The 72,089-nt window shown below is 38.2% G+C and overlaps 1 protein-coding gene and 1 long non-coding RNA gene across 5 annotated transcripts in view; both read left to right on the forward strand.

The window, feature by feature from the left end:
• The first annotated feature begins 16,608 nt into the window (after positions 1–16,608).
• Positions 16,609–39,166, forward strand: LOC141508897 (uncharacterized). Its single transcript, XR_012474542.1, has 7 exons — positions 16,609–16,985; positions 21,239–21,323; positions 23,831–23,888; positions 24,513–24,630; positions 32,679–32,776; positions 33,073–33,197; positions 38,365–39,166. It is a non-coding gene; the product is annotated as an uncharacterized LOC141508897 (long non-coding RNA).
• Positions 39,167–40,974: 1,808 nt separating this feature from the next.
• EYA3 (EYA transcriptional coactivator and phosphatase 3) overlaps positions 40,975–72,089 on the forward strand; it is a 121,260-nt gene continuing 90,145 nt past the window's right edge. The window contains exon 1 of one of the 4 annotated variants that reach the window (XM_074217959.1): positions 40,975–41,130. The gene's annotated coding sequence lies outside the window, so the exon portion shown is untranslated. Of the gene's footprint in view, positions 41,131–46,657; positions 46,727–72,089 lie in introns of those variants that run through there. The other 3 variants (XM_074217953.1, XM_074217951.1, XM_074217955.1) reach the window with 3 other exon arrangements.

Here is a 72,089-nt window from a genome sequence, read left to right on the forward strand (position 1 = left end):
TTCTTCTATTTTTTTCTATTTTTTTGGTTTTGTTTAACAGGCTCTTGCTGTCTCATGAAGTCATTAGTTTCTACAGACTCCATTCTTTTGTTTTAGAAAAGAGTTTTCTTCATTTACCTTTTGCAACTCCTTTTCCAATTGGTCAATTCTATTTTTGAAAGAGTTTTCCAGTTGACCAATTGAGGTTTTGAGAGAATTATTTTCTTTTTACTTTTGCCCAGTTGAGGATCTGAGAGAATTATTCTCATTTTGTATTTATCCAATTGAGGATCTGAGAGAATTATTCTCATTTTGTATTTGTCCAATTGTATTTTCCAATGATTTTTTTTCTTGTTGCAAGGTGTTAATCTTCTCTTCTGTTTCTTTTCCCAAATTTTCCAATTGATTTTTAAACTCCTTCATTATTTCTTCAAGGAAGTCTTTCTGTGCTGGAGACCAGATCATATTCTCCTCAGAGGTTCTAGGTCTCTCTTAGTTAGGATCTTTTCCTTTCAAGAATTTTTCTATGGACTCTCCTTTCTGCTGGTCTTCATTTTACTAAGACCTTGAGTTGGGGAGGGGCTGGTTCACAGAGGTTTGGTGTTGGGATCCTAAGAGGCTTTACTCACTGAGTGTAATATTTCCAATTGACCAGTAGGAGGTGCTAAAGGATTTCCTCACTGAGCACAATATCTCCAGCTGGCCAGTAGGGGGTGCTGGTTGCTTTCCTCTGGTCTATGACCTTGATTGAGGCCTTCTCCCTTGGCCTGGAAGGAGTGATTGAGGCTATTAAATACTTTTGTCTTTGATCAATAGTGGGCTATACCTTGGGGTGAAGTGATCACTCTCCCTATTGTCAGTTGAGGTGGTTCTTCTGCTTACACACCTGTGCCTGGGGCAGAAGATCTGAAATTGTGTTTGTTCTGGAAGAGGCTTCAGCTGAAATGAAGGTGTGGACTCTGAGCTCCTCCGGACCAGAGGAGCCCAGGGCTGATGTCTGCAGCTCTCCCGCATGGGAAATCTCCCTCTAGCACAGCTGGTAAACTCCCAAGGGTCAGCACCAACACCAATGCCTCCGCTCCCTAGTTGTCTCAAACCCCAGCAGTCTAGCCCTGCTGCTAATCAAGCCCATCTGGTTCTCAGGCCCTCAGGCTCCCAGGCTCCAGCCCTGCAACTAATCAGATTAATCTGATGCTTATCCAGGCTCCCAAATTCTCTGGGTCCTATGCTCCTGGCAGAGTCCACCCTCTTAACCTCACCCATGATTGTTGAAAACAAAGCCTGAGGTAGATGTTCTTTCTCCTGGCTTTTCTTTCTGGGTTTTGTTGATCGGATTTCTGTTAAGAGGTTTGTTTCATATCATATATGGGGAAAGATCAGGAGATTTTAGAACTTTGCCTGTCTTCTCTCCAAAATCTTGGCCAGAAGTCCTATCACTCAGTTCTATGCCTCTTTCTGCTATAAGGAAGTGTTATTACTCTTTTATAGTGGGTACTAATTCGTACATTTTCAACTCCTCTTTTAAAAATCATTTTTATCTATTTTGTTGAATATTTCCTAACTACATGTAAAATTTTTTTAATATTATTCATTCCTAAAAATTTTGAGTTTCAAATTCTCTCCCACTCCTGCCCTTTACCTACCCTTTGACAAAGCAAACACTATAATATAAGCTATACATGTGGAGTTATGGAAAACATTTTCATAATAGCCATGCTTCAAAAGAAAACATACACATACACACAAAAGCAAGAAAAATAAAACTAAGGAAAAATACTTTAATCAGAGTTCATCAGTTTTTCTCTTTGGAAATGGATAGCATTTTTTAATCAAGGATCTTTTGGAATTGTCTTGGATCAACTCTTTTTTGTTAAAGACATTAGTTCTCATACTGACTTTTGTCCTGCTACTACTGGACTTCAGTGAATTTAGAAAAGAGAATGAGGCGGATGACTTTGTACAATTCTGCCTCATTCTCACGTATGAGGGCCAGTTGACCAGCAGTGATGAGGTCTTTAACAAAAGTTCAGATTTGGACTCAGGTCCTCCTGCCTCTAGGGCTGGTGCTGCCCAGAAATGAATATTTTTATCACTGGAAATAACATTAAAGAATCTATCTTCCTATTCACTTTTCAGCTGTACCCTAAGGATCACAGGAGGCCTTGACATCTGATTTGTGTTGCCACCCCAGTTTACAATGTGAACTCTTTAAGACCAGGGAGTGTCTTGTTTATCCATTTGTTTGGTGTTCACAATCCCTCATAATCTAGTCCTCCTACCCTTACCTTCCACTTTTCCAGTCTTCTACATCTTATTTCCTATCATGTACTGTTAGATCCAGGGACATGACCTCTTGGCTATTTTAAGAAAAAGAAACACCATTACTCAGTTCTCAATTCCCAGCATTTTCTAAGGCTTATTCCCATTCCTGGAAATCTCTCTCCTTCCTCTGTTCCATTAATTTACCTCCCTAACTTCCTTTAAGGAGTAGAAATTGCCAGTTATAATCTCTTTGGACTATGGCTACAGAACCAGGTGGAAAGCAGGATAGTGTCTTGTAGTGTCTCTTAGTGGTAATTGATGTTGATGGTGGTAGGGATGGTGGGTCAATTCTCCTTTATTTTTTAAGGGCAGCTAAGTGGCACAGTGGATGGAGCAGCTAGATGGTGCACTGGCCTTGGAGTCAGGAGGTCAGGAGTTCAAATCCAACCTTAGACATTTGACTTTCCTAGCGGTATGACCTTGGGCAAGCCACTTAACCCTGACTTCCTCACATCCAGGACCATCTCCAGTCATCCTGATTCAGATCTGGCCACTGGACCCAGATGGCTCTGGAGGAGAAAGTGAGTCTGGTGACCTAGCACAGAACTCCTCACCCAAATTCAATTCAAATGCTTGTCATGGCATCACCTCCCTGATGTTGTGGGACTTTATAAAATGAAAGGACAAATATTAGCCATTCCCTTATAGGCTGTTAGGTGATATAGCAGATAGAATTCCAGGAATGAGTCAGAAAGACTGGAGTTCAGACTTCAGACACTAGCTATGTGAGCTTAGGCAAGTTAGTCAACTTTTGTCTGCCTCAGTTTCCTTAACTGTAAAATCAGAATAATAATAGCCCCTTTCTCAGTTTGTTTATGAAATGTGATATTTGTCAAGTACTTAAACATTTCTTGGTATATTAATGAATACTTGTTTCCTTCCTTTCTTAGAACTCATATAAAAAAAAAAAGCTTTTGTTCCAGATCTGATTATTTTCTGGATCTTTTAAGTCTCAGAAGAGGAAAGGAAATGCTGGAGGGTGGGAACTGAGTTGCTTGGAACTAACAATGTAATGGGAGTTGTTTAAACCCCATGATGTATGAAGTGGATCCTTTATTTATTTGTTTATTTGTTTGTTTATTTGTTTATTTTAGATTTTTCAAGGCAATAGGGTTAAGTGGTTTGCCCAAGGCCACCTCGCTAAGTAATTATTAAGTGTCTGAGACCAATTTGAACCCAGGTACTCCTGACTCCAGGGCTGGTGCTTTATCCACTGCGCCACCTAGCTGCCCCTGAAGAGTGGATCTTTTAAAGCAAAGAAATTCATTTGTCTGCTTTGTGATAACCCAATCTTCATCTCTTATTTTATGCCAGCAACCAGAACCTCCTCAGCTTCCTTGTTGACTTTATCACCTCAGTCATTCTCTTCCCTTTCCATTGCTTGTGATCATCCTCAGGAACTCAGTGCTCTAACTTTTCATTGATAACCTTGTCTACATTGTTTCCAGACCTCTTTAATTCCAATTGATGCAGAGAACCATGGGCATGGGAAATAATGAAATCAATTGGAAACAAATTTTGTACATCTTTTGTTTGCATTGTTAAAAAAAAATCTTCCTTCTTCCTTTAACCCTCTGTTAAAATACTCCTGACCTTCAGTCTAATCTTGTTCTCTTTTGGTGAGGGGCATCTAGGTTTCACAGGTGCTGGAAACAACATTTAAAACTATCCATACTGGAATCAGAGACCCTTCATTGACAAACTCTCCAATGCTGGACTTGGACCGCTTCTCATGGACCCTGAGAGGGAATTTAAGGAGATTTCAGGAGGGGCTCTCTCTCTGTCTCTCTGTCTCTCTCTCTGTCTCTCTGTCTCTCTCTCTGTCTCTGTCTCTCTGTCTTTGTCTCTCTGTCTCTGTCTCTCTCTCTCTCTCTCTCTCCCTTCCCAGACTTGCATTTCCTGGTCAAAAGAGTGATTCTTCATAGGCAGATAATTAAACAATCAGCAACTCAGTGACCTCCCTCTTCACTCCATTCCAGCTATCTACCTGCCCGATCTCATTCAGCACAACTATGTCATCTGGAATGACATCATTTCCAAGATCTATTTCTAGAAAGAAACTAGAGAGTCCATTTTCTCCGCTATAGGGATTTGTCTTCGGCAAAATGAGTGATTTCATGCAGAAGTTGACAGGGTATTCCCACTCAGCTTAAATTCAAGTTTCCAAGACAGAGTATTCTGAGATCAGACCTTTTGAGGAGAGAAAGGGATTTCCTGAGACAAAAATATTCTTCAGAGAAAAAATTAGAAGAATTTACGTAATCTCTTCATAATTTCCTACTTGGAACAAAGCCAGTAAATTGCTGGGAAGGGGACTGCTTATTCAGTAGTATATAAAGAATGTGCATCTTCCTGGAGGTGACTGGTGTGATGAATCTGGGTAGGATTCCAGAGAATAAGACTCATTCAAACATCAACGAATTGTCCTATTAACTACATATATGACCTTAGATAAGCCATTTGATGTCCCTGAATTCCAGTTTCCTCATCTGGAAAAGGAGGAGACTGGACTAAATCAGAGGAGTCAAATTCACCCCCACAAGTTCTTCTCCAGAGAAACAGATTCAAATGTAATTGGGAAATATTTAACAAAATAAATAAAAATACAAGGCAACATAGATAGATAACTAGCATAGATAATGCTGATTTGTGGTTTTCCAAGACAATGTGACCAGTTGATCACTAAGATCTATTCTAGCTCCAAATCTATGACCTTATGATGTTACCAATTATGTCAGAACCCTGAAGAGAGACACAGCCAGGGTGCAGTTTGTATCTACTGCTCTGCCTGTGAAAAGGGGGCCCGTTCTTACCTTTTCTATATCTCTCTCACTCTAATAGTAATAATAAAAGCAGTTAGCATTTATATAGTACCTTAAAGTTTGCAAAGCACTATACAAATATCTCATTTAATGCTCACAACAATCCTGAAAGGGGTGTATATGTCAGGAGCTTTTCTCCTGGCTGCAGGTTCCTAGATTCAGACAAACCAAATAACATCAGAGGAGTTAAAGGGAAGAAGTTCATACCATTTATTTTGTAGCAGCCACTTTGGGCAACTATAGGAGGCACAAGGATTGCAAATCACAGACAAATTTGCTCATTAATCAATCCACACTGTCTGCCCACAGGGTAAAGCATTTATAGAGGCATAGGAAAAGCCAGTAGCAGGCCAGTTTTGATAGTTACATAAATCTTAAAATGTAAAAAAGTTGTAAAATGGTGACTAAGGGAATTCACATCCAGGTTCATATATGGCATTTACACCTGGCCAAATGATTTACTTTATAGGGTGCTATTATTATTATTATTCTAATTTTATAGATTAAGAAACTGAGACAGGCAGAGATTAAGTCTAGGCTCACACAATTAATAAATGTCTGAGGCTAGATTTGAACACAGTTCTTCTTGACTCCAAGTCATTCTCTCCATAAATCTGTAATCACATCTAAGCATCAGATTTATGGAGAGAATGATAATTTATTGCTCTGAGGGACAGAGATATTATAAAAGCTTTGGAGAGATGAGATATTTTTCATGTCTGATTTCTGAGAGCTACATATAGTTTCAGACTGTTTTTTTGATGAAGTTGTCTATGGAGAAAGAGAAAAGATTTTGGGAAGTAGAAGTCGTGTAGAGGAGCTAAACTTCTAACATATCCCTTATTTTCAGAAACAGTGGTACATTTCTCTTTGACTGAGATTGGATCTCTCCTTAAGTGAGCTATCTTTTTTTATTTATTTAAGGCAATGGAGTTAAGAGTGATTCACCCAAGGTCACACAGCAAGACAATTATTAAGTGTCTGAGGCTGGATTTGAACTCAGGTCCTCCTGACTCCAGGGCTGTTGCTCTATCCACTGCGACTCCCAGCTGCTTCCTGAACTATCTTTCTTTCAGTGAGAGAGTTCATTCACTCTATTTTCTGGTATATTGTAATCTGTATTGCTTTCCAATTTCTATTAACTGTCTGCTTGGATAAATGGATTTATATATCCTTCATTCTTTGTAAAGGTCTTTAAACATTTGGTGTTATTAGCATTTGTTAAAAGGTCAAGTTTGATGTTACTCTGTCATTCCAGTAACCTGGAAAGTGGCTTGAACTTTTATCAGCAGTATTTAAGAGATAAATAGATCTATTTCTAGTCTTTGAGAAAAGACTTTTTCTCTCTTTGAAAAACAGAACGACTTGAGGCCCCATCTCTTTTCCAGGCAGGAATAAAGAGAGGAAGAGAAAAATCAATATCCAGAGAGATATCAATACATCCCCTAAAGCTCTGTCAGGTAATCCAAGTGGAACTACATAATTTAAACGGACACATATCTACCTGTCAAACTTGTCTAGGGAATCCCGAGTACAAGATTCCCCACCACTGCTTGAGCAGGGTTATCATTCAAGTCTTAATGCAGTATCTTTGCTTTTCCAATTCCATTCACTAAGTGCATTCTAATCTCTAATAAGAATTGTATTCCTTTGGGTTATATAAAATTGGAAAGAAACATGAATCTTAATAGGATGGGGGCAACTGAGACAATTTTGACAACATGATAAAATATCGATATGTTAACATGACAGCATAATAATAAAATATTAATATGTCAATGCTCTCTTCACTTTAAACCCTATATCAAGCCTAGGTGAAACCCAAGCAAGAACTAGGAGTTTGGAAATGGGCAGGAGACCTGGGTTGGAAGCATGAATGCAGAAGGGTACTCCATGGCACCAGCAAAGATTGATCTTTAAGTAGTTGGTTCAGTCAGTGATGACAATCTACCCATCCCCTTTCCTTCCCATTCCCAGGGTCTACATAAAAAAAGGAGCTTCTATAAAGAGGAAAAATACCTTCAACTACACTCTTACATGCATTAAACCATCTTTTCCTGAAAGCTTACCATTTAAACATCAAATCAGGTGCTAAAGAGAGCTAAGAAGAGACAATTTTAAACAACATACACACACACACATACACACACACACACACACACACACACACACACACACACACACATGCATATGTTATAAAGCCAGGAGCTTAAGTGTGGGGCATTTGCTCAGGAAGGGGCAGGGAAGAATAGGAGCCATCACTTCTCTCCTCTCACCTGGTCTTGGCAGCTCCAAGAATGTATCAGGAAGTTTCTTGTACCTCTGAGGACTTTGACTCATGAGGACTGAGGCTTCAGCCAGAGGTCAGTTAGGAGAGCTGGATTTCCTGGATTCCAATGTCTGGTTATGTCCAGAGGGGTTGGTGTTGCTGAATCTATAGGGTCTAATTACAGTGATTTTCTTAGAATATCATTTAAAAATCACTCTATTACTCCAAAAAACTTTTTCACTGTGGTGGAGTTGTTTTTCTTAAGTCATGTCTAACTCTTTATGATGCCATTTGAGGTTTTCTTGGTAGAGAAACTTGGAATGGTTTTCCATTTCCTTCTCCAGCCCATTTTACAGATGAAAATGAAGTAAAAAGGGTTCAGTGACTTGCCCACAGTCCACAGTGGCTGAGGTTGGATTTGATCTGTGCAGTATGGTGCCACCTAGAACAACTTGGCCACATGTGTGTCTTTGGACAAATGGCTTCACCTCTCTGGGACTCAGTTTCCTCATTTGTAAAAGGATGGAATTGAATAGATTATCTCTCATCTCATCTATGAGGCTATGATTTAGGATCTCTTCTAACTTTGAGATTCTGTGATGCTGAAAACATTAAACTGACTTTCTCTCTATAATTATTATGCTTGTTTTTAGACAATAGAAAGTGTTGCTTTTTCCCCTCTTTTTTAGAGTATTTTACTTTTTTATATTACCAAATAGTCATGTTGTAAAAGTAAATATAATCCCCCCACAAAGAAAGAAAAACTTCAAGAAAAATAAAGTGAGAGGGAAAAAAATGTGCTTCTGTATTCAGATATCATTAGCTCTGTCTTTGGGAAAGATAGCATTCTTTATCTTAAGTGCAACAGAGAAATTGCTTCAATATTTTTTCCCACAGTTGCTATTTCTAGCTGTATTTCCCTCCATCCTGTTCTTCCCTACCTCCATTTATTTTATTCTTTCTATCTTTCATCATGTCCCTCCTCAAAAGTGTGCTATATCTGACTACCCTCTCCCATGATCTTCCCTTCCTTCTATCATATAAACCCCTCCCTCCCTTTGTCCCCTTTCTTCCATCCCTTTCCTCTCCTATTTTCCTCTAGGGTAAGATAGATTTCTATACCCAATTAAATGTGTATGTTATTCCTTCTCTGAGTCACTTCCAACAAGAGTGATGGCTCACTCATTCAAGATTTTGCTTTTTCTTCCTGATACCTAATTCTATTTTTCTTTTCTGAAATATCCTTTCCTATGTCTTGTCTAAATATTTTAACTTTGAGGAACTTAGACCTAGAAGCAGTATGGAGTAATTAGATTTGTAGTTAGGAAAAAAAACCAAAACCAGAGTTCAAATCCCACCTCAGAAGCTAGTTGTATGACTCCAGACAAATCACTTACCCCCCTGTGACGCATAGCCTCCGCTCCCTTAAAATAATGCAATTGGTCTCAATGACCTCTAGGGTCTCTTTTGGCTCTAAATATATTATCCAATGAAAAAGGAAAGGACCAGAAAATGAAGAGTATATACTCCTTTTAAGAAATGACCCTTCTGCCTTCCTCCATTAATAACTTTTTTCAATAGAACTTTATACTAATATATCCCCCCTCAATTAAATCCTCCCTTACAACACATAAAAATTTGAACAATATCCAACTGACTAAATGTGTCTGATCATACATGTGTCTGTGTATGTATGTATGTATATAAGTTTGTATGTGCATGTGTGTGTGTGTGTGTGTGTGTGTGTGTACCAAGTTTGGTCAGTGAAAGTAAGGAGGTATGTTGTGAATTGACTTTATAGTTAATTTTTTGTGTCCATCTGGGTGTGAAAAAATATGGTTCACAGAGAGGCATGACCAAATATTTCTAGAGTTTCCTCCTTCCCCAAGGAAGACTTTTTGGGGGAGTGGGTGGGAAGACTAGTTCTTTTTTCTTTTAATTAAAAAATGGCAAGGGGTGGCTAATTGGCGCAGTGGATAGAACACTGGCCCTGGAATCAGGAGTACCTGAGTTCAAATTCAGTCTCAGACACTTAATAATTACCTAGCTGTGTGGCATTGGGCAAGCCACTTAACCCCATCTGTCTTGCAAAAAAAAAAACCAACTAAAAAAATGGCAAGACTTCTTGCTGAGGGAAAGGGGAGAAGGAAGTTGGGGCTAGATTGTGAATACTCTATTCTCAGAAAGGAGGGATACTGGACTATTCACAACCATTCTTAAATATTGTTATCCTAAGGGAAATAATTTTTGGATTTAATTTGAGTTTCTAATTATTATGCCTTAAGGAGAAACGGGTGCCCCAAAAGCTGCATATCCAAGACTTGACTAATTTCCCACCAAATGGCAATTCCAGATATAGAACACATGTAGCAAATTGCAAATAAACCCACTTGTCCAAGCAGATAGTAAACAGAAATCAAAGACATGTAGATGAGAATATCCTAGATAATACATAGAGTAAATAAGATTATTTTCTTTTATGTCTTCTACTTTCAAAAAAGGGGAGGGGGAAAAATAAGAACTAGTAGAGAATAGGGTGGGAAAAAATACATAATTAAAAGTCATGATCAGGAATAGAATGAATTGGATATAGCTGTTTTGAAGGCCCTGCCAGCTCTGACATCCTGGTTTCTAAGGATCCTCCCAGCTCTTACATCCTGTGTTCTAAGGACTGTTGAAGTTCTGACATTCTGTATTTTAAGGACCTTCCCAGTTCTGACATTCTGTGTTCTAAAGGTCCTCCTAACTCTGATATTCTATATTCATTTTACCTCCCAGAATCCCTGTTTTTATTCAAGACTCAGCTATCATTTAAGCTTTTTTTTTTTTTTTAGGATTTTTGCAAGGCAAATGGGGTTAAGTGGCTTGCCCAAGGCCACACAGCTAGGTAATTATTAAGTGTCTGAGGTTGGATTTGAACTCAGGTACTCCTGAATCCAGGGCCACATTTAAGCTTTTCCACGAGACTTTTCCTACTCCATGTCCCCAGCTGCTAGTGCCTTCATTCTCAAGAATTCTTTGCATTTATTTAACACTTATTTTCCATATGCTAATGTAATGTTCCCTCTAGAAAATAGTCCCATTCCACCCCCAACTTGACTGTCAAAGGTTGAAGTTCAGGTCCATCAGAGTTGGGTAGAGGAATGGGTGGGCAACTTCTACCCAATGTGACTATACTCTCCAAAACTTCACTAATGAACTTACATTTAATATGTTAGCTACTAGACATAATTAACTCAAAGCAAGGTGTCAGAAAAACAGTAGCCATAAAAAATTCCCCTATAAGCCTGGGATACATTCTCTCTCTCTAAAACATAGGGAATAGATATGCTACCTAGACAGCTCGAGTAGGGAGCCACACATGTAGATAACAGAAGTGGTCAAAACAACTCATTTCCTTGACACTCTGGAACCCCAATGCATTTTTAAAAAAATATTTTATTCTATTTCTCCCAGTTACATGCAAAAATAATAGCCTTTAAAACCTTGAGTTCTGATTTCTCTCCCTTCCTTCCATCCCACTCCCCCTCATTGAGAAAACAAGTTATTTGATATAGATTAAAAATATATAGTCATGAAAAAATTACCACAAGTTATGTTGTAAAAATAAATATAAGCAGGGGCAGCTAGGTGGTGCAGTGGATAGAGCACTGGCCCTGGATTCAGGAGTACCTGAGTTCAAATCCCACCCTAGACACTTAATAATTACCTAGCTGTATGGCCTTGGGCAAGCCACTTAACCCCATTGCCTTGCAAAACCCTAAAAAAAAAAAAAACCAAATATAAGCTCCTCCATAAAAGAAACCCTTAAGAAAAATAAAGTTACAAAAAAAAAGTATGCTTTAATTTGGACACCATCAATTCTGTCTCTGGGATGGATAGTATTCTTTATCAAAAGTCCTTCAGAATTCTCTTGAGTCACAGTCACTCACAGCTGTCATTTTACAACATGGCTATTATTTTGTATATAGTACATTTCCCATTGTATTTTCATTGGGTGTAAGTTTTTTTTTTTTTTACTGAGAGTATCCTGTTGATCATTTTCCATAACAGAACAGCATTTCATCCCAAACATATATCACAATATTTTTGACCATTCCCCAACCTATGAGCATCCCCTCAAGTTGTCAGGAGAATAGTAGCCATAAAATATTCACCTGTAAGCCTGTGATATACTCTCCCTCAAAGACATAAAGACACAGAAATAATAGATATGCTACCTAGATAACTCTAGTAGAGAGCCAAACATGTAGGTAACACATGTGGTCAAGGCACAGTTTCTTGCCAAATTTGTGTCTATTATTTAAGCGAGAGTGTACTTCAAGGCTTTCCCCCTTAACTGCAAAAGCTTTTTCTTTTTGTTTCTCTTTTATGTGAAATAACTTACTCCATTCTACACCCTTCTTTTCCTTTTTGCCAGTACATTCTTCTCTCACCCATTAACTTAAAAAAAATATTATCCCTTCAAATTCAACTCCCACCTGTATCTAACTGCCCTAATAAATGAAGAAGTTTATATGAGTTATCAATATCATTTTCTCATGCTGGAAAAAAGCAGTTCAACATTAAGTCCCTTATGATTTGCCTTTCCTGTTTACCTTTTTATGCTTCAATTGAGTCTTGTATTTGAAGGTCAAATTTTCTGTTCAGCTCACGAAAGTTTGAGTCCCCTTTTACATTGAATGTCATTCTTTCCCCTGAATGGATATGTTCATCTTTGCTGATGATTCCTGATCAAGTTGATTCTTGATTTCCATCTTAGCTCTTTTGCCTTGTGAAATATCATGTTCCAAGCCCTAAGAGATCCCTTAATGTAGAAGTTGATAAAGCATGTGTTATCCTGACTGTGGTTCCATGATATTTGAATTGTTTCTTTCTGAATGCTTGCAATATTTTCTTCTTGACTTCAGAGCTCTGAAATTTGATTATAATATTCCTGGCAGTTTTCATTCTAGGATCTCTTTTAGTCACTGATCAGTGAATTATTTTAATTTATATTTTAACTTCTGCTTTTAGAATATCAGGTCAGTTTTCCTTGATAATTTCTTTTTTTTTTTTTGCAAGGCAAATGGGGTTAAGTGGCTTGCCCAAGCCCACACAGCTAGGTAATTATTAAGTGTCTGAGACCGAATTTGAACCCAGGTACTCCTGACTCCAGGGCCAGTGCTTTATCCACTACGCCACCTAGCTGCCCCCCCCCTTGATAATTTCTTGAAAAATGATGTCTAGATTCTTTTTTTAAGAGGGGGAAAAATTGTAAAACTCAAATAAAATCTTTAATAAAAAAAAGATAAGAAAACTGAAAAAATAAAAAAGAAGGCATCACCTCCCCAGAGAATCAGAAGAGACTAATGACAGGATTTTTGTTGATATCAAATGTAATTTTAATTTCTCTGTCAAAAAGTCAGAAAGACAGTAAGAAAGTGCTTCTCCTTAAACAGTTCTAATAATATTCTTGCATTCCTGCTTTTGAGAACTTTACTCTGAGTCAGGTTGAGCTAAATCCCCACCCAGGGACCTTGTAAAATAAAACCAGTTTGAGCCAAAAAAAATTATTTCTTCTGGATCTGTTTTCTAGATCAATTGTTTTTCCAATGAGATATTTCACTTCTAATTTTTCATTCTTTTGGCTTTATTTTATTGTTTCTTGATTTCTCACAATGTTATCATCTTCCCTTTACTTCATTCTATATTTTAAGAAATTATTTTCTTCAATGAACTTTTATATTTCCTTTTCCATTTGGTCAAATATTCTTTTTAAGGAATTCTTCTCACTGACTCTTTGGACCTCTTTTCCCATTTGATCCAATTTTATTTTTAAGATGCTATTTTCCACAGCATTTTTTGTATCTCCTTCACTAAGCTGCTGACCCAATTTTCATGATTTTTCCGCATAACTCTCATTTTTCTTCCCAACTTTCCCTCCATCTCCCTTACTTGATTTTCAAAATCCTTTCTGAGCTCTTCCATAGCCTGAGCCCAATTCATATTTTTCTTGGATGCTTTGAATGTAGAAGCTTTGACTTTGTTTTTTATGGATGACCATTGTAACTGTATATAGTCAGATTATTTTCTTCTGTTACTTCCAGCCCAGGTTTTATCTCTTTGTTAAGGTTGGGCTCTGTTTCCAGGGTGAGGGATACACTGTCTTGAACTTTTGAGAGTTTTTGCAACTGTTTTCAGAGATACTTCTAGGGACCTGAAAGTTTTCAAGTTTTCCAGGGTCTTATGAGATGTTATGACGGGTCTCCTTGCCTGGCTTGTGGGTGACTTCAAGCACTCTTTTCTGTCCTAGAATTGTGAGGAGGGTCCCTGCTCATTGACTTGGGTCTGAGGCCCCAGATTGCAATCCAAATCTGATTATGAGCAAAGCAACAGAGTCCGCTCTGAAGTTATTTCACATAAAAGAGACAAAATGCCCATAGTGCCTTAGTAATAGCAAAGAGACCCTCGTTAACCCCATTACTGTCTGTGGGCTGAGATCTCTGGAAGCAGATCCTGCTATTAAGCCAGTGGCTCCTGAGGTCTGCTTCTGTCTGGTCTGCTGGGCTCTGGTTTGCATTGCTGAGACCTGCACTGGATTGTGTTCCTCTCTCACCCTGATGAAGAAGATCCTTTCTGCCAATCTTCCAAGTTATCTTGGACTGGTAAATTGTTTCACTCAGTCTTTTTGTGGGTTCTGCCACTCTAGAATTTAGTTAAAGTCATTATTTAAAGGTATTTGTAGTGGTTTGGAGGAAAAGTCAAGTGAGTCTCTACTTATCTCCTGCTGTCTTGGATCTGCCCTCCAGGACCCCTTATATACTTTTTTGCTCAATTTTTAAAATTAATTTTTTCCTAATTAACAAATTTGTTTTCTTTCTCTTCCAAGTTCCACCCCCTCCATTAAAAAAAGAAGAAATGACCAGTAGACTTCTCTGGCCACCTCCCAAAACAAGTGGCCACATCAAATCGACCCACCTTCTCATAACTGTTTGTGTTCACCAGACTTTTTCAGTTTCAAGAACATAAATGCCTGAAACATGTTCAATCTTCTCTTTCTTGCCTTTAGTGATGTTTAGAGGTGGAACTTCTTTTCCAACTAGACATTATCAGGTGTATACATTAATTGTGTCTATGATCATCTGACAATAAAGTTTCAAGTTTATCTGTTTACATAGATGTTTACCTCTTGTCCAAAGATGTCCACTTGAGTTTTTACAAATAATAATAATTTATATTATCATTTATTCTAATCAATGTCAATAATATTTATTTATATTAAATTATACATTAATATTATTATTTTATAATTCTGTTGTGTGTTGCAGTAGACACTAAAATCATCTGTCTGGTTGACAGTTTTAACTGGGGTTTATTTTGGGTGTAAGGCATATATTTCTAGCATTCTGAAAAATCATGCTAGGGTTTATTTTCAGGGAAATAAGAAATTTGGATCATTTCTTGTCTTTTCAATGGGAGGGGGAGGGAAAGAATTTGGAACTGCAAATAAAATAAAACTGATTAAAAAATATTCCTAACAAATCATGCCCTGGAAAGGTCATTTGCAAAATGTATACTTTGGTACCTGAAATATAAACAGGTCACTGCCTACTTCCCTTTCTCAGTTTCTCTGCACCCAGGTGAAGTGTGAGCAGAAGGAAGGGTAAGAACCAGTCCTTGTTCTAGTTCCTCCTTCCTATTCTGGATTAGCAGAACCCAAGAAATCCTGCTTCTCCTTTTCTCTCAGTTTTCCCTTCCTTCCTTGTTCCATTGCCACCTGTGGTGTGAACAAAAATATGAATTATACTGTAAAACACCAACCAGGATAAACAAGGAGAAATGATGCATGCCCCTCTTTTTTTGTTGTTGCTGTTGTTCAGTCCTATCCAATTCTGTGTTGACCCAGTTTGGAGTTTTCGTGGCCAAGATACTAGAGTGGTTTGTCATTTCCTTCTCCAGTTCATTTTATTGATAAGGAAACTGAGGCAAACAAGATAAAGTGACTTGCCCAGGGTCTCACAATTAGTAAGTGTTTGAGGCTGGATTTCTTCGGAAAGATGAGTCTTCCTAAATCAGGACCCAGGACTCTGTGCACTATGGTGCTACAAAGTAGCAAGTCTCTGAACAGTGGTGGTTTTAGGGCTGTTTTGTCTAGTCATAATTAAGGCTGGCATGTGTAGGACTACTATGCTGGAGGACTCAAGGAAAAATGTCACACTATGATTTTTTATATAAAAGGCATGCCTCAGTTTCTCATCTATAAAATGAGCTGGAGAACACAATGGCAAAATACTCTAATATCTTTGCCAAGAAAACTCCAAATGGGGGATGACTAGGTGGTACAGTGGATAGAGCACCAGCCCTGGAGTCAGGAGGACCTGAGTTCAAATCTGACCCCAGATACTTAATAATTACCTAGCTGTGTAATCTTGGGCAAGTCACTTAACCCCATTGCCTTGCAAAAACTAAAAAAAAAAAAAGAAAAAAAAAGAAAAGAAAAGAAAGAGAGGAGAGAGAGAAAAGAAAACTCTAAATGGGTTTAGACATGATTGAAAAATTATTGAAAACAACAACAGATGTGCTTAAAGACAGAAGATTCTGCCCCCCATGGAATGTGGGGCTTATATTTATATAAGTAAAACTGTTTGTGTTACAGAGAAGGTTAATATGACCCAGGAGGGGCTTTGGGAAAGCAGTCACACCAGTGACAATAGTTGATGATGCTGTGAATTGGTTTAGTCATTCTAGAATGCATTTGGGAACAATGCCCAAATAGTTACAAATCCTTTGATTCATCTATATCACGAAAAGGCCTAAACCCCAGAGAAATCAAAAAGGAAAGCAATGAAATATTTCCAAAAATATTTATTGCACTTCTTTTTATAGTGGCAAAAAATTGGTAATTAAGAGTGTGTCCTCCCACTGGGGAAGAGTTAAACAAACTGGGATGTGTAAATGTGATAGAAATGACAAAATATATGCTTTTGAAGGAAATATACAAAGTGAAGTGAGTAAAATCAGGAGAATGAGTTATAAAATGAAACCAACATTACAGAAGAAAAAATTTTGAAAGACTTTCAAACTCTGATACATACAATAATAAATCCTGGATGCAAAAAACTGAAGATGAGACTCACCTTCTGCCATAGAGGTGAAGAATTTAAAATGAAGAGAAAGACATTCTTGGGTATGATCAATGTGGGAATTTATACATGTGCATATTTATAATGACGGTTTCTTGGAGAAGGGATTTGTTTTTGTTCAAGGGAAAGGCAGTAGAAGAGATGGATTATAAATACATATAAATGTAATTAATTTAAAAAAAAGCAACAAACACTTTCTGTGCCCCAAAAATATAGAAAATACAGAACAGAATTTCCTAATCAATTTGCATACATATGCACCCAGGCAATTTTCTGGTTACATTATCATATTATTCCTTACTGTGTTTTCGCTGATTGGATAATGATACCATTTAACCCAAATAAGGACCTTTTTTTGATGTCTTTCCTGGATGCTTACAGCTATACTGAATCTATTTGGACCAACCCTTCATACCTTCCCAGAAAATTGAACTCTACTCTTTGGGCTTCAATCAGGCAGCTTTGAAGGTCAGTCTTTGTGGAAGTCTCCCCAGACATCTTCAGCTATGTCTGTACATGTGACATGTATACATCCCCTCTTTCCATTTTCGAACTTATATGTTATCTTCCCCCTTTATGTGCTGGAATGTGAAATTCTTGAGGATAGGAAATATCTAGGGTAATGGTGGTTTGGTGCATGGCAGGATCACGACAGTATCTCTACATATGGAGAACCTGGGAAACCTGCTTCTAGGAGAATTGTGATCAGTAGATGTGCAAAAGATGTATATTAAAGACTTGGAGTATATGTAGACCTTTTGTTACTGGCTTCAGTTGACTAACTATATGTTGAAGGAGAACCATGTTGATGGGCTGCAGAAGCATTCAAAAAGCCAGTCAGTTTAAATTAGTATCACTCCCTTATTAGCTTGGGATGGGGAAGGGTCTCATTTGATCATGTCAACTGCTTATCTCAATCAGAACCAGTTCATGCAAATCCCTCCAGGCTTCCCTGAAATCCCGTCCCTCCTGGTTTCTAATAGAACAATAGTGTTCCATGACATACATATACCACAGTTTGCTAAGCTGTTCCCCAATTGAAGGACATTTACTTGATGTCCAATTCTTTCGCACCACAAACAGGGCTGCTATAAATATTTAAAGGACATTCTTTATGTCTGATTGGAGATAGAAGTGGAATGCTGGGGGCATCTGAATTTGCATTCAGCTTGGGCTAAGGGTGTAGCAGTTCCCCAGACTGAGGTTTGGAAACTTTTAGGATGATTTCCCAGACTTCTTTTGAACACAATATTGCTGTCACTATATACAATGATATAGCATTGGCACTGGTTTTTAACTGGAAATTTATAATAGGGAGATCGCATCAGAATGGGAAATATAGTAAAATTAGTATAAAACCCTCAACCTCCGAGGTATACCCCTAGAATTCATAAAGGGATATGTAGTCAATCAATCTAAGGTGATCCAATTTTCCATTGTTAGCAAGAGTTGGAACAAGGATACTCAGATTCTATTACAGTAGTTAAAATCTAGCCTATTACCAGAGAAGTACAGTATGTGTAACAGTCCCAGAATATCTTTATCTTGTTCTAGGAACTTGGAGGTAGTTCCTCAATCCTATGCCTTATCTTTGCCCCCAGTGACGTCTACTCCTTCTCTACTCATTGACATAGTGCCCAAAGGCTGCCACCCAAGTTGGTCCACTCTTCATTTATTTCAATAAACTCATCACCTTTGCTTGGGACTGATTAATAATAGAATAGGTGAATTTTCTATTAAAGTCTTAGTGCTGAAATGGCTTGAGGGTTTCAACTAATTGTTGTCCCTTTTGCAATATCTTTTAATCTTACAAATTCCTTTAGATCTTTTAGCATCCCACATTCTTTTCCTGTTCCTTGTGCTCACCTCAATCCTCTAAATGGACAAGTGAAACTGACTTCAATTTACCCATCTAGTTCATGGATGGGGAAACTTTTTTCTGCCAAGGATCATTTGGATATTCATGACATCATTTGCTTGCTCTGTTTGATTAAACATTTCATTAATTGACCCCTAAAAAGTTCCTAGATTTATTAAATTTTGAGTCCTGCCTGCAGCCACTGTGGCAGCACCTAAGCCCTTCAACTGGATGTTCCCTTCCCTGATATAGTTGATTAGGTAGGTAAAGTGGTCCATCATGACCAATTGGTCATTTTATTTTTGGTCTCCTTCCAGATACAAGAAATCAGTGTAAAAGCAGCTGCCTGACAGTCTGACAAAGAGTAATAGGAAACTTTAATTTACTGAAATCCATGGTAACTTCTAAAGTTGGGAGGCACTTACTTGTTCAGTTGCTTTTTAAAGTTACTCTTCAGTTTTGTCATAAATCTAGTTTTACCTTGACTTTTCAGATAAATTGCAACTTGAAGCTATGGAAAGTACCAACCCTGATCTATGTATTTCTCTCAGTCACCTATCAGTCTCTCAGTCACCTAGGCATAATGCTCAATAAATTTTAATTAAATGAATTGGTATTGATGTAAGAAATAGGGAGAGAGGTGAAATGCCTCTAGCAATTCTAACCATTCCTCATGTAGAACATAAATTTGGGGGTATAGGGATCATTTTATTTTATCTTTGTATCACTAGTACCTTTATAGTAAGCAAAGTAAGCAAAGGAGGATTAGTATAGAGTTGAACTGGTTTTCCAAGGAGTCAAGATGGGGAGAAGAGAAGAGAGTGACTAGTGAGAGGAGATGACCTGGGAGAGAACTGAAGGGTTAAAGGGATTAGAGGTCATAGCTCTGGGTGTGGTGAGTAAAAGTGGAGGAAGAGCTTCCTGAGTTTGGGGATTTATTGGGCAAAAGGTTGAGGATATAGAAAGAGATCTCCAGATCTGGAGTCTGAGGGAGCGAAAGAACAGAAGCAACAGTTCCTAATTCTATCCCTTCCTACTTCCTCTGCCTACTTCTCTGCCTACTCCTTAAGAAAATATTCAATCTGATACAGATTATGCATGTGTAGTCACGCAAAACATTTCCATATTAGTCATTTTGTTTAAGAAAACTTAAAAAAATAAGAGTTTAAAAATAGTATACTTTTGTCTATATTCTAACTTCATCAGTTCTTTCTCTAAATATGGTTAGCATTTTTCCTCATGAGTCCTTTGGGATTGTCTTGGGTCACTGATTGCTCAGAATAGCTGACTCATTCACAATTGTTCTTGGTACAATTTTGCTGTTACTGTGTAGGATGATCTCCTAATTCTTTCTATTCACTTCACTCTGCATCAGTTCAAGTCTCTCCAGATTTTTCTGAAATCATCCTTCTTGTCATTCCTTATAGCACAACCATCCAGGATGTAAATTGCTTAAGAGCAGGAGCTGAATTATTTTCCTATTTGTATGCCCAGAGCTTGGTCCAGTGCTTAGAAAATGATCAGAGTTTAATTAATGCATGCATGCCACAGTAAAGAGTCAATTGACCCTTTTTTATCTGTTGAAACCCAAATGTCCATACAATTCCTTGGGGCTGGAGGAGTAATCTTGTTTCTGTTTGAATTATATGCTTTTTTCTTTAGGTTAGTTTATGGGTTAAATTGTGAAGACCTCATTCCTTGCTTAAGAGAATGGGTATATGGGTAATGAGGTTGAGGATATATGACCCTTAGGGTCTTTGTCTCTGCCTCATTTACCATCTTTAAGGCTGAGCTGGGCCTGCTTCTTGAGAATCAAATGAAGCTTTTTCTCTTCATACCTTGAGAAATCTCCGAAATTTATTTAAATTTAAATAAAATCCCACACAATCTGAATGTGTTGATTGTATTTCTTTCTTTTTTTTTGCAAGGCAATAGGGTTAAGTGACTTGCCTAAGGTCACACAGCCAGGTAATTATCAATTGTCTGTTGCCAAATTTAAACTCAGGCCCTCCTGACTCCAGGGCATTGATGGTCACCTACCTGCCCCTGAATCAAATTTTTTAATGCTACAGTGATGCTGGCAGTGCAAGTGAAGGATTACATTTTAAAATCAGTTTTACTTTTTTAAATAATATTTTATTTCCCTCAAATTACATATAAAATAATTTTAACATTTTTTAAAAAAAAATTTTGAGTTCAAAATTCTATGCCTCCTTCCCTTTTTCCTTGCCAAAGATTGTAAGCAATATGATATAGGTTATACATGTGCAATTTTGTAAAACATTTTCATTTTATTTTTAATCAATTTCTATTGATATTTTTGTTTTTAACCTGGCCTAGGTTTTTTCTTATATGTTTCTCTTTCCTCTTTCCAGAAAGTTATCTCTTATTGATGCAGAGAAACCTGGGCATGGGAGTGATGAGATCAGTTGGAGACAAATTTTGTAAATCTTTTGTTTGCATTGTAAAGGGAATTTTCCTTCTTCTTTCCACACTTGAAGGCCTGACCTTCAACCTGATTTGGATTGCATTGTTTTCTGGTGGGGCAGCCAGAGAGCACATACCCTGGAAGATCACTGGAAAGAGACCTTTCCCCAAAAGGCAAAATCTCCAATGAGCAACTTGGGTCACTTCCAGGTCACCACCCCCTCCCATGGACTCTGGGAGAGAATTTAAGGAGATGGAGGAAGGGACTTGTCCTCTTTACCTCCAGCCTCCTGTTGAACCCTGACCAGCTGGCCTGGCCAAATCAATCTGCAATCCAAGTGGTCTTCTCTTTAAACTCCTTTTAACTTTTCTATTTTCTTAATATGCTGTAACTTTAATAAATCTCTATTTTCTTTACAAAACCTGCATTCCCAAGTCTGAGTCCTGATTCATCATGGAGCAGAACTGAACCTAAGAAACAAATCAGCAGCAACATTATAACAAAGAAAACGCAAGAAAAGGTAAAAGAAAAATTCAGCAAAAGCAATCAATGTTCCAAAAAGAAAAATATGTCACCGTGTACAATGTTTCCCACATTTCATTTTCCTACTTGTGAAGGGTGATTTATATTTGTTGTGTAGACAACTTGTTATAAAATGATCTGGAGAAGGAAATGTCAGCGCCCTCTAGTATCTCTGCCAAGAAAACACCAAATAAGATCATAAAGACTAAGTCCCAACTGAAACGACAAAACAACAAAAAAAGTTGTTCCAGATACTAAATGAGCAAAAAAATACGGAGCTCAAGATAAGGCATATCGTGAACCCCATGTCTTTCAGTTTGGTCCCATAGGAAAATGGATCAAAAAGAATGTGGACTAGGAAAAGCCAAGGGCATTTGGTGCTTAGGAGGGTATTGGTAATTTTGAAAAGAGATTCAGTAGAGTAGTGCTGGGAGAAAGTTTGGAAACTTGAGGTAAGAAGTGGGTGGGGTTAGCTTTGCTTCATCTTCAGATGTGATAAGTAAGTCATTTATGATGCTATCCAAGACAGTGAGGAAAAAATGTGAAACAATTGGATCGAGGATCAAGGCCAATACTCTGAGATACTCCCCCCAAAGACCTCCCTCTAGGCTAACTTTCTCTAGGTACTCTGAGGGTTTCTTATGTAAATTTTCACTAGCATTAGTAGACTGGCTCTCTAGAAGCAACTTTTCTCTTTTGGGTTCTAGGAATACCCCTGAAAGGAAATGGAACATTTTTCTTATTCTAACAACTCAAGCCTTAATTCCGGTGTATTTCCCCTTATATCAGTCACCATTGCAATTATTATTTCCTCTCTGTCACTGATTCAGTAGTTATACCTCAATATCTAGCAAGAACAGAAGTTCCGAAGCATTTCTCTCAACACCACATGATACATCCTCCTCCCCACTATATATTCTCAGGCCCTGGGGAGAGTAGACTCTCTCCAAAGTATTTGACCTCAGAAGTATTTGCTCCATCAAATTCACGTGCAAATATGGTGAGGCTATTGGACAAAAATCAATCTCTTGTTGCAGGAGGACAGAGCATCTCAGAATCAACCTACTGATTGGGTTAAGTCAAGCAGGTTGCTCCTCAGAGCTATCCCGAAATTTTATCTACCTTGGATGCTAACTACTATGAAGGCTAGTATGAATTCCAGTTCCTGAACCTTTAGTGGCTTAATCTTTGGACCTTTCAAAGCTCACAAGTTAGTGTTAGTTTAGTGTTTCAGTCCTTTACAACTCTTTGTGACCCCATTTGGGGTTTTCTTGGTTAAGTTATTAAAGTAACTTTGTCAGTTCCTTCTCCTACGCATTTTACAGGTCATGTAACTGAGGCAAACAGGGTTAAGTGTGTATGAGATGAATCTACCCATTTCTCAGAGTATGAAGAGAAAAGTTTTATTCAGTTCTTGAGAATTGGACCCCCACTCTGCCTTAAAACAAGAAGAGAGAAAGAGAGAAAGGTACTAGAGCAAGAAATCCAAAATCTATTTATCCCAACACAATCCTCCCCCACCTGACCCATCCTCATTAGTGAGGAATATGGTCCTCACAGTCTAGATGCATAAATTAATCTAGAGAAAAAACATAATTCAAACAGAGACAGGTTCTCCCTCTCTAGGACAAGGAATGTAAAAACATCTGGAGTTCAATCCAGATAAGACAGGGTCAGTTTACATTTTGGTCAAGGTAACATTAAGTTGCTTGTCAGGGTAGTAGGGGCAGAAGAGACATAACACACACAGCTCAACTATTTCTAATCTATAATATTCTACTGAAGAAATCTCAGACGTTATCCCATTCAATCCCTCCTCTTTATTTTGATGAGATTTCTTCAAATTTCTATAATGTAAACCCACATTGCTGGTCCATCTGGTCAACATACTCATTTTCCTTGCAAGTCCACATTAACTCGTAGTCATCATTTCTCTTAACAAGTCCCCATTTCGTGCATCTTTATAAGGGATCCAGGTACCATCATTAATCTCACATGAAGGGGCGGCTAGGTGGCATAATGGATAAAGCACCGGCCTTGGAGTCAGGAGTACCTGGGTTCAAATCCAGTCTCAGACACTTAATAATTACGTAGCTGTGTGACCTTGGGCAAGCCACTTAACCCCCATTGCCTTGCAAAAAAAACTAAAAAAAAATCTCACATGAATCTGAGGCCACCTATCTCTAAGTTGTATAGTCCAGAATATATGTACCCTGCTTCTGAACATGTTTAAACATTTGCTACTCCCCATGCAAATATCCTGGCCAGTCAGTTATAAGCAATAGTCATCCTGAACTGACTTAGCCATATGCTACTGGTGTTTCTCTCTTCTGGATCAGAATTGGTTTTCTAAGTGAATTCTTTCATGTTTGATCAAACCCTTGAAACCTTTAGCTGGCCACATTTTCCAGAGTCAAGGGGAAGTTACAGATAAATAATGTACACATAGGTGAGAAATGGTGAAGATGAATTGGTCCAATATCTCTCTTCTCTTCTCTCTTGCAGGCATTTGATGTCCTTCTGCATCTTCTGAATCTGTTCCAAAAAGTCCTCTCCAACTCAGGTGACTGGCTGAGACCTTGTCTTCTGGAAAGAAACTGCTTAACATTTTAACTCAGATCAAAACATATGTTTTCATCACAAGACAATGAGATTTTGGAGCTTATTGCAATTTACATTTTGCCTTATTGCCATATTGATGTACATCACTTTAACACAATAAACTTTCATTATGTTTTACTATATGAGCAAACTCCCAATGAGAATTATCATACTGACTTAAGCTTGTAACATATACATTTGACAATCATCTTAGTTCAGAGTACCCAGCATATCATTTAAAAATAAAACAATCTTAGTCTTTGCTCTTATTACAATAATGGCTCAAACATCCTTAATCAAAATGAAATTTTTCAAAATATTCCCAAATATACCATTGATTTTCCTTCTCCTGATATACTTATCTGACTCATTCCCTTCCTTAAACTAGGCCTTAAAACTGTAATTATCCTAAGAATTTCCCCTTCTTCTTACCTAAATATCTCTTCTAAATAAAATTAAAGAAATTTAATTCCTATCTTAACATGTAGCTGATAGCAGGTGTCAGAGCCATAACTAACACACCTAACCTATCTCTAGCTAGTAGATCCAATTCACCTAAAACTTCTTTTTTTCTGTTTTTTTGTAGCCATAAAGATCCAGGACATCAAAGGAAAATTCCCATATAGATATAAGAACTGAATATCAGTGCCCAGGCAGAGGTCATGTGGGTAGTCAAATGTCTTAGGCCAGATTCATTCTTCCAGGTGAGACAATATCCAAATGTTATTTTGGGGAAATCAAGTCAAAAGAGTCCAACCTCAGGCCATATTAAGAAGCTGCCCCTTTGGCTGCACATCCCTGTCACCTTGACTTCTCTGGCTCCAAGAACATGACATTTACCCAGAAGCATTTCCTTTTGCTGACCATCCTAGTATCTGATAAAAAAGAAAATTGATTAAAATTCCCATGATCTAAAATAGTTGTTTTACCTAATTAGGTCTCCAAGTAAATCCACTTCACAATTTAGAGGGGGGTCATAATCAATCAGCCCCCTTCCCTATGCATATATCACCTATATCTACACTGAGTGTCCCTGTCATCAGAATACATTTAATAGGGTTACTTTCTAAACATTCCAAAAGCAGTCAAGTTCCCCTAGCATCTGGAGTATTCCTTGAGAGATTTTAGCTGTAAAGGCAGGGCCATTGCCTGACCTGATTCCTAGCAGGAGGCCAAATCAGGGAGGGGTTCATTTAGAATTTTTTAAACTACTTCCAAGGCTGTTTCATTAGCTTCCATCCATTCTGAAAATGTATCAACAAAAACCAAGAGATACTCAAAAGATATTGCAGGCGTTTTCACACAAGTGTTTTTTTTACTGTCTCTCTTTCTATTATTTTTTGAGATAAGAATTGTTCTGCCAGTTCTCCACCATCTTCCTGCTACCTTCTTCGCCCCTTTTTATTAAATGAAGGAATCTTCTGAGGGGGAACAGAGGGGTGGGGGGATGGGGTTTGGGAATTCGGGGGCTGAAATCTCTAAATTTAACAAAACAGTAATAAGTGTAACACATTATGAACTAGATTTCACGAAATAATCTTCCGATTATTATATTTATACCTGGACCTACAGGTCTAGAGCAAGGGCCAACACATCATTTAAAATTTCAGGGAAACCAGAGGGTCATGACCTCTGATAATTTCCCTCATTAAAGCAATCAATCATTAATTCCAGCTTTGACATCATTACAGTAAAATAGTTTATATTTCCAAAAGTAGATCACATGTTTGATAATACTCTTCATAATATTACTAATTGATAAGTCATCTAATTAGGTTTACATAATTTTAATTGAAGAAAGAAATGTGCAATTTTACTTTAAAATTTTAACATTAAATTCTTAACCCACATGAAACATAAGGTTTTCATGCTGACATCTCTTTCTCTTGAAGCAACATAAAACAATAGGTTCTCTTAAAATTAACCTTATATTTATCTTTTACACACCAACTTCTTCTGAATTTTTGCTTAATAAACTCATTTATCTCTTCTTCCAAATAACTTCTATTTTCAAATAAGATAAGATCCTCTATCAATGACAGTTTTACACAATAATTTCAAAAGCTCAATATACACTTATCACCCATGACAGTGTTACAGTTATATGTATAATTTCCTCTTTTTAACAGATAATAAATTATCGCCCACAATAGCTCTGGTGTGGGTCTGGTCATGAACTTCCGAGAGTCAGATCAGGTAGGAAAAACATACCCAAACACACAAGGTTGGGAAGTGAAAATCTCCCAACTTTATTTTTGGAAACTCAGACATTTTATAGCAAAAATTTATCTCAGGAATGACCAGTTAAAGGAGACCCAGTTTCACAATTTCCCCGGGTAAATTTACAATATTTATTCTTTGAAATCTACAAACTTCTCTATCAGTAAAACTTTTTACAAACACCTCTGGAGCCCAGATTATCCCAGGTCAGGGTCCACTGGTGAGCCAATGGATCCATACAGTGAGTGATAATCCATACATATCTTTGATGGAAAAAGTCACCAAGGATATGTGAATATCAGTCCAGGGGCTGGCCCTCTACAATAAATTAGCTACATTGATCTCACATATCAATATTCCCTTTCTTAAACATGAGCTGAAAAGCAAAGCCTTTTACAAATTTTGGGGGCCAAAAAGACCTTGAAAGATATAACCTTGTTGTCAAGGTGTTCTCTAGTTGTTTTTTTTTCCATAAATGTGATAGATGAAACTTTAATTCATTCATAATTTGTTATTACAAAAACAATTTTAAAGTCTCAAAAAGTACTTATACAAAGTTCTTATACAGAGTTTACTGATTATACATAGCATATTTCAATTACATGTGTGTTCCCTTTACTCCCTAAAACTTTATAATACAAAGAATTCTTAAGACCTATTATTGCTAAAAAATCCCTTCTTATAATTACAAGTTTCTTTATACTTCTCTTAATTCCAAAAGTCATATTTAAATTAGCTCTAAGTCATTTTCTTCTCAAAGCTTAAAAAGTTTGTAAATTCTTTTTATCTTTTTCAGTGCAATTCTAACTTCTCAATGCACTCACTTATAAGAGCTTTCTATCCTCCCTGATCAACATTTCTTAATATTAGAACATTCTATGTTCTGGGAAATGGAGATTCCCCACAATTTGAGATATCAAAGTAATATGTACTAATTCTTTCCCTTTACTATTTATCATTACCCACTCACTCCAGATTTTTCCCAAAGACATGAACTACATCCCAATCAGTGTATAATATTACCTTCCCCTTGTTTAGTTATTCTATTTTTTTTTTGTTTTTAAGGCAAATAGGGTTAAGTGGCTTGTGCAAGGCTATACAGCTAGGTAATTATTAAATGACTGAGCCAGATTTGAACCCAAATACTCCAGATTCCAGGGCCAGTGCTTTATCCACTGCATCACCTAGCCACCCCAAGTTTAGTTATTCTAAAGCTTGAGCTTGAGCCCATAACTCACAAGTCTGTCCTGATTCCCATGAGTCTGGAGAGGCCATAAAATATCAAAATTCAAACATTTTTTACAAACCCCTTAATTTAGTTTACATGTATCTTTAGGTTAGCACATTATAGAACCAGTAATAACATAATAAAATTAACATTTACCTAGCACTTACTTTTTTTTTTACTGATGCTTTAATTTAATTTTATTTTTTAATTCTCATTTTGTACAAATTTTTTTTACATTAATAAAATATTCTTGTTTAAGAGTAAACAAAATACCCCTCCCCCATGAATATAGACTTACTTGGTTGATAAAGTAAAGGGGAGAGAAAAAAATTAAAATTAAAAAAATAGTAATAATTGTAGGTATGGCTAGGTGGCGCAATGGATGAAGCACCAGCCCTGGAGCCATGAGCACCCGAGCCCACATCCAGCCCCTTAGACCCAACAATCACCCAGCCATGTGACATGCAAGCCATCTGATCCCCACTGCCCTGCAAAAACCAAAAAGAAGAAAAAAAAGACCCAAAATAAAATAAAATAGTAATAATAGTAGGGGTGGCTGGGTGGCTGACAGAGCCACCTAGCTGCCCCAGGACAGATAACTCAGTGGGGTTTGCTCTTTTGGAGACAAAGCATCTCTGCTGGAGAGGTTACTCTACTTCAAGTAAACCCTAACTTGACTTCTGTTTCTCCAGGCATTGTTGTTCCCTTTTCTTCAGTTACTAAAGACACAGAAAAGAAACCTCTCTCCAAAGCCCTTTACCTTGTCAAATGGTACAGCTTCAGAAATGGATAAGATAATATCAACGGGAAATTTTCCGAAGGAAAATTCGTTATCCTCAGCCTTGCCTCTAGACCTTCAAGACTGGGAACTCTTTGAGAGCAGAGACTGTCTTGATTCTTCTTTCTGTATTTCCAGTATATAGTAGAGTACTTGGCACATATTTATTGCTTATTCAATACTTCTCCATACATTTATTTATTTACTCCCATTTAAAATGAAGGCATTATCTTTAAAGATCTCCCACTCTTTTGGAAGTTCATTCCTCTTCTCTGTATTATTTTTCTCTTCCTAGAGCTTACCAGTCATAAATCCCACTTCCCTCATTTATGTACCAATCATTCAACTCAATAATTGGAAAAGGGAGAAGGCTAGGGAAACATGCTAGTACCTGCATAATGAAAAGTGGCTTGAAAGCTGCCCTACTCATATTTTGGTTGTCTATTCTTCTTCTACCAGTTTGGGATGCTACTTACAAAATAGGTCTGCACCTTCTCTGCAACTTAATCCTAATAGCTTGCCTTTATATAGCATTTTAATGTTTGTAAATCACTTTACAAATATCTCATCTGATCCTTAGACCAGCCCGTGGAGGTAGATGTTATTATTATTATTATTATTATTATTATTATTATTATCCCCATCCTACAGCTGAGAAAGCTGAGGCAAACATAAGTTAAATAACTCACCCATGGTTCCACAGCTTTGTTTTCAACTCCCTGTCTTACTGAGGTCCATCTGAAATGTGGGAGTTTGTTTAATGGATTGTAAGCTTCATATATGTCAACAAAGCAATAGATCAGCTAGGAAATTTAATTGGGGGGTGGCTAGGTGGTGCAGTGGATAAAGCACTGGCCCTGGAGTCAGGAGTATCTGGGTCTTAGACACTTAATAATTACCTAGCTGTGTGGCCTTGGGCAAGCCACTTAACCCAATTTGCCTTGCAAAAACCTAAAAAAAAAAATTTAATTGGATTGTGGGTTGCACTAAGAAGTGATAGTCTTGCTTTCCTTTGTCCGGAGTCTGACCATATCTGGAGTATTGTTTTCAGTTTGAGGTACCATATTCTGGAAAGGACACTGACAAGCTAGACCGTTTAGAAGAGGACAGCTGGGATGAGAAGTGTATGTTCCCTCTCTTTGGGAGAGCCCTTATGATTCTCTGCTGCATATGCTATGGAGAGCCCTCCTTCCCAGATATATGTTTCTTCTTCTAGGGTGAATAAGGATTGGAAGGATAGAGTAAGAGTACTCTCTGAATCGTTGGGAGGAATATTCAAAGTGGTACTGACATTAGAGATCATTGAGTTCAAAGGCTTCATTTTACTTTAAATAGCTGTAAGATGAGAACAAGACTCATTGCTCTCAAAAATCTCCACTAGCTGTAAAGTTGTGATTATAATTACTATGCATTTTCTAAGGTGTTATAATATTATCTTAAATGTGAGCAAACTAGAGGGTTTTTTTTTGCTAAGCAACAATGTGACTCACCATCACCTCCTAGTGGCTAACTGTAGCTGTTGCCTCTCCTTTCAATTATAGTTAATAAAACATTTTAGATGATAAGCAACACTGGCTGTGTGGGGAGCCAAATGGGAAACAATAGCCACTATTGTCCTGAGGGACTTAAAATTTCCTGGGAAAACACTGAACAAACTCAATTCAATACATCAAAAAATCAGAAAATATTTTTTAAACAGTCCCTTCTAGGTACTGGACACTATAGAACTAAGCTTAAAAAGGGCAAGGACTTTCATTGCATCCAAAGTCATCTCCAGTCATTGTGATCCATATGTGGCCGCTAGACCCAGCTGGCTCAGAAGGAGAAAGTGAGGATATATAAGATGTACATACTGACAAAGACTTGTCTTCAAACATTGAATGTACTTACTGATAAAGATTAAAAGGATGCAGCAGGGGCGGCTAAGTGGTGCAGTGGATAAAGCACCTGCCCTGGAGTCAGGAGTACCTGGGTTCAAATCAGGTCTCAGACACTTAATAATTACCTAGCTCTGTGGCCTTGGGCAAGCCACTTAACCCCATTTGCCTTGCAAAAACCTAAAAAAAAAAGGGGTGCAGCTACTCCTTATGGGACTCTGACTGACTGTAGCTAAATCAAAACTACTAAGTTCCATGTAACTGTAATGCTGTGGTGGCTCATTGATATGAAAAAAATCTACATCTAAAAGGTCTACCACTATATCAGGATCAACAGCAGAAGTCCTAATTCCTATACTATTAGAACACCAGTTAATTTGGTTCTGGAAGAGGAAGTGAAAAGGATGTCTTTGCATAATACTCCTCTTTCTTTAATTGACATAAAGTGCTTGTCAGGTTATCATTCATTTGATGTCATGGTTTTTGATTATGAAAGACATCAATCACAGCCACCCCTCACTTAAGTCACTTGCATGTCAAGGCATCTCCTCCCTCAAGTCATGGTCCTCTTTGAAGATAAAGGACAAAAGCATCAACAATAAAGACAAAAACAAAATTTCTATTTGTTTTCAGATAACATCAATACTTCCAACATCTCCCTTTTCTAATCCATTCTCCAAAATTATGACAAAATAATCATTAAGCGAAGTGACCATTCTCATGCTCTGCCCTGAAATCTTATATAGCTTCACTCAGCCTAGCACTTAAGACCTTGCACAATCCCTTTCCAGCCTTGTTTCACCCTTTGTCCCTTCATGAATTTGATATTCTGGTCCCAGTCCAAACATTTGTACAATTTGACTCCAGTGTTGTCTATTCTGTAGAGACTTCCCTTATCTTCAGTCCCTCTCTCCCTTCCTGATCCTTGCCTCCGTCAGCACTTTAAATTATAACTCTGTGCTAAAATATAAAGTACTTGAGGGCAAGAACTGCTTTTTCTCTCTCTAATAGCAAATGTGAATCTCTTCATTGCATGAACTGGATGGCACTAATATCCTGGACAGAGAAGATTCACGTGCTTTGTGGAAATATTGAGCAAAACTGATAAGGCACAAAGTTCCTGAGTTGGTAGGGTGCAGGCCTAATTTGCATTCTTCTTAACCTAATGGAATGTCTATATTGAACTTCATCCTGAGTGGAGGGATAAGTCAGAAAGAGATTTTTTAGATCCCACTTTTAATAGTGAAACTGTATAAGAATCCTCCAAAATTTCATTTTTGGGTCTTTTTTTTAGCTGAACCCCCATGTACACATGTGTAATCAGCAAGCTTAAAGAAATTTAATAAATATTTATCTAATTTGTCCCTTATTAGGACAAACTCTGGAAGTTAATATTTCATTTAATATTTAATTAAGGCCTAACTCATGGAAGTTGAAAGAAACCAGTTAGGAATTTGACTAGGAGGCTTTTGTAATAGTCAGGTGTGAGATGATGAGTATCTGAATTAGAGTAGTAGCAGTGAGGGAGGAGGAGGGGAGGAAAAGAGGTCAAATTTTGAGAAATGTTTTAGATAAAATAGTGGATCAGACTTTCCAAATGAATGGATGTGGTGGAAAAGGAAAAGGGAAGAGTTAAAGATAAGTCTCAGAATATATATCAGAGTGAGTTGAAAGATGGAATGGGAATAGGGAAACTATAATGGAAATAGGTAACTTTGAAATAAGAACAGATTTAGGAGGAAAATAATTCTATTTTGAATATATTTAGTTTGAGTTGCCTATGGGGACACCCAGAAAGAGATGTCCAGCAAGCAATTGATGATACTTGTGTTTAGGAGAAAAATTAGGGCTGAAGATATAGATCTGAGAACTGATAAATGAATAGTCAGGTTCTAGCAGATAAAATCAAAAAGAGAGGTGTTATATATATATATATATATATATATATATATATATGCGCATGTATTTGTTTGGTTCTTTTCCTTTGTTATTGAAGAAGCCCAAAATGACATCAGTATGTTTGAAACAAATTACAGTATGTCCAATTATGACTGATCAGCACAATAACAATCTCAGAATGCTCTACCATAGGTCTGACACAAATAGTCTATGTGAAGATCTGGAATGTTTACTCTAAACTTATGTATCTCATGTTTCTTTTGAGCTACTTCAATTCTTTTTTGTTCATAAAGTGCAGCAACCTCTTTGATGAGGGCACACCATGCTGAGTGATCCTGAGCTAGTGTCTCTTATGCTGTACAATCAATTTTAAAGTTCTTAAGAGAGACCTTCAGGGTGTCCTGGCATCGCTTCTTGTGACCCCTTCTGTGAGCACTCTCACTGTGTGAGTTCTTCATAAAATAGTCTTTTTTGCAAGCATATCTCTGGCATTCTAACAACATGGCCAGCCCATTATACTCTCTCCATAGTAACATTTAATGCTTTAGCTTGAGAAAGGACCTCAGTATCTGTCAGGTGATCTTCAGAATCTTCCCAAAACAATTTAAATGGAGCAATTCAGTTTCCTGACATGGTGCTATTAGTCTGTCCAGGCATATACATTTCACAGGCATACAACAATGAGATCAGAATAACAATTCTATAAACCTTCAGTTTGATAGTCAGTCTAATGCCTTTTCTCTCCCACAGTTTCTTTCAGAGCCTCCCAAATACCAAGCTATCTCTGGCAATGCTAGTGTGTTAACCTCATTATCAATGTGTATTTCCCTGGAAAGAACAATGTCAAGGTAAGTGAACTTATACACAGTATTCATAATTTCTCCATTTGCTCTAAGTGATGGTTCATTCCACATGTTGATGGAGTGGTGCTGACTGATGGAGCACCTGTGTTTTCTTAGTGTTAATTGTTAGACCAAAACAGAGAATTGATGCATAATTTGTTGCATCTCAGCTTCAGAAGTTACATTGAGTGCACAATCATCTGCAAACAGAATCAACACTTTGGTCTTGGCTGGTAGAGTTTTTAACTTGAAGAATTTATCATCAGTTTGGTAGCTTACTTTGATTCCATTTTCATTCTCAGTGAAGGCATTTGATAACATGGCTGAAAACATCATGCTAAAAAACATGGGAGCAAGGACACAGACTTATTTCACTCCATTGGTGACTGGAAAATCACAAGAGCATTGTTCACTATCCAGAACCCAAGTAAGTATGCCATTATGAAAGTGATGTACAATACTGATGAACTTTTTTGGGCATCCAAATTTTTTACACAATTTTCCATAAACCCTCATGAGTGAAAGGCCTACAAACATATATACAAACAGATCTACAAACATATATAGATCTCTGTTCTGCTCCTGGCATTTTTCCTGGAGTTGTAGGGCAGCAAATTCTATATTGACTGTTCCTGGACTCTTTCTGAAGTCACACTGGTTCTCAGGGAGGTGATTATTTTCCAGGTGAAGGATCAGCCTATTGAGAAGGACTCTGGCAAGAATCTTACCAACAATGACTAAAAGAGAAATACCCTTTTGATTGTCATAGGGCAATCTACTCCCTTTTCCTTTATAGAGATGAATGATGGAGGCATTTTTGAATTCTTGAACTCCAGTCCTCCTTACTCCAGGGCTGGAGCTCTATCCACTGGGCCATCTAGCTTCTCCTTTACTTTACTTTTGATGGAATTAAATGCTGCCTTCTTAGAAATAGATGAACTCTCTTGCTGGTAAACCCTGTGGAGTTCTCTCTTTTCATTTAGTGGCTTCTCTATTTCCCCATAATTTTCATCAAACTAGTCTTGATGTTTGTGAGTGTTCTGACCTAGATGAGAAAATACAGAGCTGTACACCAAATCTTTGAAAACTGCCTACTCTTTTTCTGCTCCACTGTTGCTTACTATGTGCCTGCTTAGCTTTCCCTCCAAGGTAGCAACAAACTATTTCTGCTCAGAGAGACACTCTAATCCCTTAATATTAATTCTTCTAGTAGTCATTTTGTCTGGGGGCTATCACTTTGGTCAAATATGGATATTTAGCTTGGAGAGGATGAATCTGTGATCAGTTCAGCACTCTGCACAACACATTGCCTTTGTCACTCTCACATTTTGTCTGTCTCTTCTACGTAGTCTATTAGATGCTAGTGTTTGCTATGAGAGTGAATCCAGGACGTTCACTGCATTTAGGTAAACAGAAGTTATTGTTTGTGATGAGTAGGTCATGCTATATACAAGTCTTAAGTAGTGGGTAACCACTGCTGTTGTTGTTTCTAAGTTCATTCCTCCTCAAGGACTCCCTGCCATGTCTGGTAGTCTGAACTTACTCTAGTATTAAAGTTACCCAGAATTATAAACGTATCCTCTTTTGCTACATTAATGATAAGGGTCTCCAGGTCTTCATAAAAAAATTTTTCTTTAGGGAAGCTAGGTGGCATAGTGGATAAAGCACTGGCCTTGGAGTCAGGAGTACCTGGGTTCAAATCCGGTCTCAGACCCTTAATAATTACCTAGCTGTGCGGCCTTGGTCAAGCCACTTAACCCTGTTGCCTTGCAAAAACCTAAAAAACAAAACAAAAAAATTTTTTTTTTCTTTGACTTCATCAGGATTTGTCAAGATGGGAGTATAAAGGGTAGCTAGGTCTCACAGTGGATAAAGCACCCGCCCTGGAGTCAGGAGTACCTGGGTTCAAATATGGTCTCAGATACTTAATAATTACCTAGCTGTGTGGCCTTGGGCAAGCCACTTAACCCCATTTGCCTTGCAAAAAAAAACCTAAATAAATAAAATAAGATGGGAGTATAAGCAATGATGATAATGACATGGCACTGTCATTGTCATGAGCCTATCAATCACTCATCTTGCTAGGCATTCAAGCTTGTTGACTAGGTTAGTTTTGATTGCAATAGTGCAATTAGGTATTTAATAAATGTTTATTGATTGATTATTTGAATTCAAATACAAACAATAATTTCACAGGATTCATCATTCTGGGATCTGACTGCATGAAATTATTTGTTGGGGGATCATTGTGTTATAATGGCTAGAGATGGTCTCAAAATGAGGAAAATAAGTTCTTTCTCTTGCACATGGAAGAATTTATGACTCTTGGTAAGTAATTTAAGTTTAAGTGTGCTGCAGACTTAAAGAATAGTGTTGATCTATGGAGATGAAGAATTTCCTCCCCGGAGGACTCCCTATATAGATAAACTAAGAGAGATCTGGCTATTAATGTCAGGATACTATGCTAAGAAGTGGAGTTATAGAGATCAAAAGAGGGGAGGGGAGAAATGCTTTTATTTGCCCCCAAGGAGTTTTTATTCTCTTCTTTTTATGATTTGTTTAAAATTATTATCTATATACAAGATATCCCAAAAGATACTAATATTTAAAACTGCCCTAAGACTTTTGGGACATCCTGTAATTTGCTTTCCCATCCCCTTCATTCATTTTTCATGAGCTTGTACTCTACCAGAGGAAGACAGTGTATGCACAGAGAAGTAAACACAAGGTAATTTGATATGTAAGCATTCATGTAAAGAAGGTTATCTCAGATTTGGCACATCCCTGAGAGAATCTGTGAAAAGTTGCTTAGGCTCTGAGCCATTACTAGGCAAAAGTGCTAGGCATTGTCGGAAAGGTTTTAATAGTTGTGATAATATTTGTTCTTCATTTTTGGAGAAAATCATGATATCAGGGAGCTGATGTCATGACAAGCTCATGAATTGGATATGAGTGAAGGGGATGGTATGCTAAGTCACCTGCCTTGCTTTCTCCTCCAGAGTTCTCTGAGCTCAGTGACCAGATATGAATCAGGATAACTGGAGATGACCTTGGATGGGAGACAATCAGGGTTAAGTGACTTGTTTATGATCACACAGCTAGTAGGTGTCAAGTACCTGAGGACAAATTTGAACTCAGTTTCTCCTGACTTCTGGTCTAGTGCTCTATCCACTGCCCCTAGGTGGGGCAATGGATAGAGGGTTGACCCTGGTGTCAGGAAGTCAGGAAGACTTCAGTTCAAATCTGCCTTCAGGAATTTTGACCTGGACAAGACACTTAACCTTGATTATCTATGTCACTTAAGTTTCCTCAACTGTAATATGAGCAGGAGAAGGAAATGGCAAATCTCTCTAATATCTTTGCCAAAAAAACCTCAGTGAGGTAATGAAGAAACTGAAATGACTGAACAACAACAGCAGTCAAAATTACCAATTGATTTATGGTGATAAAAAAAATCATAAAGTAGAAATATTGCTATGAGGAAGAAATGATGAGCTGGTGGATTTAGAAACAAAAAAGGAAGGAAGATGAAGGAAGATGATATCCACCTTTAGAGAAATAGAGGACAAATAGAAATAAACATAGTATGGTCTTATGTATCTATGGGTATATATGTAAATGATTATAGATATCTGTGAATATCTATATATTGTATAAGAATACAAAATGTATATATGTAAGTATCTATGGTTCTGTATATGAACACACATATACATAAACATAAATGTCTGTGTGTTTGTGTGTGTGTGTGTGTGCCTGGGTTTGGAAGGAGCCATATGAAAGTAGCTTTTGTGATAGACTTATCATAAAGAATATGATCCACCGGAGACAGAGCTGGTAGTATTGTAACACAGACTGAAGCACATTTTTTTCTCTTTCTTTTCCTTTCCTTTCCTTTTATTTTATTTTTTTAGGTTTTTGCTAGGCAATGGGGTTAAGTGGCTTGCCCAAGGCCACACAGCTAGGTAATTATCAAGTGTCTGAGACTGGACTTGAACCCAGGTACTCCTGACTCCAGGGCCAGTGCTTTATCCACTGCACCACCTAGCCACCCCTGTAGTTTTCTTAAACTCAAAATATCCAAAATAGAAATTATTAACTTTTCCCCAAAACTCATCGATCCTTGTTTCCTTCTTCCTACCAAAAGTACCATCATCCTTCACTGCTTTGAAATCTAGGTATCATCTCCCTCACCATTTCTCTCCCATATCTAATCAGTACAATACATCTTCATGACATCCCTCATCTATGCTCCCTTTTCTCCTCTGACTCTGCCACTATGTTGGTACAGGCACTCATCACCTCCTTTCTAGACTGTTACAAGAGCTTCCTAACTCACAGCTCTTCCCTTTCCAAGCCATCCTCCATCCATCTGTCGAATTGATCTTATTAAAGCACGTGTGTCTGACCATGTCACCCTCACAGTGACCTCCAGGATCAAACGTAAAAACCTCTTAAAATCCTTCAAAACTTGAGCCTCTTTCAGCTTTCCAGTGTTCTTATACCTTATTTTCCACTTCCATGTACTCTGTAATTAGAGGACATGGCCTTTTTGCTATTTCTCTCATAAGACACTACATCTCTCAACTCAGTGCAATTCCATTGACTATCCCTCATGCCTAGGATTCTCTTCATCTCCATCTTTTGACTCCTTTGGCTTCCTTCAGGTCCCAATTAAAACCCTATCTTCTACATCGTAGAAGAAGCCTTTCCTGACCCTTCCCCTCCAGCCCATCTTAATGCTACTGCCTTCCCTTTGAGATTATCTCCAATTTATCTTGTATAAATCTTATTTGTATATAGTTATTTTCATGATGTCACTCTCTTAGATTAAGAGTTTCTGGAGAGCAGGGAGTTTTTGTTTTGTTTTGTCTTTTTTTTTTTTTGCATATCCAGCACTTAGCTAGGATATAGTAGACTTTCAATAAATGCTTGTTAACTTGAATATGGGAACAAGTATGACATAGTGGCATGTTCTGTAGTATGCTGTGACTATGGTAGATATTTTGTATATGTTTAAATATGTCAATATATAGATATAGATATAAAGCAGAGTAGAGGGGGCCCATATATACAGTGAGAATGTGACTCTAAGAGAGGCAGAATAGACATCTCAAACCACTTCTCACTCTACCCTTCTCCAAGAAAGATTTTTATTCTTCCTGGGAAGGGAAGCAAGAGGTTTGGATTAGAGGCATTTCTAATCTTTTTAAAAAGAGAGATTACTGGGCTAGAAGTATGTTTATCTGCTCCCTTAAAATTGTTCCTCTAAAGGATATAATTAGATTCCCTCTAATTTCTGATTGATTTGTCTTTTGGAGGGAATAGGATCCCTTAAGGCTTGGCCCCTTTCCCACTTATTACCATTTCCATAATCAACCTAAAAAGAGAATAATAAAGAAACCCATTTAATCAAATTGGGTTTAATCAAAATGTAGTAAACTAAAAATCAGAGAAGGTATATTTAGGACAATCTATTCTGGACAATACACAGTGAAGGAGCTCTCCCATTGGAAGGGAGGTAACTCAGATTGAAAAAGAGAGTATCTCGAATACCAAACTAGGAACTATCTTCTCCTCTTCTATCTTCCCAGAGAGAAATTGGCCTCTTCATCTTTTTTGAAGCTGGAATCCAGGAGGACCCAAAGCAACTCTACACTAGAAAAAGATTTGAAACTTGACTAGTCCCAAAGGGGACTGGTCCTACAGAGACCCAAAGAAAGAATAGCCACTGGAAAATTCCAAAGAGGACTGGCTGAGAAGTGAAACTCTTTCCTTTCCCAGCTTTGCCTTGCCTCTCATGCAGGGCAGGGCATTCATTCCCACCAATAAAGAAAAGTCCCACACAATGAGATTTGGGACAGAGGTTATACATATATATGTATCATAAAATAATCAAAACTGAATATTGTGAAGTTATAAAGAACAAGATTGACCTTAAAGAAGAGATAAGAAAAGAGCTACAATCTTTTTGCAGAGTTTGCAGTCTACAGGTTTAGAACAATATAATGTAACATTTCTAAAAACTATAATCCTGGTAAAAGATTGATTTCTTTAGAGGAATACTCAGCCTTCATATAGCTCACATTGCCAAACTGGTAAGAAATTAAGACTCTGAATTATTTTACCCTATTGTTAATTACAAATTTAGAGGGATAATAAGCAGGATATTGGGAGGCTGTCCTGCCAGGAACAGACAAGAGACCTGACAGTATTGTACAACGATGATAGTCTTTGAGGAACAGTTCTGGGAAAAGATATTATGCAATTTTCATGGATAGGTCACAAAATAGATTAATAATTTTCCCTATTTTTCTGTTTTTGCTTAAAAGATCAACTTTTTTCCCAGTCTAGTATAGTCACTACCATAATGGCCTCATATTCCATAGATATAAATCCCAGAAAATAAAATTTTGCATCTAACCTATATTATTTTATTTTAACCCTATATATATATATGTATATACATATATATATATATGTTAGGTTTTTTGGAAGGCAAATGGGGTTAAGTGGCTTGCCCAAGGCCACACAGCTAGGTAATTATTAAGTGTCTGAGGCTGGATTTGAACTCAGGTCCTCCTGACTCCTGGGCCAGTGCTCTATCTATTGCAACACCTAGCCGCCAGTAACTCTATGTTTTTAAGGTTTTTACAGTTTTGGGGCTCACAGCCTGTGATGTCACATTTTTTTCTATGTAGTGATTGGTTTTGCTGATTATATTATTTTGCTTAATTAAAAATGTCATTTGTTAAGTAAACTATTTCCCACAAGCTTTTGCTATCTCTTACTCTCCTCTCTCACTCCCATACATCTTAAATTTCTTTATCCTTTAGGTTTAAATGTTAAAGTTAATGTCTATTCTATTTATAACAATGTAACAAAAACAAAATAAAGATAAATAATGTACAATGTTTCTATTGTAGGAAAAATCGCAACCAATTACAACAGTTGTCTTCACAGTTCTGAAAATAGTTTCACCATTCAGCTCTTCTTAAGGGACATACATAGTAGGAAAGTTCAGAAGTTGATGTTGAGGGCATAGAAAGCAACTAGCTGGGTGTTCATCGTGAATGGAGCACTGGATGGAAAAAACAACCCGAGTTCAAATGCAACCTCAAAACAGTTAAGCTCAACTCAGTGCAATTCCTTTGGCTCTCTCATGCCTAGAAGCCACCTTTTGGCTTCTTTAGTAAAACCCTATCTTCAACAAGAAGCCTTTCCTGGCCCCTCCTCTCTTACTCCCGGCCCTCCGCCACGCTACTGCCTTCTCTCTGAGATTATCTCCACTTTATCTTGTATAAATCATATTTATACATTATTTTCATGCCCTAACCCTTAGACTACTAGTTTCTGGAGCAGTGGTGATCTCTGGCTATGCTCCTTTACCTCAGTTTCCTTTCAAATAAGATTATGTTAGTATGCACTTGCTTTTGAAAGGACTTTATGTGCATAGATCCATCCTATCTGGAGAAAAAGAGACAAATAATATTTGTAAGATATTTGTAAAACACATTGCAAATCTTGGTGTTTTGCAAACGCCAGCCGCTATAATAATAATAATAATAATAATAATAATAATGCTAATTGTTGCTGTGATGAATTGCTTTCCAGGATGGCTGGACCAGTTCCCGTCCTGTTGGCCCCCTCCCCGTGGTCCTCTTTCTTTGGGGGTCACTTTTGCCCATTTGACAGGTGTGAGATGGAATCCTGGTTGCTTTAATGTGCGTTTCTCCAGTTATTAGGGATTTGGGCCATTGGATTCTGCCTGTCTACTGGAAGGAATGGACCCCTGGATTTTCAGGGCAAGGCCGTGAGGCCCCGCAGGGAGGCCAGGCCCCGGGCCGCCCGCGCCGCTCCGCGGAGCCCTCGGGCTCGGCTCTTTCTTCCAGACCCGACAGCTTTGCCGCCTCATTTCAAACCGGGGACGAGCGGGGCAGGCGGCTCCGCCGAGGCCACGCACGTGCGTGGGGGTGCGGGAGGGGGAGGGGAGCGCTTTATTTCCTCCAGCGACCCGCGGCGCAGGCGGGGAGGGGCGGCTGGTGCTGCGGCCGGCGCCAACCTGGGAGGGGGCGGGGGGAGTCACTGGCGCAAGCGGCCCCGTACCTCCAAGCCGGACGCGTGCGCAGAGAGAGCGCAGCCCCGGAAGGAAGCGATGGGCACGCCGTCCTTCACTTCCGGCGCCAGGGGATGCGCATCCGGGTCGCATTGCCGCGGCTGCCGCCGTCTCCGCCGCCGCTGCCTCCGCCGCCGCCGTCTCTCCTTCCGCCGCCGCCGCCGCCGCCTCCTCCTCCAGCTCGGGCTGCCGCGGGGCCGGAGGGTCCCCATGCCCCTGCCCCGTCGGGGGCCGCCGCCGCCCGGTGAGTGCCCGCTCCTGCCCCGGCGCCGGCGAGCCGAGGTCGCTGTGGACACTCGGGTCCGGGGCGCTCGGCTGCTTCGGCGCCTGCTCGGCCGGGCCCCGGGCTGGGCAGGGTCGTGGCAGAGCCCCGAGGTGTCAGCGCCGGGCCCCGGCCGAGGTTGGGGGCGGGGGGGAGTCTCCGGACTTGGGTTCGAGTTGTGCGTAGATCACCCAGGAGCTGTGTGACCTTGGGCTCCGTCCCGGGCCTCAGTTTTCTCCTGCACAAAGAGGGCATTCGATGGTGTTTCTCAGGTTTCTTCACCCTGGGCCTCGCAGGGCCCCCAACGTGTTAGGGCTGTTAGTGGGGGGTTGCATTCAGCAGGCGCTGGAAGGGCCGGGGAGCAATAGAATATGGCTGGCCGAGGATAATACAAACAGCAAACATTCTTGTCTTTTGGGGGTTTTTTTAGGGTTTTTTTTTTTCCCAAGGCAGTGGGATTAAGTGGCTTGCCCAAGGCCACACAGCTAGGTCATTATTAAGTGTCTGAGGCCGGATTTGAACTCAGGGACTCCTGACTCCAGGGTCGGTGCTCTATCCACTGCACCACCTAGCGCCCCTAAACATTCTTTTAACATTTTAAGGTTTGGAAAGACCTTTCAGATATAATTACATTTTCCCATTCTTAACAATCCTGGGTGCTGCTATTATTATTATTATTATTATTATTCCCATTTTTGTGGATAAGGAAATTGAGGCAGAAAGTGCTTGAGGGACTTGCCCAGGATCACACTGCAAGTGACAGATGCCCACTGCATCAAATCCAGCACTATCCATTGGGCTGCCTAGCAGAGATACTAAATTACTGTGGGTTAGCAAAGATGAAAACAGCCCTTGCCTTGAAGAAGTATCTATTCCAGGAGATTGGGAAACAAAAATAACTATGTAAACGAAGAACATATACAGTGGAAAGGGCAGGTGAAATGGGAAGGGGGCGATGAAAGAAGCGTGCAGGAAGGGAGTGAGAGAGGCACAACTAGGAAAAACTTCCTTCAGGAGATGGAAATTGTAGTTGTGGATTAAAAGGAAATATTTGGGGCTAAGTGGTGCAGTGGATAGAGCACCGACCCTGGAGGCAGGAGCACCTGAGTTCAAATCCAACCTCAGACACTTAGTAATGACCTAGCTGTGTGGCCTTGGGCAAGCCACTTAACCCCATTGCCTTGCAAAAAAAAAAGGGAAATTTTTGGATTTCATACTCCAAAGAGTTTATTGTTGTCTTAAAGGAGACTGCAAAATCTTCATCCATGAAAAAAAGGACAGGGAGAAATGAATTAGGGAGAGCACTTAACACTTGGGGCCATGAGGAAATTTTGCTGGAGTGTTCTCCAAGGAAAGCAGGGACTCAGGTAGAGATGAGGAAGGACTGACTTTGCATTGTAGCTGATCAGGGCTTAGATATTAGAGAAGACAGAGTAGTTCAATTTGGCTGGAACTCAAGAGTTGTTTGAGGCGAATTTTATACTTTTTAGAAACTTTAGTTCAGGCCCTACAAGGCTTCTAGACGTGGATTTAAAGCCATATAGTGGAACTGTCCTAGAACCTGGAGGAACAAGACTTGCCATTAGTTGTCTTGTGGACCCTTGGCCTGGAGCCCTGACCTTAGATTTGGTCTCTGACCCCCTAGGAGCAGAGTCAATAGAGAGTACCCTTCTAGTTGCAGTTATGGTGTGATCATAATTCTTGGGCATTTAATGCTGTCAGAGGAAATGTGGTATCCTGGAAAGATCAATAGACCTGGCATCAGCTGAGTCCAACTCCCACCTTTACATGGAGCCATGGACATGTCACTTAATCTTTGTGAGTTTATGTCTTAAATTCAATCAGTTCATAGGCGTTGATTAAACAATTACAATGTGCCAGCGCTATACCAAATCTTAAGGATACAGAGGAAGGCAAAACTGTATTCTGAAGGCCTTAAGGAGCTCACATTCAAATAGGGGAGACTATATGCAAAATACTACACATAGGAGATATCTACAGTGTATATGGAAGGTAATCTCAGGGAAGGTTCTATCCCGGAGGAAAGAATCAGGAAAGGCCACCTGTTGAAGGGGATCTTGGAATTGATTCTTGAAGGAAACCTTGAGAAGCCAAGGAAAGGAAAACTAGTATACTAGGCATTGGGGTAGTCAGGGTAAAAGCTCTGAGAAAGGAGGTGGGAGCAACAACCAGAGTACGTGGATTCTGTAGAATATAGGGAAAAGAGGAAAGTCTGAGAAGCCTCCAAAGGTAGTAAGGACTTTAGTTGCAGAGGATTTTATATTTGATCTTAGTGGTAATAGACAGTCCCTGGATTTTGGAAGGATGAACAATTTAAACGTGAATTTTTTGTCAGGATAGAGACAAGAAGAGAATAAAAACTCCTTGGGGGCAAATAAAAGCTTTTCTCCCCTCCCCTCTTTTGATCTCTATAACTCCACTTAGCATAGTATCCTGACATTAACAGCCAGATCTCTCTTAGTTTATCTATATAGGGAGCCCTCCGGGGAGGAAATTCCTCATCTACATGCTCTCAGCCCTATTTTTCCTACAACTTTAGTTATGAGTCACCTTAGCATATGCAAGACTTGGAATTTTTCGCTTTTGTGATGCATAAGTTTTGAGGCTAAAAATCATGGAAGAAATTTTTCTAATTTAGGATGTTATTACTGAAATTATGTAGTTTCTCCTCTCCCTTCCTCCCCCCCAGTACGTTTTCTTCTAAAGACATAATCTATTTTCTGTGCACTTTCATAATAGCCATTCAGATTTAATAATGAAGTTTACATTCCTCTTGTAGTTCTCAGCAGTTTTTTGGGTTTTCATGGTATTTAAAAATTCATATCACTTCCCTTTTTCTCCCCTCACAAATTTTTCAGTCATTGTTCAGCATTATAGAGTGTTTAGAGGAGGATGAGATTTTTCATTTTGCTAATGAGGAAATTGAGGTTTAGAGAATTTTAGTAGCTTGTTTGACATCACGTAACTAGCAGGACCAGAACTGGAACTTTGATTTCCTAATGTCCAGTCCTGTGGGGGTTTCTCTCCCACTGCAACTTTTTCCTTCTTTTCTGTATAATACTTTTAGGTGTCACAGTTTGAGAAATTTTAGAAAAAACTAAAAGGTTTCCTTCCTAAATCATTTTTTGAACATTTGGGAAAATTTTTATTTTTCTTACCTATAAAATGAGGGAATTGGAACAAATCGTCACAATGGTCCCATGTATCTCTAAAATCCTATAGTTTCTAAATATTTTATAAAGTGTTTATTTTGTTCTTTTGGCATGTCTGAAGAATTTTCATTTCCTCTCTTGTCTTCAATCACCAAACATTGTGTACCCACTGTGCACCATCTAAGAGGTGTTATATTCATGTTATGAATTAGTAGAGAGAGTTTTCTTAGCCTTTTAAGAAACCATAGGTCTGATCCAAAAACAAAAGAACCACTATTCTTTGCAAGGTGTTGGGCATAGCAAGACAAAACCAAAACCATTTCTGTCCTCTAGAGGTTGCATTTCATTGGCGGGACAATGTTCGGTGCTCATCTAAGCAAATAGAAGAGAGATACAAAGTAAATACGAGGTTATTTGAAGGGGGGCAGAGAGGCATGAACTTCTGGAGAGCTAGGAAAGACTTCAGTGTAGGAGCTCTTGAGCTGAGCTGTGGTGGAAGTGAGAGATTTTGAGAAGGAGAAATTCCAAGCAAGGGGAGTAGCTGAATTAGAGACCTAGAGGCAGGAGATGGCTCATCTTATTGAGAGAATAGTTAGTGAGTTAGTTTGGCAGATCAGAGTGAAGGGGAGCTATGTACGGTGAGTTTAGAAGGGTAGATTGTAAAAGGCTTTAGATGCTAAGCAAGGCAGTTTGTGTTTTATAATGAAAGCCATTTTGCTTTGTGCACAGAGGAATGACACAGTTAGACTAAGTACTTTAGGAACATCTCTTTGGCAGCCATGTGCAGATTGTTTGGAGTTTGGAAAGGTTTGAGGCCTGAAGACCAGTTGGGAGTCTGATGCTGATTGAGTTATGGCAATACTGTGTGGTGGGCAGAGCCCTTGGCCATGGAGTCGAGCCTGGGTTTGAATCTTGACTGAACCCACTATGGACAGATCATTTCATGTAACCAAAAATTCAGCTGTCAGATTGAGCCAATGACATTTCTGTAAGCAATTCCTTTAAACTGATACTTTTCTTCTTTTGGCCTTTATTGTGAAGTAGCAAGCAAGGCCACAAGCATTTATAAAGTGCTTACTGTGTGTGTGAGGCACTGTCCCAAGCCTGGTAGCATAACTTGGAGTTACACTTGGAGTTCATTCCAAACCCATGTCAAGCCTCTCCAGCTATTTATAGCAAGGACTGTTGGAGATAAGCCAGGTCAGGCTGAGAGGATGGTAACCAGAATGTATCCTCTAGGTGGTGGTCTCTTTCCCATCAGTGAATTGTCAAAATCAGCAAGCATTTATTAAGTCCTTGCTGTATTTTAGGCATTAGGTTGAGCATTGAGGATACAAAGTCACTATCTTGCTCTCAAAACTCATTTTCTGATGTAAATAGCCATGTCCTTATAAGGCATATACAGTGTAAATGGAAGGTAGAGAGGAATGATGACACTGGGAGCTGAGTGATGAAGGAAGACAGAAGTTTGGAGATGGAGGTGAGAGAGTGAGGGCAACCAGGGTGTAGCTAGATCACAGAGTGTGTAGATAGGGATAAAGTAGTAAGAGATCAGATGGTAAAAGACTCTGTCCTCTCCAGATAGAGGAGTTTATATTTGATCTTAGAAGTTATAGGAGACAGGTCAGAACTGCACTGTACTTTAGCAAAATGACTTTGTTTTGTTGTTTTATTTAGGTTTTTGGAAGGCAGTGGGGTTAAGTGGCTTGCCCAAGGCCACACAGCTAGGTAATTATTAAGTATCTGAGGCCAGATTTGAACTCAGGTACTCCTGACTCCAGGGCCAGTGCTCTATCCACTGTGCCACCTAGCTGCCCCAGCAAAATCACTTTGGCAGCTAAGTGGAAGGTGGTTCAAAGAGGAGGGAGACCACCCAGATGGCTTTTGTAATAGTCTAAGCAAGAGTTGACAGAGCCTGTGCTAGGGTGGTGACTGAGTGGGGAGAAGTGAAAGTGGATTAAAAGTGTTATGAAGGAAGAAATGACAGGATTGAAAACAGATTTATTATGTGGGGTGATTGGGACGGCTTGAGGGTGACTGACATTATGTGCCTGGAAAAGTGGTGTTCCTTTTCCAAGTAAGAGGAAAGGGAGGAGAGATGAAGGATTGAGAGAAAGATATAAAGTTCCATTTAAGACATTTTTTTTTTTGGTCAGATGACTATGGACTATCCCATCCATTTGAAATGTCTAAAAAGCATTTGATTTGGGAATCATGTATTGTTAGTGTTGTTTTTTAATCTTTAAGATGTTTTTAGTCTTTTTCCTATTCTTCATGACACAATTTGGAGTTTTCTTGGCAAAAATACTAAAGTGCCTTGCCATTTCCTTCCCTAGGGTCTCTATCTTGCAGTTGAGGAAATTGAGGCAAACAGGTTAAGTGCCTTGTCCAGGATCACACAGCTAGTAAGTATGAGGCTGAATTTGAACTAAGGACTTCCTGGCTCCAGACCCAGAACTCTATCCATTGCCCCACCCAGCTGCTGGGAATAGATAGAGACAGAGATAAATTAACTCATGGGAATTGATAATATTAAGCAATATCAGTGTAAAGTAAGGATTCTTTTAAAAAAAAGTTTTTTTTTAAGGTTTTTGCAAGGCAAATGGGGTTAAGTGGCTTGCCCAAGGCCACACAGCTAGGTAATTATTAAGTGTCTGAAGCCAGATTTGAACTCAGATACTCCTGAAGCCAGGGTCAGTGCTCTATCCACTGTGTCACCCATCCCCCCTTTAAAAATTTTTAAATTAATTTAAGGCAGTGGGGTTAAATGACTTGCCCAAGGTCACACAACTAGGCAATTAAGTGGCTTAGGCTGGATTTGAACTCAGATCCTCCCGACTCCAGGGTCGGTGTTCTATCCACTGTGTCACCTAGCTGCCCCCAAAGTAAGAATTCTTAAAATTTTCTGTGTTATGGGATCCTTTGGCAATCTTGTAAAACCTTTAGACCCTTCTCAGAAGGATGTTTTTAAATGAATAAAATAAAATATATATAGATTTCAAAGTAAACTGATTATTGAAATGTAGTTATCAAAATTATATTTAAAAACATAAATTTCTCCATAACTTAAGAACCTCTGAATGAATAGTGGAGAGGGCCCTTTATAAACCTTGAGAAACACTCTTGGTGGGTATGAACTGAATGAAGAACCAGCAAAGGTAAACTGACATTGAGTCAGTTCAGATAGGTAAGAGGGCTTTATTTGTCCTACCTTTACTTCATTTGCCCAGTAGTTTAAAAATAGCTCCAAGACTGAATCTGGAATTTCATGACTTACTCTGTTGTTAAGCTCTAGAGCATCAGTTCTTAACTTAGATGAAAGTATTTTAAAAAATATTTTGATAAATATTTCAGTATAATTGGTTTCCTTTGTAATTCCATGTATTTTATTTTATTCATTTCCAAACATTCTAAGGAGTCCAAAGGTTTTACCAGACTGCTAAAGGAGTCCTGTGGCACAAAAGGTTAAGAAAGCCTGCAAGCTCTTGGGTCTCTCTAGGTAGATCAGGCAGAAGTTAAAAGGGGAAGCCTCCATTAGGATAGTTTTATGAAAAGCTGGAAGGAACTCTAGAACTGATTTGATAGGTAAGAAAAAGGAGGGAGGCTACTTGGTTTTCCAGTGCTACTCTGCAGCAGGAAAGAATGAAGTCCTATAGGTTTGTACCCAGGTGGAGGTTTTGACTTCAGCTTTCAAATGAAGCATCACATCTTGGTAAAACTGTGCCCCCCCCCAGATGTGAGACAGTTGAGATTTCAGCTTCTGTGATCTATGCTGTCATGAATGTGGATTATTTTCCCCCCACCCTCACACTTTTGTGTTGGGAATTTACTGATTTTTAAAAAATTACATATTTTATTTGTTTTCTAATTATATACAATAGTAATTTCTACCCATCATTTTTGGTAAGGTTTTGAATTTGACACTTTTTCTCCCACCTTCCCTTCCCTCCTCCCTTCCCCCTTCCCCCCCCCATAGAAGGCAATCTGTTAATCTTTATATGTTTCCATGCTATACATTGATCAAAATTGAATGTGTTGAGAGAAAAACATATTCTTGAGGAAAAAATAAAATATTAGAGATACCAAAATTATGTAGTACATAAGATAAGCTTTTTCTTAAAAAATTAAAGGTAATAGTCTTTGGTCTTTGTTTAAACTCCATACTTCTTTCTCTGGATACAGATGGTATTCTTCATTGCAGATCCCCTAAAATTGTCTGTGATTATTGCACTGATGGAATGAGCAAGTCCATTAGGGTTGATCATCACCCCCATGTTGCTATTAGGGTATATAAAATGTTCTTCTGGTTCTGCTCATCTCACTCAGCATCAATTCATGCAAGTCTTTCCAGGTTTCTCTGAAATCCCATCCCTCCTGGTTTCTAATAGAACAATAGTGTTCCATGACATACATATACCACAGCCATTTCCAGTGGTTTGCCACCACAAACAGGGCTGCTGTGAATATTTTTGTACAAGTGATGTTTTTAACCTTTTTCATGATCTCTTCAGGGTACAGACCCAGGAGTGGTATTGATGGATCAAAGGATATACACATTTTTATTGCCCTTTAGGCATTATTCCAAATTGCTCTCCAGACAGGTTGGATCAGTTCACAGCTCCACTAACAATGCATTAGTGTCTCAGATTTCTCACATCCCTTCCAACATCGATCATTGTCCTTTCTGGTCACATTGGCCAATCTGAGAGGTATGAGGTCACTGATTGTTTAAAATAGTATGCTCAAAGCATTCTATTTGAACAAATGAAGTACAGGGTACTTAGTATATCGAGGAAAAGTTAAACATTTAGTTATCTTGTCCTACACATCTGTATTGTATGTTAATCTCTAGACATTTTAGAGCCCATTATGACCCAGGCAGGCATTGTGCTATGTAATAATAGAGAAGCTGTATATCTTTTGTGGTAGTAACTCTGAATGAGGGCTCTTGAGTAAAATGTTGTTATCTCATAACTACTCCTGTTTGGAGAGAGCACCTTGATTCTCTGTCTGATTAGTAAAAAGACTATGAGGGAACCTAGGACAAGTAGGTGGTATAAGTGTGGATAGACTGCCAGGCCTGGAGTCAGGAAGACTCATTTTCTTGAGTTCAAATATGGCTTCAGACACTTACTAGCTTTGTCTGGGTAAGTCACTTAACCTTGTTTGCCTCAGTTTCCTCATCTGTAAAAAAGAGATAGAGAAGGAAACCTCCAGGATTTTTGTCAAGAAAATCTCCAGATGGGGTCATGTAGAGTCAGATATGGCTAAACAATAACAACTACCACCAATATCAACAGCAGAGAATCTGCATCTGAATTTCCAAAGAAAAATTGGGTCAGTAGTGTTGGTTAATCAGGAGAGAAACCAACCAGAGTAGAGTTATTAACCATATATTTATAAACCATTCTCTAGTTCCTCTTTGTTGAACCTAAAGACTTAGCATGCTGAGTGAGTAGCATTCTATGGTTCAAAATATGTAAGTAAATGAAAATAATTGATATTGGATTAGATTGCTCCTTTTTGGTCTAAATTTTTGTCTTTGACTTCCCCTGCCTGACACATTTTAATAAAAGTAGCAATTTAATTTTAATTTTATTTTTTTACTTTTTTTACTTTTTTAGATTTTTCAAGGCAATGGGGTTAAGTGGCTTGCCCAAGGCCACACAGCTAGGTAATTATTAAGTGTCTGAGGCCGGATTGGAACTCAGGTACTCCTGACTCCAAGGCCAGTGCTCTATCCACTGCACCACCTAGCCACCGCCCCAAAGTAGCAATTTTAAAAACTGCAACAGCATGCTTTCTTGATATCTTCAGTTGTGCCCTAAGAAAGAGTTTGCTTCCAGACAACCTTATTTTCACGGCTGTATATGGAATTCTCTACATCCCCCCCCCCCATTTATTCTGTACAAGTTATGTTTTAATATATTAATAATTGTATGGTCAGAATCATGGGATGGTATTGTCAGAAGGGATATTAGGATATCCAGCTTCCTGATTTAAACAAATGAAGAAACTAAAGTTCAGAAAAGGTATGTGACTTGCTGAATGTTGAACTAGGATCCTGATTTCTGTCTTCAATCTAGGTCTTTGTACTGGATCATGTTGCTTCTTCTGGGACTGTGGTTATAATGCTTACCCTCTCAGGGCCTCAGTTTCTTCCTCTATGAAATGAGGCAATTGGAAAGATCACTAAGATCATTACATATCTGTTTATTATATATAGAGGTGCTTTATCAGTAGATAGAATAGTAGTTACAAATTTTTTGTTTTATTCCTGCCTAAATATTTGAAGGCCTGCCATCTGGAAGAGAGCAAATAAACTTGTCCTCGCATTTGTAACTGGAGGGCAGTATTAGGAGAAATGAAGTTTGTGGAGTGGCAAATTTAGGTTTGCTGTGAAGAAAACCTTTCTCATAAGAGCTATTCAGAGTGCAATGGACTGTTTTGTGAGTTAGGCAGTGGTTCCCTGTCACTGGGCATCTTTATGCAATGATTAGATGACTGACCACCAATGAGTTATGTCATAGAAGAGATTCTGGTTCAGGTTTGGTGTAGATGGCTTCTCTGTTTTCTTCCAACGTTGGAGATTGTTATTCTGAAAATGCTTATAAGTTAAGAGAAATTCCCAAACATAGGCTTACCATGTGTGTGTGTGTGTGTGTGTGTGTGTGTGTGTGATGTCTTTTAAATACTTGTGAAGTCAGAATATTAACAAAAAAGGTAAAGACAATTGTATTTTAAAAATATTTGAAATAATTAATCTTCCATAAATATCTGCTTAATATGAAAAGTACATACTCAAAGATAGCATATTAGTAATCTGTTGGGAAAACTAGTGCCAAATCCAGTTGGTGATTCATTTAAAATGATATTACTGGTGTGTTTACATATGTAGACTGAAGGGATCAAACAATAAACTGTCTTGCTAGTTTGAAAGTGATAAGCCTGGTTTTGGATATAGCAGTATCTTGGCTTATTTGAAAGTAGTTTATACAGAACAGAAAACCTTGTTTCAATCTTTTTTGGGGGAGATGGGGGGATTAAGTGATTTGACACCAAGGTTACATAGTATATTAAGTGTGTGAGTCGCATTTGAACTCAGGTCCCCCTGACTTCAGGGCCAATGCCCTACCTGCCTGCCATTTTATAATGTTTGGTTGCCTTAATCCAGAATCCAACCACTAAAATCCTAATTGGAAGCAGCAATGACTTAGATCAGTTATTTTTGTGAGAATTTGAAACTAGAATTTTGAAACAATTATGCATCTTATTTTTAACAGTGATGGATTTTGAGCTTAATGATTTTTTATCTTTGAATTATGCAATGATATACAATCACAAAGTTACATGGTAATAATTAACTTGATTAATGACTCTACTAAGATTTGTATATATGATTTCCTAAACAAATGTAAATTGCATTTTCCTTTTGTGTAATCTGTGAGGTGTAGAGTAATGAGCTGCTTGGAAGCAGGGACTCATTTTCTTTCTGTATTACAATGCTTAGCACAGTGCTTGGCACACAGCAAGAGCTTAATAAGTGCATTTCTATCATTTCTATGATACAGTCCATTGAACAAATGTCTGGCCAATCTTTCAAATTGTTCTTGTGAACAATGAACAGAATGAATAAGATGACAGATTGTAAATGAGATTAACATTTGGATCTGCACTTTGAATTTGATCTCTTTTGGACTGATAAGACAGGGTGGGTTGTTTATTTTTTTTTAAACACTTCTGTATAAAAAATGACAACATTCAACTAGAGACTGCTGGTCTGAGTTTTCTCTTTTATGAGTGAGAATGTATAAACTCCTTTAATTAGGAGCCCAAGTACTGATTCTTTCCCTTCTTCCTGCCATGATCTTAAAGCTATACAGCTTTTTTGATCAGGAATCTAAGCTAAGCATTCATTTTCCCCCCATCATACTTTTTACTGAACCTGATTTGGGATAATTCACTAATCCCAGATTTCTTTTTGTGTTCCTCTGTGTGTTTTTCAGTTAATAAAATATTGAAAAAAACAAAACAAAAATTCCATTGTGGCTTTTGGAAGCATATCTTGATGTTAATGTTAAATGCTTTGAATTCTTTGTGGAAATGTCTGTAATCATATAAAGTACATGCAGTATTAATTCCTTAACCTTAAAAGTTATTTAATTTCTTTTTTCTTTGATTAGCATATACACTAAAGCAAGTTAATGAAAATGCCTTAAATTTAATGCTCTCCACATGGATTTCAAATATAATACAGAAATTATCTTCATATAATCAGATAAGATTCTTCTCATCTGGGAAATTCAGAAGCATACAGACGAGCTCTAGCCACTTATTTTGGAAGCAGTGGTATAGTAACTAGATTTAAACCCACATTTTCATTTATATCTTACAATAAATATGAAAAAAGCTTCAAAACCAATAAGTACAGTTTTTGGTTGGAATATTACTGTCTTTTTGTACAGGTTCCTATTTTTTTTCCAAATGAAAGAAATCTTTCAGGATTGAATTGGGCATAAGAAATTACAAAACTTTTTGAAACCAAATAGATTTATAAAATTTAATTTTTAAAAATCTACTAGAAGATTATTTAGTATTTGGTAAAAAGAACTTTCCTAATAGATGTTTTTGTTCTTTTTTTACTAGGTTTCATAGTTTAAGTCAGAAGTATTAACTGAATATTGCATTTTGGTAAGGTTTTCCTAATTTTCTCTCTTGAAAAAAAGATGCATCTTTCATACATTCATAAATTCAGACTTAGCTAACTGTAGAATTGCTGAAATTTAAAATGTTCTCTATTTGGATACTGTAGCTTAATCTTTAAAAATATATAGCTATTTCAAATGGGTTTGGTTTTTTGTTTTCACATTTCTTCTACATGAAGTTCTGAAGAAGGATCAGACTATTTTCAGAGCAAGTTATTCAAATGGTAAAAGTTTAGTAATGGAGCAATTTCAACAGTCAGGAATACTTATAATTTATTACTTTAAACTTCTCCATGAATGGGAATAAATTTGAAACAATGAGCTTCCATGTGGAAAAGAATTTTATTGTTTGTGTTCTATTTGTTCAAAAAAAATCAGATGAAATAATTCCTGAATTCCTTCAAACAAGAAAGATGCTTTAGCCCTGTGATGCTATTTAGCAGTTGCATAAAAATCTTAGAATTTAAAATGTTCATTTTATTTCTAGATCAAATATTATATATATATATATATATATATATATATATATATATATATGGTGCTGGTTTTCCCCTTATTAGCAAGAAGAGTTATCCAGCAGTGTTCTAGTAATCTCTTCTATTTTAATCCCTAATTTATCCTCCTTTCTAATTCAGCAGTATATAGAAAATCCCGAAATGCAAAGTACTGCTGAATTAATACTGATTTATTAAAAATTTAAATATCAACTCTATAAAACAAGATACTTATAATGATGCCAATGGAAAATAGAGATATTAAAAATTTGCCTTCCCTATTTTTTCCTTCTGACCATAGAGATGATACATGTAGGGACCCCCTAAAACTTTGTCATTACCTTGTCTCTTAGAAAGACTCTTAATTAAACAGAGTGCCTGGTAGGAATCTATTTTCTTTGGATGGTATCAAAAGAAGAATGGATATGTAAGGAAGAGGAACTACTTGACCATAAAATGAAAGAAATTGGGATTAGAAGGAATTGTTGGATCTCCTTTGATTAAAGTAAGAGCTAGAACCCCTGAAAGCAACATGTTTCACATAGGGACTAGATGGTTAAAAACTTTTCTAGTCTTTGTTTCTTTTGTTTAGGGTGTTTTGTTCATTATTGCCTCCCAGGTTTTACTATTTATCATTCTGCCTATTTATTGTCTGATTTTTGAAATCATAAGTATTTCCTGAAGGGAGTGCTCCCAGAGAACCTTGTTTTACTCATAGATGAGAATTGCTATTTCCTTTTGGTACCTGATCAGTTTCGATTTAATTTTATTGCCTAGTGGATTATAAATCTAAATAGTAAACCCTGCCCAGGTTTTTTTCTTTTTCTTTTTTCTTATTTATAGTTAGCTTCTGATTTCTTTGATTTGTTTTTGGAATTGGGTAAACTTTCCCCCAGTTTTTCTCTTGTGTTTTGTTTTAATGCAAATGTTCTCATTCAGGAACTAAGTAAGCAGAAGTCAATCATTATGACATTAGTTTTCTAAGGTAACTTTTTCTGAGGAAAATTTTTTTAAAAAGTTATAAATTTACTAGTCCAAAGTAAATGTGACCTAAGGAAGGAATACGCAGAAAAAATCATAGACTGAGAGCTAAAGAGAAATGGGGAGATAATCCAACCTAATTATCTAGTTTTATAGATCAGAACAATGGAAAAAGGGCACAGCTAGTTAGTGACCAAGCACAGATTCCATAATTTTTTCCCTGTACCAGAAACTACCCTTTGATTTCTGCTGCTATTTCCATCTCTCTTCCATAGCATGTGCTTGGAATCACCATTAGCTAAGACTTTTTTTGAAGTCTAGAATCAAGTTATAGAATTTACAGGTGATCTGATTTAATTTCTTCATTTCATAGAGGGTAATTGAGATTCAGAGAAGTTAAACATGGTAAAGAAGCTATAAATTTCTCTTATCCGTTGAACTTATATTATTAGAATCTTAGGCCATTTTAAACTAAATCAAGGCTGTGTAAATGGAGAACTTTTGAAGCATCTGGTTCCTGTTTTTGGGTTAAAAGTCAAAAGGCTGCAAAGGAGTTGTTTTTTTTTTTTTTTTTACTGGCCCTCTACTGACTCTGGAAAAGGGAGGTGAATTTATTTGTTTGTTTGTTTGTTTTCTTATTAAAGATATTATTTGAGTTTTACACCCCCCCCAATCTTACTCCCCCCCAAAGCAATCTGCCAGTCTTTACTTTGTTTCCATGTTGTACCTTGATCCAAATTGAGTGTGATGAGAGAGAAATCATATCCTTAATGAAGAGACAAGAAGTCTAAGAGGTAACAAGATCAGACAATATGTTTTTTTTTTAATTAAAGGGAATAGTCCTTGAACTTTGTTCAAACTCCACTGCTCTTTATCTGGATATAGATGCCACTCTCTCCTTTGCAGACAGCCCCAAATTGTTCTCAATTGTTGCATTGATGGCATGAGCGAGTCCTTCCAAGGTTGAACATCATCACTAAGGGAGGTGAATTTAGAACAGTTTGATACCCACTTGTGTGCGATTAAATGAAACTGAGGAGAAATCTAGGAGTTCTTGTATTTCTGGGGCATTGCATAGGCTGGAAATGCAACTTTAAGGGCTAGATTCTTAACTTTTAAGTCAAATGGATTGGAAGACAAAATACAGTGGTTCTGAGTATGCCAGACAGGGTCTTATCATGATCATAGACTTGAACATCAATTATCAAATAGATGGGACTAGGATAAATAGGGGCAGCTAAGTGGCTCAGTTGAGAGAGTCATCTTTGTGATTTCAAATCTCACTTCAAACAGCTACTTAGCTGCATGACCCTGAACAAGTTAAGTTACTTAACCTTGTTTACCTCAGTTTTCTCATCTGTAAAATGAGCTGGAGGAGGAAATGGCAAACCACTACAGCATCTTTGCCAAGAAAACTCTAGATGTAGATGGGATCACAAAGTAGAACATGACTGAAAATGACTGAGCAACAAAAGGATCATTAATGACATGACATCTGAAGGCTTCTGTGCTTGAACTTAGGTTCAAACAGTTTAATGATGTATGTAGAGTCAAGTCTAGTGCTTTCTGAATGTTCTAAACTTCTAAAGGGTTCTAAATTAATTTAAGGAATAAGGACTGATGTTGCAAATCTCTCATAATTCATAATGTCTGACCTATTTTTGCAACAGCATTTATATTGAACCTGCATATATTGATTTAGGAGTCTTATTTCAGTGGCTAAAAATGGTATTTTGATATTAAACTCTTGAACTTGTCAGTCAGTAAGCATTTATTAAGTACCTTTATATGCTGAGTACCATACTATAAGCACTGGGGAGACCAAGAAAGAAGATTTTAATAAAAGTTATCAGAATAATGTCTGTTAGCATGAGAAAATCATATGACAAAATGGAGAGTCAGTATGATAGATTATACAAGGCAGGGGCTGGTTGGTGGTGCAGTGGGTGGAGCAGTGGGTTCAAATGTGACCATAAGACACCGACTAGTTGTGTGACTTTGGGCAAGTCACCCGCTATTGCCTGTCATCCACAGTCATTTCTAGGCATCCTCATTCTGATTCATATCTGGCCACCAGATGACCCTGGAGGAGAAAGTGAGGCTGGTAACTTAGTACAGTCCTGTACCCCCCCCCCCCACTTAAATCCTATTCACATGCTTATCATGGCATTACCTCCCTGATGTCATGATCTGCATCAAAAATGAAGGATAAACATTATTATTATTATTATTATTATTATTATTATTATTATTATTATTAGGCAGGGCAACATTTATTTGGTTCTGCTTAGCCTTTATTGTGGTAAGCGACAAGAATCCAAAGAAAGACAAAAACCAACCAGACTCTGCTCTCAAGGAGCTTAAAGTCTAATTGGGAAAACAATATACATATAAAATATGTGAAGAATCAACTGAAAGTAATACTCACTTTAATGGGATGAGAAAACACTGCTTGTAATGGGATTTTACCTGAAAGGTAAAGGGAAACCAAGAGGCAGAGAGGAATAGGAAGAATATTCCAGGTATGGGGGTCTACCAGGAATAATACCAGCATCTAGAGAGGAAGGAGAATTTTATGTGAGGAACAGTCAGGAGACTAGATTGCAAAATATGTGGGGAAAGGTAGGAGAGTAAAATATAAGATCGATCTTTCCCTTTCAAACTTTTCTTTTTCTTTTTTTTTTTTTTTTTTAGAGAAAAAATAAATTTAAAAATATATGTAGGGTACTATACTCATGAACCTCCCACATCTGCAAAAGGATGGGTGGAAGGTATTTTCTCATTTCTCTTCTTTTGAACCATGTTTGTATTTTGTAATTTTGCACAATTAATGTAAAATTAAAAAAATTCAATTGCATGCAAAGATTAAATTCTCTTTCTCCTTTTTCTAGTCCCTTGCTTGAGAAGGCAAGCAATTTGCTATAGATTAGATTATACATGTACTGTTATGGAAAGCATTTCCACATTAGCCATCCCTAGACCCTGAGAATAATTTAAAAAAATGTTTCAGTCCACAATTCTTTCTCTTGAGGTGAATTTTTCATTTTTCATCTTAAGCCCTTATGAATTGTGTTGGACATTAATATTTCTGAGAAAAGGCTAAATCATTCAATTGTTAAGAGTGCTGTCTACTACCTACCTCCTCATCTCACATCACTCAGATGCCTTTTCTTCTTTCTCCTTCATTCTTGTCTTATATGAAGGTCCTTCTTGCTGAGGCAAAACCCTCTGGTTGTACAAATGATCCCATTCTATTCTCTCACTTAACTTCAAATTATCCCAGTTTATTGGCTTTCATACTACTTATAAACATATTCATGTCTCCCCTCAAAAAACTCTTGTTTGATCAGTCCTTCCCTAGTAGTGATTGACATATCTTTTCTCCTTTTGTGGCTACACTCTTTGAGAATAATAAATAATTAATGCCTCTACTTACTTTCCTTCCTCTCTCCTTTGAACTCAGAAGTCTGAATTCCAACCTCATTCAACTGAAACTATTCTCTCCAAAGTTTAATAGTCTCTATTACTAAATCTAATAACTTTTTCAGTACTCATCCTTTTTGACCTTTCTCTAATCTTTGATACCGTCAATAACACTTTTTTCCTCCATGCCAAGCATTCTCTACAGAGAACACAGCTATGATGGGCTGACCACATTGTTTGGATGCCAAGGTATGCTTGCTGAAAAGACTTATGGAGAACTTATACAGGACAAACCCTCACATGGTGGTGGTCAGGAAAAGTGATACAGGGAGATACTGGCACAGGACCATCCAATATGGTGTGCCCTCCTCAGTGAGGGTGCTGTGCTTTATGAGCAAGGCAGAATTGAAGCAGCCCAAAGGATTTTTGAGATAAGCAAGTCATATGGACTATTTGTGCACCTGACCTGTGGTAGACCATTCTGAGCTTGTATTGGTCTGATCAGGCACAGTTGGACTGACTTGTCTCTAATATAGTGATGTCATTTTATTTTTCAGTAACAAAGGACAAAAATCAATCTCCATGGTACCCTCTTCTCTCTAGGCTTTTGTGATTGTCCTGATTTTCCTCCCAGTAGTCTGACCACTCCTTCCCAGTTTCCTTTGCTAGATCTTCCTCTAGATCTTGCCTGCTAACAGTTGGTGACCTCCAGGGCTCTGTCTTGAGCCATATATATTATTATTTTTTTAGAAGGATTTTATTTATTTTGAGTTTTATAATTTTTCCCCTAATCTTGCTTCTCCCCACCCCCCACAGAAGGCAGTCTGTTAGTCTTTACATTGTTTCCTTGGTATACATTGATCTCAGTTGAATGTGATGAGAGAGAAATCCTTAAGAAAGAAAAATAAAGTATAAGAGATAGCAAAATTACATCATAAGATAACTTTTTTTCTAAATTAAAGGTAATGTGTTTTGTCTTTGTTTAAACTCCACAATTCTTTCTCTGGATACAGATGATAGTCTCCATTGCAGATAGCCCAGAATTGTGCCTGATTGTTGCACTGATGGAATGAGCAGGTCCATCAAGGTTGATCATCACCTCTGTGTTGCTCTTAGGGTGTACAGTGTTTTTCTGGTTCTGCTCATCTTGGTCAGCATCAGTTCATGCAAATCATTCCAGGCTTCCCTGAATTCCCATCCCTCCTGGTTTCTAATAGAACAATAGTGTTCTATGACATACATATACCGTAGTTTGTTAAGCCATTCTGCAGTTGAAGGACCTTCACTTAATTTCCAGTTCTTTGCCACAAACCATATGTATTATTAAACTTGGGGATCTCATTAGAACCCATGGATTTGATTATCATCTGTTAGAGAGATGATTATGGCTCCTACTAGCCCTAATCTCTCTCCTAATCTTCAGTTGCATCTCCATAGACATCTTTTTTTTTTTTTTTTGCAAGGCGAATGGGGTTAAGTGGCTTGCTCAAAGCCACACAGCTAGGTAATTATTAAGTGTCTGAGACCGGATTTGAACCCAGGTACTCCTGACTCCAAGGCCGGTGCTTTATCCACTGTGCCACCTAGCTGCCCCCATAGACATCTTAAGTTCAGCATGTCCAAAACTGAAATCATTATCTTTTCTTCTCCAGACCCTCCTTTCTTCCTAACTTAATGTCTGGACTACCACCATCTTTCCCATCACCCAGGCTCACCTTGTTTTCACCTTGTGGGCCTACCCCCAATTATTTTCCAAGTGCTGTGGAATTAATCTTCACAGCATATCTCATTTATGTCCCCTTATCTTCTTTGTGTCCATCCTAATGCAGATCCTTAGCAACTCACACTTGAACTATTGCAAGAGCTTGCTAGTTGTTTTCTTTTTTGACTTTTCTCTCCCCATTCCAGTCCGTGTTCTACTCAGCTGTCAAGTTGATCTTCGTGAAGTGCTAGTCACCTCCTTCATGAAACTCTTATGACTTCCAGAATCAAATGTAAAATTGTATATTTGGCTTTTTAAAGTCCTTCATGATCTGATCCCTTCCTATCTCTAGCCATGTCATTTCACATCTGACCTACTTGCTATTTCTTGATCAGCATCTCCAACTCCAGGCATTTTCACTTGCTGACTCTGTTCCTGGAATTTTCTCTTTCCTCTTCACTTCCTGGCTTCCTGAAGTCTCAGGTAAAATCTAACCTTTTCAATGTCCTCCTAAGTATTGGTGGCCTGCCTTTGAGAGGACTTATTCTATATCTTATTTTGTCTTTATATAGTGTTTGCATATAGATGTTGCCTCCCATGTTAGACTGTGAGCACCTGGAGGGCAGGTCTTGTTTTTTTACTTTGTATCCCCAGTGCTTGCTTAGTATATTATGTAAAAAGGTTAAAAAGGTAAGCTGGGACCAGATCTTAAAGAGCTTTTAATGCCAATCCAAGGGGTTTGTATTTTATTCTAGAACTAGAAGAGATCCACTTGAGCTGATGTGATCAGACCTTCATTTTAAGGAAATCACTTTGTATTTGAGTGGACAATAGTTGGGAGTGCAGAGAACCTTTGAGGCAAGGGGAGTAATTTGAAGGATTTTGCAGTTGTTTGGGAAACTATTACATCAAATTATTGGTTGTGTAATGTTTCTTACAAAATTGTGCAGTAGCATCATACTATATCCTTTATTTTACATTTGACTTTCAAAGCAGGATTATAAAGAATGTCTTTGTTAGAATATTTGCAGCCCATGCCTCCTGTTCTTGAAGACTAAAGACTGAACAATTGCTGTGAGCCTCAAGGGGTGAGGTTAACTAGGTTGTTTCTTCCAGTAGGCTTTAAGAGGTCACTGGAGTTGTCTTTTTGTCACTCTTCCCTTGTCACTTCCACTCTTGGTACATGCTTCAGGGTCTCATACTTTTCTGAGACTGTATGTTTTTCAGCCCCTGGGCTGTCTAAGACGGGGTTTTAGTTGAGGAGATAATTGGTTGGTGATGGGGTGCTATCACCCAGGACAATGCTGAGGGTTGAGCTCAGAATCTTTCATGGTTGAGTGTCTCTTTTCTAACCCTCTGTATTTAGATCTGTCTGTTTGCTGTGCAAATACTTGTAGCCAGGGCTACTTCCCTCCCTCCCAGCTTTATACTGCTGGCACAACAATTCATTTTCCTTTTCTCCTGTTTTTGGGGTGTTTTACTTGGTACTTGGATTTAGTCATTCCCCTACCACCTTGCTCTTATAAAGGTGTATGTAATCCAGAAGTCAATGCCTAAAAGTATAGTTACTACAAGCATCTTAGGGAGGTGGGAATATTGGGAGGAAATACCACTGAGCTGCTGTTTTTGTTTTTTCTAGAAAAAATTAGATTGTGGAGGTCTTCCCCCCCCCCCCCCCCACACCTATTTTTTTCTTCGGTCCTCATATATTTGGAGTCTTTTTATTTGGTTATTTTTATTAGGAGGAAGCTGTGCCCTGTTCTCTGTCTTCTAAGATAATCCTTTTGAGATACTTCATATCTTAAGATATAAATCAAACACCAATTCTTCCAAAGAAGCCTTTCTCCCTCCTAAGGCTCATAGATGTCCACCAGGTCATAGATTGAGAGCTGAAACAGGCTGTCTAGTTCAACCTTCTTATTTTACAAATATGGAAACTGAGACCTACTTAAGGAGGTGGGATAACCTTGCACAGTATTATACAGGTAATATGAAAGGTGGAAACTGACCCCAGCTCCTGACTGACTACTTATCCCCCTTTATCTCCTATCCCCTACCTCAACTCTCAAGCTTGCAATATTTAGGTTAAGGTAGCAGTTTTTGAACTTTTATTTATATGGCTTATATCTGTCAACATTTACTATATTAGAAATTAAAACATCTTAGTATTATTAGGAAAATAGTTTTGACTTTGAGAACCCTCTTAATGGATCTCAGTACTCAAGATCACTCTTTGTGAACCATTGGATTAGGGTGTAGTTTGTGATTGCTTTTGAATAGTTTCTCCCCTGGAAGTTATCTGGTCTTCTGGGAATCAAAATGTATACTTGGCCTTTTAATACTATTATCTTAACTAATGTTAATTTTTTTTGATAAGATGCTGTTTCTTTTCTCTTTATTTTTTTGGTGGAGCATGACTTGCCCACCACAGCTAGTAAGTTTCAAATGTCTGAGGCCCTATTTTGAATTTAGGTTCTCCTGACTTCCAGGCTGGTGTTCTGTCCATTGCATCACCTAGCTGCCCCTAAGATATTATTTCTGAAACTATTTTTAAGTGTCAGATATTTGGCACTGATCTCTAACTTTTAAGAGTTAATTGACCTGAAAAAAAAAAAGATGTCTTCTATTACAGATACCATCTCTTGGATTACTTTCAGCATTATACACTAGAAAGCTTGCACTTCCTAAAGTTCCTTTGAAACTCTTGATAGCTAGCAGCTGGAGTACCTGCTTCAGATCACTGGCCAGTGACATATTAGAAGTTGCATTCCACCTCTCTGATAGTCATCTTGTCAACTTTAGCCAAGTCTTTAATCTCTTGTTAGTGTTCCATCTTGCTCTTTTTCTTTAGTGCAATAGAAGTTCTAAATTAACTTGGGCCAGGCAATGAAAAGACTAGGTGAACATAGTGAAATGAAACATGACCAAGACCAGAAATTTGATTGTCCCCTGAGAAGTGCTAATTTGACAAATTACTTTATTAGTAACTACAGAATTTCTTCCAAGTAGAATAACATTTCACAGTTACTACTAGTACATTCTCTTTCTGTAATGGAAGTATAATTTGCCTTGTGTTACTCTTTCCTGGGGACTATCTATCTGCCAGCAAAAAAAAAAAAAAGCAAATAGTAGTGAGTCTATATGAATGAGAGGGAATAATAAAATTTTACTAATGTAACCTGGTGATGATTTTTCTCATCGATTAATTGCATAATTTTCAACTGAAGTCAAGCATTTCTTAAATGTCTGCTTTGTACAAGGTGGTACTTAATTCTGGAGCAGAAAGCACTTGCCCTTAAGAAGCTCACAATCTATTGGAGAGGAGATAGAACCATATCCATAAATAAGTTGTTGATGCTCTCTTCCTCAAATTATCTTGTATTGACTTATTGATTGAGCAACCACTGTGTTAAGATAAATTCTTTGATTCTCACAATGCTCTATATAAGGAAGCAGATCTACCTCTAGGGAAGGAAGACTATATCACACTATTTACTTAACCCTATCTTGAACACATAGAGGGATACCTTTGTCAGAGAGAGAGAGAGAGAGAGAGAGAGAGAGAGAGATTGATTCCAAAAGCATGGAAGAAAATTAGATCAGAAAAAGTGATCAAGACAACATAATTGCTGACCTATGTGTTTATTTTCTCATTTTTATAAAATCTTGGAGAATGCGTTACTACTTCTCCCTCCACTTATATAGCCCCTTTCTCCTCCTCCTGAACCAACCATCCTTTATTTTCCAGACTTTACCACCAGGGATCCTGTGTGGATGTCTTCCCCATTTAAGCTTTTCAACTCCATTATAATGTCAGCTCCTTCAGATCAGGATCTGTCTGTCTTTTTGCATATATATATATCTATCCCCGGCACTTAACACATAATGAGCACCTCCAAATATTTGTTGACTTGATCTTCATTTGGGTACCTTTTGATTAAAATGTAACAAGGCAGGCTGGGAGAATGATGATTTTGGGGCAACTAGGTGGCACAGTGGATGAAGCAAGAGCCCTGGAGTCAGGAGGACCTGAGTTCAGATTTGGCCTCAGATACTTAATTATCTGTGTGACCTTGGGCAAGTCACTGAACCCCACTGCCTTGCAAAAACCAATTAAATAGAATACAGAGAGAATGATGATCTCTAATAGTAGTGAACTAGAAGATGTAAAAAAAAAAAACCAGCCTTTGCTTGCAGATCTAGAAAAACAGGCAAACTGGCTTTGGGCTATTATTTGTTAACCCCTGGTTTGTAGTTAGCCCTTCCTTTTTAGTTCTTGACTGAAAGTGACAAGTCTCTGAGGTCCCATAGGCTTTTACTCTTGATTATAAAACAACATTTGTCTGGAAGTAATACACTCTAAAGGCTCTCTAACATTAATGATTCTCATTCATGGGTAAAAATCATTCAAAATTGCTTAAGAAGCAAAAGCCAGAAAAGTATTTTGTGACCTTCTGCTTATTAATAATTGAGAGAAACCTTTTCTGGTTGTAGACACTACTCTAGTCCTGAGGTCCAATCTTATGTGTTGACTTTAACTTAACTAATAATACTGCTAGAAAAATAACCTAAGGCTCTGATTTCTCTTATATCTAATCAAGGGCAAGCAGTCTCAGATTGTGAAAGGGACTGAAGCCTCTGTTTAGAACCTTGGACAGCAGTCACTCTACTTTGCTGTTTTAAGGTACCAGCCTCCCTTTTCTAAGCTCACTATCCCCCTTTTCTACCCCTGAAGATGTAGGAACTGACCTGCCTTCTTACTAGATCAATATATCTTAGAATCTCTTTTTTTTTGGGGGGGGGTCTTCCTTTGCTTGTTACTACTTATTGGTGCTAGGTTACTATCTTCTTGAGCCAGTGGCATTGCAAAAAGAAAGGATTTTATGACTTTTCCTGTTGCAGACCGGTCATTTTCTTCTTTTTTTAAAAAACATTTTATTTGTTTTCTAGTTATATACAGTAGTAATATGTACCCATCATTTTTTTGCAAGGTTCTTAATTCTACAATCCCCCCCCCTTCCCCACCCCCACAAGGCTGTCTGACAGTCTCTACATTGTTTCCATGCCATGCATTGATGTAAATTAAATGTTAAAAGAGTAAGCATAAGAATAAACATGCCTTGCCCTCCAGAAGATGAGAAACCTCAAGAATAGAGAGAGGAAAAAATAATTGTACTTCAGTCTGTGTTCAGATTTCAGTGGCTCTGTCTCTGGGGTGAGTTGCTTTCTTTATCATAAATCCACCAGAGAAGTTGCTTCAATATTTTTACCACAGTTGCTATTACTAGCTGTACCTCTACACTATTTCTTCCCACTCTCATTTATTCTGTTCTTTCTCTCCTTTCATCCTGGCTCTCCGAAAGTGTGTTGAATCTGAGTACCCTCTTCCTTGATCTTTCCTCTTTTCTATCACCTATTCCCCCCTTCCCTCCCTGCATTTCCCCCTCATCCCATCCCTTTCCTCCCATCCTTCTCCAGGGCAAGAAAGATTTCCTCACCCTATTAAGTGTGTGTGTCATTTCCTCCTTGAGCCATTTCCGATGAGAATGAAGGCTCTCATTCCCCCTTGCCTTCCCCCCACTCCACTCCATTGAAAAAGTTTTTTCTTGACTCTTTTGTGAAATCTCTCAGCTTCTTCCTCAGCTCCTTTTCCTTCCTCCCGGGACTTTTCCCCTATCAGCCATTGACTCCATCCCTTTACCACATCATACCTTTATATTCCACTCCTTCCTATGTCCTGTCTATATATGCTCCTTCTAACAGCTCTTATAAATGAGAAAGTTCATTTGAGTTATCAATATCTTCTTTCCATGCAGGAATACAAACAGTTCAACATCATCAAGTTCCTCATAGTTAGTCCCTCTCTTCCACTCCCTCTATGGTTCACCAGAGTCCTGTACTTGGAGGTCAAACTTTCTGTTCAGCTTTGGTCATCTCCATAGGAAAGTTTCAAAGTCCCCTGTTTCATATTTCATTGAAAGTCCATCTTTTCCCCTGAAAGAGGATGTTCAGTTTTCCTGAGTAGTTGATTCTTGGTTGTAAACCAAGATCTTTTGCCTTCTGGAATATCATATTCCAATTGCTATGAACCTTTAATGTAGATGCTGCCAGATCCTGTGTAATCTTGACTATGGAGCCTCGGTAGTTGAATTGTTTGTTTCTGGCAGCTTTTAGAATTTTCTTTTTGATTTGGGAGTTTTGGAATTTGACTATATTATTCCTGGAAGTTTTTCTTTTGGGATCTCTTTCATGGGGTGACCAGTGAATTCTCTCGATTTCTATTTTACCCTCAGCTTCTAGGATCTCAGGGCAATTTTGCTGTATTATTTCTTGAAAAATGAAGTCTAGGCTCTTCTCCTGGTCATGGCTTTCAGATAGCCCAATAATTTTAAAGTATTTCTTCTGGATCTGTTTTTGAAGTTGGTTGTTTTTCCAGTGAGATTTTGCATTTTCTTCTAATTTTTGGCTTTTTGGGAAGAGTTTTATTTCTTGCAAAGTCATCAGCTTCCTTTAGTTACATTCTGCATTTGAAGGAGTTATTTTCTTCAGAGAGCTTTTTTATCTCCTTTTCCAGCTGGCCAGTTGTGCTTTTTAAGGCATTCTTTTCCTCATTTGCCTTTTCTTTTGCTTTTTTCCATTAGGCCTAAACTGGTTTTTAACATTATTTTCTTCAGTATCTTTTTGTATATCTTTCACCAAGATGTTGGTTTGGTTTTCATGATTTTTTTTCATTGCTCTCATTTCTCCTCCCATTTTTTCCTCCACCTCCCTTAATTGCTTTTCAAAGTCTTTTTTGAGCTCATCCATAGTCTGAGCCCATTTTCTATTTCTCTTGAAGGTTTTGGATATGGAAGCTTTGATTTTTGTCATCATCTCTGTATGTGTTATGATGTTCCATGGGACTAAAATAATTCTCTATGGTCAGATTCTTCTTTTTCTGTTGTTTACTCATTTCCTCAGCCCAAGACTAATTTACAGCACTTCCAAGGCTTTGGGTTTTTTTTTTTGTGGGGGGGGGACACCCCACTGGGACCTTTATTCCTCCAAGGTCTTATGCTCTCTAGCCTGTCCTTTGATATGTAGATGACCAGAGCACTACCCTTTACCCTGGGGCTATAAGGAGAGATCCAGCTTGGTTCTTTAGTATGGAAGCCCAAACTGCAATATGAGAGTGTAGGCAAACAGCGGAGTTCTACCCCAGGGAGAGCAGAGAAATATCTGCAGACTTCCCTTATGGGCTCTGGAGTGCAGGCTGTTTTTTCCCCGACTCTCACCACAGATTCTGTGGCCAGTGCTCCTCACTCCATACTCATTCTGGTGTAGCAGGGTTCTCTCACCTTTTGCCCATGATCACTGGGCTGGGCTACGCTGGGCTGCGCTGCGCTCCAGCTGCTGCATCCCTGGTCCTGGTGAAACACACCTTTCCTGCGGAACTTCTAAGTTATCTTGGACTGGGATAATGTATCACTCAATCTTTCTGTGGGTTCTACCCCTCCAAATTTTGGCTAGAGCCATCCTTTGTTTTTTGGGGGTTTGGGGGATCGGAGTTCACTGGAAATGCTGCCTTCACCATGCCATCTTGGCGCCCCCCCCCCATCATTTTCTTCTAAGGCTTACAGTTCTACTTCGTCATTTCCCCTAGTTGGTACTGATTGCCACTCCAATCATTTCTTCTTCCACCTTCAGGGTTTTGCCAGGGTAGATAAACTGTCTACTTTTATAACTTAATATTTTCTTTCAGTTCCCCTACCTGAAACACAAGTTTAAATTCAAATGGTCTCCTGAAAACTTCTCCTTTATCTTTAAAGCAAGATGCATTGAATTGTCAGTCTAATTGAGGAGAATGTTGATTAGCCCCTTTTCTTGGAATACTTTCATGCAAGGCTTTAACAGAGTTGAATCTTGAAAGGACTGATAATTTGTCCAAGATTTAAGGAAAACTAGGGTGAAACCCCCATTTCATACCATCAACTTCCATGGCAACCATTTCCTGACATGTTAACCCACTTGCAGGGGTCTCTCTTCTGCCCTGAAACTTTTTTTAGAGATTGTTTTCCTTAATGGGATATACCTCACTTAAGCCTAATTATATTGCCTAAAAAAAAGTATAATTTCCTGAGGCCCAGTTCCTTTGGAGACATGGCACCCATCTCATCTTCCTTGTTCTCACACAAAACTTCAAAATTACAAGAATCTGAATGGGAAGAGACTTCAAGGACCTCTAAACTAGCTCATTCATAAGCAGGAATTTACCTGATAAGTAGCCATCCTTCCTTTGTTTGTTTTTTTTTGTTGTTGTTGTTGTTTGTTTGTTTTTGCAAGGCAGTGGAGTTAAGTGCCTTGCCCAAGTGTCTGAGGCTGGATTTGAACTCAGGTACTCCTGACTCCAAGGCCACTGTTCAATCCACTGTTCCATCTAGCCACCCCTATCCATCCTTTGTTGAAGAAGGAGGACTTATTCCACTTTTAAGTAGCTCAGTTCCTTTAGCTGCTCCCTATATGGCATGAATTTAAAACCCTTCACTATTCTGGCTGCCTTCTGTTTTTTTCTTTCCTTTTTTTTAAAGTTCTCTCTCTCTCACACACACACACACACACACACACACACACGCAAAACTATACTATACATTCTTCTGTTTATCAGTTTTCTAGTGTTCTTTTCTGGCATCTTCCTTCATAGGTCATTTTGTAGTTGATTTCAATATTTATGATACTCAATAACTTGGTCATCAGTTACTCTTTAAACAATACTGCTATTAGTGTATACAGTGTTCTCTTGGTTCTTCTCATTTTATTCTTCCTTATTTCTTGCAAGTTTTTCCATGTTATTTTAAAGTAACATTTTAAAATGCTTATCATTTCTTATAGCACTGTAGTATGCTATCCTAATCATATACTTCAAGTTGTTTACCCATTCCCCATTTGATGGACTCAATTTCCAGTTCTTTGCTACTACAAAGAGAGCTGCTATAAATATTTTAGAACACACAAGTTGTTTTGCCCCTTTTTTCCTGATCTCCTTGGGAAACAGAATTAATAGTAGTATTGTTGGGTCAATGGTATATACAGATTTATAATTCTTTTGACATAATTCTAGGTTGCTCTCCAGAATGGTTGAATCAATTCATAGTTCCACCAACAGTGTCCCATTAGTGTCCCAGTTCTTCTACATCCCCTTCAACATTTATTGTTTTGCCCTTCTATCATTTTAGCCAGTCTGATTGGTAGGAGATGATATCTCAAAGTTGTTTTAATTTGCATTTCCCTAATCAATAGTGATTTAGAGCATTTTTTCATGTGATTATATATAGTCTTCATATTTAGACTGACTAGGCTGGATTATAGTAGATCTATGACCTACTTACTAGTCCTGGACATGAGGTCTTCATTATTTCAATGTGAGTTAGCATTAGCTTTTTTGACTGTTATATCACCAGTGTTTATTTACATTGGGCTTTCATTCCAAGAAAAATTCCTTATCTTTTTTCAGATAAGTTGTTGCCTCATATTATATTTCTGAAATTTATCTTTGAACCCTTATAACATTAAATTTCATCATGGTAGGCCCAGCCTAGTATTCTAGCTTGTCAAGGTTTTTCTGGATTCTTTCTGCCACATGTAGTGTGTTAGCTATTCCTCTCAGTTTTGTGCCATTTGTAAATTTGATCAGTCTTGATAAAAATGTTAAACCTCAGAATCCCTGAATTGGAGCCCTTCCATGCTGCCTTTGAACCACTAAAGATGATTACGTGCTAGGTCTAACCCTTCATCCAGTTTTGAATCCATCTAATTATACCATTGTTTAGTTTGTCTCTTTTTTCTTATTTTTAATTTTTTAATTTAATATTTATTATCATTTTGTACCATTTTTTTAATACATTAATAAAATATTCTTCTTTAAGAGTAAACAAAATACCTCCTCCCCCCAAAAAATATAGAGTCACTTGAGTGGTAAAGTAAAGGGGAGAGAAAAAAATTAAAATTAAAATAAAAAAATAATAGTAATAATTGTAGGTATGGCCAGGTGGTACAGTGGACAGAACACCAGGCCTGGAGCCAGGAGCACCCAAGCTCATATCCGGCCCTGTACACCCAACAATCACCCAGCTGTATGACATGCAAGCCACCCCAACCCCCACTGCCCTGCATAAACCAAAAAAAGAAAAAAAAGACTTAAAATAAAATAGTAATAATAGTAGGGGCGGCTGGGTGGTGGACAGAGCACTGGCCCTTGAGCCAGGAGCACCCGGTTCCAAATCCGGCCTCAGACATCCAACGATCACCCTGCTATGTGGCCCCAGGCAGGCCACCTAGCCCCATTTGCCCTGCACCCCCCCCCAAATAATAATAATAAAAAATGTGCTTCAGTCTGTGTTTCAACACCACCAGGTGGATCACATTCTTTATGATAAGTCCATCACAAAAGTTACTTCCATATTTTTCCACCATTGCCATTGCTGATTGCAACTCCCTCCTTTTGTATTTCTCTACTACCATGTACTATGTTTTCTCTCTCCTTTCACTCTGACTCTGCTGTAGGGTAGCTGAGTGGCACAGCAGACAGATCCCCAGCCCTGGGACCAAGAGGCCCCGAACCCACATACCACCCCTTACCCAGCATCCACCTGGCCCTATGGTCCCGGACAGGCCATTCAATTCCAGCCCCTTGCAGGAAGTAAAAAAGAAAATGTGTTACATCTGACCACTCTACCCCCATGGTCCATCCTCTCCTCCATCATTCACAGCCCCACCCCTTCCCCCTTGTCCCCCCCTCCTTACTCCAGATGTCTGTACCCCATTGAGTATATATGCTGTTTCCTCTCCTAGCCACCTCTGATGAGAGCAAAGATTCCCTCATTCCCCCTTGCCTTCCCCCCTTCCATATCATTGCAATAGCTCATTGGAATAAAGAAAATCAAGGGCCGCCTAGGTGGCGTAGTGGATAAAGCACCGGCCCTGGAGTCAAGAGTAAATCTAGTCTCAGACACTTAATGCTGTGTGGCCTTGGGCAAGCCACTTAACCCCGTTTGCCTTACAAAAAAAAAAAGAATAAAGAAAATCTTATTATATGAAATATCTTGGTCTATTCCCCCTTTCCTTTTTCTTTCTCCCATTACATTTCCTTTTTTTCTATTGACTCCATTTTTACACCATATTTTAATCTTCAAATTCAGTTTTTTCCTGTGCTTCATCTATAAAAGCTCTCTCTACCTGCTCTATTAACTGAGAAGGTTCATATGAGTATTATCAGTGTCATTTTTCTATGCAGGAATACATGCAGTTCATCATCATTAAGTCCCTCATAGTTTCCCCTTCTCCCCTTCTCCTATCTCTATGCTTCACCTGAGTCCTGTATCTGAAGATCAAACCTTCTGTTCAGCTCTGGCCATTCCAACAGGAACATTTGAAATTCCCCTGGTTCATTGAAAGTCCATCTTTTTCCCTGGAAGAGGACATTCAGTTTTGCTGGGTAGTTGATTCCTGGTTGCATTCTAAGCTCTTTTGCCTTCCGGTATATTGTATTCCAAACCCTACGAGCTTCCAATGTAGTTGCTGCTAGCTAAGTCCTGTGTAATCCTGACTGCAGCTCCACGATATTTGAACTGTTTGTAATATTTTCTTTTTGACTTGGAAGTTCTGGAACTTGACTATAATATTCCTAGGGGTTGGTTTTTTGGGATCTCTTTCTTGGGGGAGATCGGTGGATTCTCTCCATTTCTATTTTGCTCTCTGCTTCTAGGATATCAGGGCAATTTTCCTGTAGTAATTCTTTGAAAATGATGTCAAGGCTCTTTTCCTGGTCATGACTTTCAGATATTCCAATAATTTTTAAATTATCTTTCCTAACTCTGTTTTCCATATCAGTTGTTTTTTCAGTGAGATGTTTCACATTTTCTTCTAATTTTTTCATTCTTTTGGTTTTGAAGTATTGAGTCCTGATTTCTGGTAAATTCATCAATCTCCCTGAATTCTATTCTTTGTCTGAAGGATTTGCTTTCTTCAGAGAGCTTTCTTATCTCTTTTTCCATCTGGCCCATTTTGCTTTTTAAAGCATTCTTCTCCTCCATAACTTTTTGAACTGTTTTATCCATTTGATCTAAGCTGGTTTTTAGCATGCTATTTTCTTCAGCATTTTTTTCTTGATTTACTTGACTAAGCTGCTGACTTCATTTTCATGTTTTTCCTGTATCTCTCTCATTTCTTTTCCTAGTTTTTTCTTCTATCTCCTTCATTTGATTTTAAAAGTCTTTTTTGAGTTCTGTCATAGCCAGAGCCCAATTTCTGTTTTTCTTGGAGTCTTTAGATTCAGGAGCTTGTGCTTCCTCATCTTCAGACTAAGTGTTTTGATCCTTCTTGGGTTCACAGGCAATATTTCTCAATGGTGTGCCTCTTTTCTCTGCTTGCTCATTTTCCCAGCCTTAGCCTGTTTTGGGGGTGTTTCCTAAGCTTTTGGGACAGTCCC

The sequence above is a fragment of the Macrotis lagotis genome, chromosome 1, assembly GCF_037893015.1.
Source record: "Macrotis lagotis isolate mMagLag1 chromosome 1, bilby.v1.9.chrom.fasta, whole genome shotgun sequence".
NCBI classification, from domain to species: domain Eukaryota; kingdom Metazoa; phylum Chordata; class Mammalia; order Peramelemorphia; family Peramelidae; genus Macrotis; species Macrotis lagotis.